At 43.9% G+C, this 60,948-nt stretch overlaps 1 protein-coding gene and 4 non-coding genes across 5 annotated transcripts; 4 read left to right on the top strand and 1 right to left on the bottom strand.

Moving 5' to 3' along the window:
• The first annotated feature begins 37,466 nt into the window (after nucleotides 1-37,466).
• LOC148662878 (U7 small nuclear RNA) lies at nucleotides 37,467-37,522 on the top strand. Its single transcript, XR_015938932.1, has one exon. It is a non-coding gene; the product is annotated as a U7 small nuclear RNA (small nuclear RNA).
• A 279-nt stretch (nucleotides 37,523-37,801) lies between these two features.
• LOC148662879 (histone H4-like) lies at nucleotides 37,802-38,113 on the bottom strand. The gene has a single exon (XM_088633019.1). The coding sequence runs from the start codon at nucleotides 38,111-38,113 to the stop codon at nucleotides 37,802-37,804; it is 312 nt and encodes a 103-aa protein (XP_088489145.1).
• A 750-nt stretch (nucleotides 38,114-38,863) lies between these two features.
• trnay-gua (transfer RNA tyrosine (anticodon GUA)) lies at nucleotides 38,864-38,951 on the top strand. Its single transcript is given in 2 exon segments — nucleotides 38,864-38,900; nucleotides 38,916-38,951. It is a non-coding gene; the product is annotated as a tRNA-Tyr (tRNA).
• A 3,643-nt stretch (nucleotides 38,952-42,594) lies between these two features.
• Nucleotides 42,595-42,676, top strand: trnal-uag (transfer RNA leucine (anticodon UAG)). Its single transcript has one exon. It is a non-coding gene; the product is annotated as a tRNA-Leu (tRNA).
• A 3,226-nt stretch (nucleotides 42,677-45,902) lies between these two features.
• trnak-uuu (transfer RNA lysine (anticodon UUU)) lies at nucleotides 45,903-45,975 on the top strand. Its single transcript has one exon. It is a non-coding gene; the product is annotated as a tRNA-Lys (tRNA).
• Nucleotides 45,976-60,948: the final 14,973 nt, after the last annotated feature.

Raw genomic sequence — 60,948 nt, forward strand, 5'->3', positions numbered from 1 at the left:
CATCATCTATCAACAATTACACAGGTTCTGTTTCCATATTGCGGATTTTGGTTACATAATATTATTTTCTAGATTTCACGTTGTGAATATGATGGGATGTCTGATGGGATGTTTCTAAAAATCCATCCTCTGTAAAACGTCTTCTCTAGTTGTCCTGCATATGTATTCGCTAATGAAGCTGTGTGTTCTGAGCCTGGATCTCTACATTTCTGTATGAACCAGCTTAGAGGGCCAAAGACAGCTTGTGTTTAAATTGAGTGTAAGGCAATTTATGCTTCTAAAGTCATGGTCAGCATTTATTTTTGTACTGTGCTGTAAACTTGTTCTGTGCCAAGTCACATTATTTTATAGCGTTTTTATAGCGTTATCAAATCTGGTGGCGCTGTGTGTACTGTAGTTACCTGTAGTTTCCTGACTCCCATGTCACATGGTCTGTGATTGAAACCTGTAAAACTGGTTTAATTCGTCACAGCCAGCACTATTCAGGTGTGAGGGTCTTCTGCTCAGAATGAAACGCTAAAATGTTTGTGTATATTCTAATGGTAGTGGGGACAGGGTATGTGGGAACAGGTTTGGTTGAAATTGCATTGGAGATCTATGTTCTTCACACCTGAAACATTTTCTCTGAAAGCATTTTCTTCGCAGTTTAACCGATCTTGTTACAGCATGTTACAGTTTACTATTATTAACCATATTAATTTTAAGTGCTGAATGTAAAATCTTGTAAAAATATATTTTCATTGTTCAAATATACATTAAGTCTGACTATCATATAATAAGTTAAATACGAAACTAAAGAAAAAATAGGGTTAAATATAATTCAAAATATTTTGCTAACAATGTTAACTGTTTATGAATAATAAAATGTATTAACTAAGGAGTAGGATGGCAAAGCTGTTAGTATGTTTTTTGTTTTGTTTCTTTTTCATAAATACAACAGTAGTACCTGATGTCTCAGTGGCTTTCAAAATTAAATTATGCATGCAAACCTGGGAACTAGAAAGATAACTAAGATATCCATACATTATATTCCATAATATCCATGAAATATATGGCGCTAAAATATGTGTGACGCAGTGGTGGCCTGACACGGAGAGGTGCCCTGGCAGCTGTATGATGCAGTGGTGGCCTGGCACGGTGAGGTGCGCTTGCAGCTATGACACGCAGTGGTGGCCTGGCACGGTGAGGTGCGCTTGCAGCTATGTGACGCAGTGGTGGCCTGGCACGGTGAGGTGCGCTGGCAGCTGTGTGATGCAGTGGTGGTCGGGTATGTAGAGGTGCACTGGCAGCTGTGTGTTGTGACGCAGTGGTGGCCTGGTACGGTGAGGTGCGCTGGCAGCTGTGTGGTGTGACGCTGTGGTGGCCTGGCACGGTGAGGTGCGCTGGCAGCTGTGTGATGCAGTGGTGGCCGGGCACGGTGAGTTGCGCTGGCAGCTGTGTGGTTTGATGCAGCTGGTGGCATGGCACGGTGAGGTGCGCTGGCATCTGTGTGATGCAGTGGTGGCCTGGCACGGTGAGGTGCGCTGGCAGCTGTGTGATGCAGTGGTGGCCTGGCACGGTGAGGTGCGCTGGCAGCTGGGTGATGCAGTGGTGGCCTGGCACGGTGAGGTGCGCTGGCAGCAGTGTGGTGTGACGCAGTGGTGGAAATGTTCACCATGTTTCACCATGCTGAAAATGTTTGTACCAGACTTTTTTGAGGCTTGTTTAATTGTGTCTGAAGTCTGATGTTGTAAATTTTGTTGTTAAAAAGATCCATGAAAATGTCACTACTAAAGTTAGCTGGTACTGTTGGTATTGTAAGTGGCAAGTAGAGCTCATATTTTAGATTTTGTGTAGTTGCTAGCGTTGAACTGTGTGTTGGATGCACATGAATATATTCATTATATGCCAGCGCACCTCACCATGCCAGGCCACCAGTGCGTCACAACACACAGCTGTCAGTGCACCTCTACATACTCGACCACCACTGCATCACACAGCTGCCAGCGCACCTCACCGTGCCAGGCCACCACTGCGTCACACCACACAGCTGCCAGCGCACTTCACCGTGCCAGGCCACCACTGCGTCACACCACACAGCTGCCAGCGCACCTCACCGTGCCAGGCCACCACTGCATCACACAGCTGCCAGCGCAACTCACCGTGCCAGGCCACCACTGCGTCACAACACACAGCTGCCAGTGCACCTCTACATACCCGACCACCACTGCATCACACAGCTGCCAGCGCACCTCACCGTGCCAGGCCACCACTGCGTAACACCACATAGCTGCAAGCGCACCTCACCGTGCCAGGCCACCACTGCATCATACAGCTGCCAGGGCACCTCACCGTGTCAGGCCACCACTGCGTAACACCACATAGCTGCCAGCGCACCTCACCATGCCAGGCCATCACTGAGTCAGAGATTAAATAAAACCTCACTCGCACCAAACAAATTTATATTTCTAAATATCACAACATGATCGAATTTAAGTCATTTTAATAACAATGAATAGTCACCTAGGCGTTACAATATAAACATTTATATTGATTTAAATAACGTTTTGATTTAAATCGCAAATGCGGGTTTAAATATATGTGTTTTTTGATTCACAATCAGACAAATGCAACATAAATTGATATCTTTGTCTTCTAAGTATCTTAATAAACTTTCAGCATAGCTTTCTCCCCGTTTAGATTTATTTTGGGATCAAACGTGGAAAGATTAGATTGTAATCGTTTTTATTTTTTAAATACATTTTAGAAAAGTGTAATCTATACTAAAAAGCTGTACACCACCTGCTATAAAGATACATATTGTAATACTTTCGGGTTCGGATAGGACAGACACAAGAACTCAGACTTGCAGAGTTAAAGCGAGTTAAAGCCTTGATTTTATATATCACCTTTAAAAGTGGCATCTCAAAGCAAAGTAAATACCCAACACTGATTGTACCCATCTGTCATGCTAATAAAGCAGCTTGAATTGAATTGAGAGGGGGGGGGGTATATTTGCTTTGTGTATAAAGTACATTGTGAATGTTTTCACAGCCTTCACTTTGTCGTTTTTATGCCATTTTTTGACCACGCACGAATATTCTTATGTCCGTATCTTCGCAAGGGAATCAGTGTGAATTTTAATACTAATTAAATGACCGCGGGCACTTTCCACCCCCTCTACATTCTCAGAGTAGAACAGACTAACCTTCTAATGAAAGACAGTCCACCCCCCACGGACAGGAAAAGTGCCCACAGGCACTTAAACTTAATATAGTCAGTAACAGTAAACAGTAACATGGTCAGAAGGAGCACGTACAAACGTTTCCGAAATAACCACATGTAAGACTCTGATGCTTAAAATGTTTAGGGAGAAAGTGGAATACTGGTGTGTATTTTTTCTTTAAACTACCAATACCAGCCATATACAGTCTGTAACGTAGGGATTTCTATATGTCTTTATTTAGTGGTTACATTAGTGACAAAGGCTAAGCTTTTAGCTTCAGTAACGTGTACATATCTCCCCTTTTTATAAAACGACTTGGTTGAAAACTGTTCCAGAGCCACTGTTGTTTCATCAGTGAAAAGTACATCATGAAATGCCTCTCCCTGTTCAATCCACTGGAAAAAAGAAAAGGAGCATAAAGCTTCTGATGGTCATAAACGATATTCATTTAGGAGCAGCATCAGAGGTATGTTTTTAACTGCACTGCATTGGAGAGAATACCATAGTGTGTTTTTTTTTTACTCCCTGGCGGAAACTGGCTTCCAGAAGAATCAGTATGGCTCAGAGATTAAATAAAACTTCACAGACATTAACGAAGAGCATAACGCGTGTACTGTATACACTGCAAGTACAACCCCCCTCTCTGCAGGAGTGCTGGCTGTGACGAATTGAACCGGTTTCATGGGTATTTTCAAAGTAGGAGGCGAGATTTCCAGCGAAAGACACCTCCCCCCCCTCAAAAACCCAGTAAGTACAGTACTTACTAGTTAAAGGCTAGGCTCCCGACTATGGCGAAAGGAACCCTTCTTTCATTAGAAGACAATGAACATATTTTAGCCCTGAATTAATTAATAGCAAACAAGGTTTACATAAAAAACATTTTTCCAAGAAAGTTTAGCCTTTGTCACTAATGAAACCACTAAATAAAGACATAAATATAAAAACCTTAAGATTTTTAAAATACATGACTTTGCTAAAATTTATTTGAAAATAAAAACAATTACAACCGCCAGGGGAGAGAGAGAACAGGGGAGGGATGTTGGTTTTGCATAAGGGGCGGGGCTATGGAAATTAGGTCTGTTTGGGAATGTGTAGTTACATGTTCTGGCTGTTTGAGAATTATCGTTGTTGAGTATGGAGTGTTGAGGTATTGATTTTGTGTAATGCTTTATGTTGAAAATTGAGGTGGATTTTGTTTATGATAAACAGTATAAACTGGGATGGGAGGAAGGTTTGGTTTTGCATAAGGGGCGGGATTATGATAATTGGAGGACTTTGCGAGAGTAAAATGGTTTGATTATTTGATTTTGTATTGTGGTTGTTATCTATGTTTTTGGTTGGTATTATGTTTATATGGTTGTTTTTGTTGGTTGGTTGTTATTATGGTTATTAATAATACGATCTATAGTTGAAATCTGAGCCTAAATAAAAAGAAAAAGCAAGTGATTAGGTTTATGAGCAATCTAATTACTTATTCGTTTAAAACGCTATATAAAATAAAGTTTATTATTAATTTGCTGGACAGAGCAGTGAACATTATTATGCATAAGACAAACATAACGATCCTGATCAGTTTAGAAATCTGTGTACGCTGTAAGGTTTTTACTTCTTAAACTTTTAAAATACACGTTTTGAATAGAAAGAAATCCTCTTCCTGGTACAGTATGTATAGCAAACCAGCACGTCTTTTTTCTCCAATCAGAGATGTGTCAGATGGTGTCAGCCAATCACCATTCTGAAGCCCTACCATAATCTCTGGTATGGGGAGACCCCAGAATTCTGTCCCATAGTTTAGACAGATGATAGATACTTTTATTGATCCCGTGAGTGAAATAAAGTAAATCATTTTCATTTTAGGAAATTATTAAACGCTCGGTTAAAAGCAAAGGAGATTGTCTGTTATAGTGGACATAAAAACAAGAGTTCGCTGGCATTATATCCTGGAAGACACAGACCGGCGCCAGACCGGTAAATGCTTGATGAACTAGGGATTGGACAGTTTCCAAGTACTTGTACAATCGATGGAAATGTTCAAATAAATGTGCAAAAGAAATAAACAAAATAATCATTTATTTCTTTATCATATTGGGTAGCTAATGTCCTCTCTTTGCTAGTTAGTGGCTGTGTTTCTGCGTTGGGTAGCAACGGGTGACTGTTCTCAGGCGGAAGATGTAAACAGCTTAATGTTCGTGTTAAATATTTTTTTTAAATTCAATTAAACGGGCACAGTTAAGACATTAAATATACATATACATACTATATACAGTACAGTTTGCATACGGTAATATGTTTATGTTACGCGATTAAAAAATAAATAAATAAGAATGAGAAGTCCAGCACCAGCTGGATTCGAACACACAAATTACCAGTTGGTGGTCAGGCACCTAGACCAGTAGGCTACAAGACAGCTCACATGAACAGGCAGGCGAAACAGCCCTACACAGCCCTGCCGCAGTACACGGATATAATCATAACATTATTAAATTCTTGAGATACGCGATCCCATATTATATTCCCTTTTAATCAAATTCTAAAAGTATGCTTGTTGACTCCGGTATCACGTTAAAGACTTCGAAGCTTACAATGTTTAGGGAGAAATGGAATACTGGTGTGTATTTTTTTCTTTAAAGTACCAAGACCAGCTATATACTGTATGTTTATGTTCCAAAATTAATATCGTTTATGGCCTTCACACGCATTACAGTATCCTCCTATTCTTTTTATGCTCAGCTACTTAGATTTCCCTTCAGTGGTAAAATTCAATATCTACAACGGGCACAGTAAAGACGTTTACAGTAAGTCTTTCTACGACAGACCAACGGACCACGAGTGCCCCTGTCGGTCAACCAATCACGTACCGCGGTATTTTGCGTCATCGCGCGTCACGATGCACGACGCCGTAGCCAATTACTTCCGGTACGTGTCTGTACCGCGCACTTTGAATGGCTGCATCTGTACATCAGACAATGAAAGTTTGAGACCACTTTATTATTACAGGTTCTAGCAAACCTGAAAGCTAAGGTGTTTCAGGTCACTTTTTTAATGAAAAAATTAAGCTTTTTTAATTGTGTATGAAATTCACTCCCATGGGCTCTGAAAGGGGAAATATACTGTTGGGATCCTCGCAAGTGGGGTGTCTCTTCTTGTGGTGAAGCACAGTCATACCTGACTTGTCCGGAATGACCCAAGATAGACTTTATCCAGAAGCAACGGCACCACTCCAAGTAGAATGAGAGAGAAACACAGCACGACACGGGGAGTCAAGAGGCTCCCACAATTCACCTTTCCTCACATTACTGATTTCTTCACTAACATTTTGACCGTTTTACAATCACAATGACCGTTTCACATTAAATAAGTTTTTAAACCATCAATATTTAAGAAAAAAAATAGTACTTTTTTTTCCAATTCTTGAAAAAAAAAACATTAAATGCCTTGATTGCATAAAGTTTCACAGACAGAAGCAGCACGCCAGCACAACCAACATTAAAATGGAGGGCACACTACGATTTCCATTGACTCAAAAGTGATCTCGGCAGACGTTATTCCCTGCATAACGCAAAAGGTGGCAAACCGCATTTGGTTTGAGTGGACGCAAGAAAGTTTTTCTTTTCTGCCTTGATGTCAAGCTGACAAAGTATCTTTAAACACTTTGCTTAGTTTCTCGAGAGACTGCCAAAAAGCAGCTCCCTCCCTTTTGAAGTCAGTTGGAAGGGGTCTCAACAGAAGCACCTAACAAGGTGAGATTCAAACCCAAGCCCCTGAAGGGGCTGGAGCCTTAATCCAGCATTTTTCACTATTTAGCCACAGTTACCACTGTACTGTGTCTCTTTGTCACATTACTTGCTTAGAGAAAGCCAGGTGGCTTTCGCTCTTCTGGTCCGACTTAGTAGCATTACGACTGTGTAACGAACTGCACCTGCTTTTTTTGAGATGCTGCCATTCTCGTAGTGAGATCTCGACTTCTTTAACACCTCTGGATATAGTTCTTCTATGAAACAGACTTCACATCTCTGCGTACAGCGCCCTTGATGTCATTTTATTTTTACAGCAGCCGCATCCGGAAAGTTGTGTCTTTTACGTTTTATTTGAACAACAAAACTACATACAATACAAACAAGAGCACATATAACGTATCAAGAAAATCGTCAGTGGCACATGCTATAATACAATTACACTTTATGAAAAACGATTACACAAGGTAAATAAAGATAATATCCGCACAGCTTGTTCTTACATTTCGAATGAGTCCGTAAATACCCCTTTACGTCTATTTTGAACTGTTCAAACCGACTCTTCCCAGACCATTTCACTTTATACCACTTTCCTAAACGAGGATGCATCTCCTGTTTTAGAACTATTTTGGGTGGTATGGCTTATACAACACACCACAGTATTCTAATGGTGGACTGCAGATCTGTGCTATAGTTCAGTCGAATTCGAAGGATCCAGCAATCGTCCTGGATTGGACTGGGATTCTGAAATGTCTCTTGCAAAAGTATTCGGGTTTGCTTGAACCTTTGATAAAAAAAGTGATCTGATCTGAAACTACCCAGCTTACAGTCTCTGAGGTAGTTGTCACTAAAGTCGGACGTGATGTGGCACACATGTGCCGTGTGCCTTTACTTTTGTAAAAAACTGGTATCGGGAAAAGTTTCTTAATATTTCTTTTGATTAGCATGCAAGAAAATGTGAACATTACCTATGGAATTTCCCGCCAGCGTGGAGTTTGAATTCACAACCTTGAGACTCAGTGTTCAAAAGTCACAGAAGAGGTCAGCCTGGTCTTCAGTTTGCCAACCATAAGCTCCGGCAGTGCTCCTCTCTAAAGCAGATTGTTCGGATCGGTTATGTGGGACGGCACTTCGATACTAAGATCGTTTGCAGCACACGCATGGTTTCCCCCTTCACACAAAAAACATAGACGAAGGAAGCTCTCTTGTCTTGGGCTGCTGACTCCCGGATTTAAAGCGCTCTGGGTGCCAGCTAAGTCTCTAACAAGCACACTATAAAGACAGGAATGACACTTTGCTCACCTCACGCATGGAATGGCGAGGCTACTTGTTCCAATATTATCTAGTCTCACCTCATATGGTGCCGATTCCTGGTTTTCATTTAAGAAAGAGCACTGCAAACACCGTAAACAGTGCAAAACGTGTGATGAAAGAAGTCTTTTCCCCCCTTTGTCTAAAGCAGAACACAGCGGAGTCATGCCGATGGTTGTGAGATCAAGATTTCAGTGGAGCACTGTCGTCTACGTCTTTAGCTACATGAGTTGGACATCCTCTTGTACACGGAAAGCAGATTGAGATCCTCTGACATGAAAAGTGCCAGATAAAAGCCATTTCTCATCCTTTCTCTGGTGGAGCTATCGCATGTAAATGAGGCAACTTGCAAGGCGAGCAGGCTCGGTGCACACCGAACGCAGATGTCTCAGAGCAGTTGAGACGTGTCCAAGTGGCTGTCAAAGGACAGCACTTTGCCGGCGCCTTGGCTTAGTTGGCTAAAGCGCCTGTCTAGTAAACAGGAGATCCTGGGTCCGATTCCCAGCGGTGCCTTTCTTCCTGTCTTACTGTACAGAATTTATCCTTACAAGCAAATCCCATGCCTTTTAATTCAGGTGAATGCAAATGTTCGTTTCCTTTCTGAAACAACTTGTTTTGAAAGAAATCTATACAGCTTGCGAAAGATGAAACACAAATCTTGCTTATCAGTGAAGAAGAGGTACTCCCAGCAGGCCAGCTAATACCAGCAAAGGTTTTTTTTCACCCTAACCCAGAGAATGGAGAAAAGTGAGGCGCCTGTGGCTCTGCAGTGTAATCAGTTCGCGAGTTCGGCGGTTAGCGGAAAGAGTGGTAAATGGAGCTCGCCCCAGCCCGTCCTTATTGTTTTAAAGAGGGTAAAAAATTACCTTTGCCGCCATTACTACCAGCTTTAAAAGACTGCCATGGGCACAGAAAAAAACACACTACAGATGACTTTTCTGGAACCGAAGCAGAGATTCCTTTACGAACCAACTGATAAAGCTCAGCCAGTGAATACTGTTAACAGAATGTGAAAGCACGATCAATTTTGTAACTGCAACCACAGGAAAAACAGCAAGAAGCAGACTCCATTCCCCATTTAAATCTGTCGTGCGAGGCATGCTTTTTGGCACGCATGAAGTAAATCCCACGATCGCTTTTGAACTTGGACAAAGTACTTCCAAAGGAGCGCTATGCGCAAAGATTTAACAAGCTCAACCCCCGCCGATGATTTGGTGTGAAGAAGCAGAACATTCAAGTTTCACAGACAGAAGCAGCACGCCAGCACAGCCAAAATTAAAACGCAGGGCACACTACGATTTGCATTGACACAAAAGTGATCTGGGCAGACGTCGTTCCCTGCATAACGCAAAAAGTGGCAAAGCGCTTTTGGGTTGAGAGGACGCAAGAAGGTTTTTGTTTTGTGCCTTGATGTCAAGCTGAGAAAGTATCTTTAAACACTTTGCTTAGTTTCTCGAGAGACTGCCAAAAAGCAGCTCCCTCCCTTTCTTCTGAAGTCAGCTGGAAAGGGTCTCAACAGAAGCACCTGGCAGCGGTGGGATTCGATCCCATGCCCCCGCAGAAACTGGAGCCTTAATCCAGCACCTTAGAACGCTCGGCCACGCTACCCGCTGTGTGTTGTCTCTTTGTCTCATTACTTGCCCGGAGGAAGCCGGGTGGGTTTTGCTCGTCGCCCGACTTAGTGGTGTTATGACCGTGGAACCGACTGCACCTGCTTTTTCTGAGATGCTTCCCCTCTCATGGCGAGATCTCGACTTCTTTAACACCTCTGGATAAAGATCTTCTGTGGAGCAGGTTTCAGACCTCTGCGTACAGCACCCTTGATGTCAATTTATTTTTACAGCAGCCGCATCCTGAAAGTTGTGTCTTTTACGTTTTATTTGAACAACAAAACTACATACAATACAAACAAGAGCACATATAACGTATCAAGAAAATCGTCAGGGGCACATGCTATAATACAATTACACTTTATGAAAAACGATTACACAAGGTAAATAAAGATAAGGTCCGCACAGCTTGTTCTTACATTTCGAAAGAGTCCGTAAATACCCCTTTACGTCTATTTTGAACTGTTCAAACGTAGGACTCTTCCCAGACCATTTCATTTCACATTCCTGAACGAGGATGCATCTCCTGTTTTAGAACTATTTTCGGCGGTATGGCTTATACAACACACCCACAGTATTCTAATGGTGGACTGCAGATCTGTGCTATAGTTCAGTCGAATTCGAAGGATCCAGCAATCGTCCTGGATTGGACTGGTATTCTGAAATGTCTCTTGCAAAAGTATTTGGGTTTGCTTGAACCTTTGATAAAAAAAGGGATCTGATCTGAAACTACCCAGCTTACAATCTCTGAGGTAGTTGTCACTAAACTTGGATGTGATGTGGCACACATGTGCCATGTGCCTTTACTTTTGTAAAAAACTGGTATCGGGAAAAGTTTCTTAATATTTCTTTTGATTAGCATGCAAGAAAATGTGATCATTACCTATGGAATTTCCCGCCAGCGTGGAGCTTGAATTCACAATCTTGAGATTCAGTGTTCAAGAGTCACAGAAGAGGTCGGCCTGGTCTTCAGTTTGCCAACCATAAGCTCCGGCAGTGCTCCTCTGTAAAGCAGATTGTTCGGATCGATTATGTGGGACAGCACTTCGAAACTAAGATCGTTTGCAGCACACGCATGGTTTCCCCCTTCACGCAAAAAACATAGACGAAGGAAGCTCTCTTGTCTTGGGCTGCTGACTCCCGGATTTAAAGCGCTCTGGGTGCCAGCTAAGTCTCTAACAAGCACACTATAAAGACAGGAATTACACTTTGCTCACATCACGCATGGAATGGCGAGGCTACTTGTTCCAATTGTAGTGTGCTCTCTGAAGGCACCAGTTCTGTTGGGTTTGGGCATTTACTGGGACAATTATTAATTGTAGCAGTAAATCACAAAATGATTCTTTTGATGGCCTTAGAATCCAACCATGCGATATAACTCAAACAACGCACACACACAGGTACTAATAAAAGAGGATACATTTATTAATACATAGAATATGCGTAAATGAACTTGGTTATAACTTCTACATTAGATACTCAAAACAAGTACATAACTCTTAGGAATTAAATTGATATCAACTGGTTGGGATAACAATTGAATTCTCGAGCAGTTATGCAGTGAAGTTGAATACTCATCCAATCTCTGGGGATTCAGATCTCCTGCGGGCACAAAGAAACAGTTGAAGGCTGTTGCTGTCCAATCCGCGCTCTCTGACTCGGTGCCAGGCTGTGCTGTGTGGCTTGCGACGGTGCGCTGCTGATGCTCACTGACCGGCTAGTTAGTGTTGGCTTTAACTAGCAAAGTTTGCGCACAGGAGAAAAGATGACTGTGGGTCCCAGCAAGTCAGGAAGAGGACCGGTTCGTTCCTGATGAAGAGCTAGTTCTGAATAGTGATTCAGCTGTCCACAGTTCTGACCTGTTCACGAGGCCTGCTGCTATGCTAACCTCGGGTAGATCCTCTGGTTACTTTCTGGCAACCTCCGCTCTAGACTCTTAGAACAAAGGAAAGTTCTGGCACTCAGACACACTGGCCGTTCCGTGGTTGTCCGGGCTGAGTCTCAGGATGGTCAGGAGGCGCGCTGCGAGAATGTCCTGCCTTTGGGAGCTTTCTGCTCCTGGGCTGTCCTGCCCTGGAATTCTCCTTTGAATCCCTTTAGAAAAGTCCACAGAATTCTCCACTACAGGCTCTCTGTGTTGCTTGTTTTTACCTGGAGGAACTTCAGCTCGTTCATTGGCTGAAAGTTCCATGGGCATCAGAGTCCCACGTAGGTTACTCGGCCCTACCAGTCCCTGATTGGTTGATCAAGGTCAGATATGAGTCACTTACTCCTGACACTTAGGAATGCAGTCCAGATGTCCATCTGGCACTCCCTAGACAGATAGGCACCAATGGATGACCATTGATCATGATAGCCAGGCTTAGCTAAGTGTATCCCCCTTTTTGGGAGCTGTCCCTTATCAAAAGAAAACATCTTTAAATCAGCCTGCATGAATAGTTTCTCTGTGGCTGCACCACAGAGATGAACAGAGAGATGAGGCCTCATTTGGGAAAGCACAGAAACACTTAATTCTGTCTTATTAACAAGCATTGCTGCTACATATCCCCCCTTTTTGAAGGTCACGAGGTCCTGAGGCATTGTTGCCTTCAAAACAAAACAGAGTTAAGTGATGTCCCTTGCCATTAGAACATTAACCTTAAATGTCCACATTACTCCTCGAGAATTCATACCGGAACCAGCATTGGATACAAACAGGATGAATAACATCTGGAGTATGTATAAACACGGTAGGAGACATCGTCTCAGTCTAGGCATTACACATCAGGAAGTTCACTGTCAATATCTGATACCTCTGTAGTAGATATTTGGGGAGAAGTCACTTCCTTTCTTTTGATATGCTACCTTTGACTCATTCGTGCTACCCGGAGTACATCTTGATGTGAGTGTACAGCATTCAGAGTACATCCAGTCATGATCCAGCTACCCGGCAGTAGTGTTACAATAACAACAGTTCCTGTTCCCAGCCCCCCGATAAACCACAACACCTGTGTTAGGTATCTGCTAGGGTGGTTTGGAGGTTTGTTCCATTAAAGCAAACTAAATACCTGTACCTCTTCAGGGCATACTGTTTCTTGGATTTCCATCCAATTCAATAGTGTGGCACCTGAAGGCATCCACGACCTCAAGTTTGGTCTTATATTGTCTGGTTCTAGACCGTACAGTGTTAAGTTCAAGCTGTACTATGGCCTCCTCGGGAACTTGCAGGAAAACTGTTTGATTAGGTAGCTGCATTGCGGTAGCTGTATCATGCCTGTCACAAGTCATAGTGACAGTTAAATGTGGTGTGCTGACCAGCAATTTACTTCCCACCTGCTCTTCATGGGGTTCATTAACCTCCCTCTGCCCATTAGTAGCTTTACACCCTTCATTGGTGAATTGATTAGACACAGCCAATGGATAGCCATATCCATCTCAAGATTTGGAACCGACTTCAATCTTGGTTTGCCTTCTGGGTGAGCTATGAACGATGGGGTGAATGTCACATACTCCTCTACTGAGAAGAGTGGAATCAAGTGGGTTTGGGAATTGTGCCATGGTTAGATTGGCTACAGTGGCACTAAGCTCCCTTAACAGGTCTTGTGTCAACATTCTGGCCTGTTGCACACAAGCATAAACCCACTGTATAACACTGGCAATCATGTCCACTGGTTGGGGGATAAGGTTTAACCCTGTTGCATAGGAAGTTGCCTGTAGGATTTTTCCTAAGCTTTCCAACTTTTGCTGCTGTTGATACAGTCTGTCACTACCCTCTGGCATCTCTGACACCTGCTTTCTTGGGGCAGTCAGGGGGAGAGTGCCAGTAGCACACAAACCTACCAGAAAAAGCAAACGTGCAACAGTGGCGGCAGCAATCAGTCCTCCCAAAAGTATTTTCGGGTTGCTGATCCCAGTCATCTCCTTCTGAGTGACTGTTGCCTTTCTAAGCTGGCGCAGTGTGTACATGGTGTCTTTCTCAGTATGCCCTGTGGCATCTTGGGCACCACCATCCTGGAAATCTGGGGAGATCTGACGCAGCGGCTGATGCTGCTCCTCCGTTTCCAGCGCATCTGCTTTTTCGATTTGTTCATGCCTGTGCTCTAGGAACCCTGCAGGGGGCGGTGTAGCGGTGGAGCATGCCTGACCCTCGGCTGAGTGGTCATCTGGAGCACCTGAGTGATCTGGGATTGTTACCCCATTCTCACTGTTCCGGTCCACCCTGCACACCTCCTGATTGAGGAATCCCTCTATCGGCATGTTTACAGTCGTTCGCTGGGGGTAGGTGTAGGACACCTGTTTACTCCCCCCTTCCCTCGCTAGGGGTTCAGGGAGCTGCCCCAGCACTGGGATAGCTAGTTCACAGTCTTTGAACTCACTATCACTCACCAGGCCCATGTCAGTGCGGGCGGGGATTCTGACACCCCTCTTTGCGATGTCCTGCACTGGCAGGCGGGTGGCTTGACCATCCAGCTCCAGTCTGGGTGAACCACTGTTGGTCAGACTCAGACTGACAGACTGAGCTGGTGGCTGTGAGAAAACCGTGTCGGCTTTCATTCCCTGTCCCTTCCTGGGGACTGGGTTTGTTGGCAACCCTGCCGTTGAGGCAGGAACAATCAGGTCAGTCTCACTCACTACCTGGTAGTTGTGAGAAATAATGTTACCTGACTGCAGGTTCCCTGGGTCACAGCAGAGGGAATCGGCATCTGGGATCAGGTGTGTCCACAGCGCAGTAGTCTCAGCGTCCAGCTGGACCTCCTGTCTAACCTGTGAATGTTGCACCAGGGACACCTGGCGGTGGCCCTGCGACAGCTGCTCAAGCAGATCGTTACTAATAGAGGACCTCTCAGGGCTAAGGGTGAGGGCTACATCACCAACCTGCTCTCCTGCCATCTGGATCCCTTCCACCACTGCAGGGTGGTGGTCCTGACCCCTCTTGGGTGCCAGGATGCACAGGGAAAGCTCCTTTTCATCACCAGGTGGGGAGATCAGCTCCTCTTAAGGGATGTAAAAGGGGTGTGCTTTACCTGGTGGATCAGCCGGCTGCTCGGAGCACCGCTCCTGTGGCAGGGAGGCTGCTGGGACCTCGGACAGGACACGACTTCCCTGTATATTCGGGGAACAAGAAAATATTTTTATTTCTTGTCCAGAGGAAACAGAAGGAATCTCCGCATTGGCTTCTGTGTTCGGTGGGCACTGTATGAGCACAGTCTGCCTCTTGGCCCCCCTTTCCTTCTGTACAGAAGGCTTAGGAGCCTTGACCTGTTTCCACACTTTGCCTTTCTGGTGATCCACCAAAGGTTCCTCTCTGAGTTGCATGCCCTTTTCTTTTTCAACCTGTTTGAGCTTGCTGTGTGACATCAAACACCTTTCAACCTCAGTGTCAATCAGTGTCTCACTGGGTAAGACATCTCCCATGGCAGCCTTGAGGTAAAAGCTTCTTGCTTTTCCTCTGTGTTTTACTGCCTGCTCTGTGACTTCAGGGGTGGAGTCAGCACTCGCTTGGGAGTGGCTGACCTCATCCAGGCAGGAACCCTTCCGCTCAATCAGATAGACTGAGGGAGGGAGAGGGGGCGGGACTCCACCTCCTCCAGTGGAGAGTATTAGCTCATTCATGCTTCCGGCAGCCTTGGGGAGCGGTTGTCCCTGTCCTAATAAAGTTTGTTCAAGCCTGGCCAGGCGGGCGGCTACTGATTCCTTTTGTTCAGCCTTTTCTAGCCCTTTCCCTCCCCCGGTGTTCTCATGGCACTTAGAACACTGGGTGCGGTCCTGTGTGCCTGCATTGGAACTTGTCCCACACTGGAGGAGGACAAACAAACTGCACGGAGGAGCACAAGGCAAGTCTTCACAAGACAAAAACCTCCAGTGTGTTTTCAGAGTGCTGTGTACTGGAGGTTTTTGTCTTGTGAAGACTTGCCTTGTGCTCCTCCAGTGCAGGACAAGCCAACACAAGGGAGCACATTCGCCAACATCCAGGCACGCAATGCGATTTGGAAAGAAGCTCGTTTCCAATGAGTTGCACACGAACAATCCTTCAGTCCCGCTCAGGGGACACGGAGCCCCCGCCACACAGCTTCAAGTAGTGAGTCAGACGCCACTGCTTTCACTTACGGCCACAACACCCTGAACACGCCCGATCTTGTCTGATCCACCACTGGTTTTTCGTATAACTATGCATATATTCATTTCTTACTGATTTCATTCATTGAGCACGGATGCGATAGAGGTACAGCCATTCACTATTTGACATGTCTGCCCTGGTCCAGAACCAAGCAATCAGAAAACAGGTGAATCTGTCTTGAGAATTAGCATACAGTACCGAGGCCCCCATGACCAAACAAAGGCTAACCTCGATAATCAGCCTAAATAATGCAGACTACAGTGTAGCAGCAATGTTTGTTAATAAGACAGAATTAAGTGTTGCTGTGCTTTTCCTAATGAGGCCCCATCTGAGACTCAACCCGGACCACCACGGAACGGCCAGTGTGCCCGAGTGCCAGAACTTTCATCTGTTCTAAGAGTCTAGAGCGGAGGTTGCCAGAGAGTAACCAGAGGATCCACCTGAGGTTAGCATCAGCAGCAAGCCTCGTGAACAGGTCAGAACTGTGGACAGCTGAATCACTATTCAGAACTAGCGCTTCATCAGGAACGAACCGGTCTTCTTCCTCACCTGCTGGGACCTACACTCATCTTTTCTCCTGTGCACAAACTTTGCTAGTTAAAGCCAACACTAACTAGCCGGTCAGTGAGCATCAGCAGCGCACCGTCGCAAGCCACACAGCACAGCCTGGCACGGAGCCAGAGAGCCCGCAGGAGATCTGCATCCCCAGAGATTGGATGAGCATTCAACTTCACTGCATTACAGCTCGAGAATTCAATTGTTATTCCAACCAGTTGATATCAATTTAATTCCTAAGAGTTATGTACTTGTTTTGAGTATCTAATGTAGAAGTTATAACCAAGTTCATTTACGAAACAGTCTAAATGAATGATATACTTGAAGAAAGATGTGAAGACGGGGGTTTGTATTTAATCTTTTCTGTAGGGGGTTTAGACTTCCAAGTCACAAGCAGGGGTTTATGGCAGGAAAGGGGGTTAACTGATAAGGAGTGCAGATGCCAGCTAGGAACCCCCCTGGGTGTAATGTTAAACTGACCATTTGCCCAGAACATCATAAACTGGCCAAATACCATGAACCCCCCTCTTTACCATCAGACCGAGTGACGTCAGAAACGGAGAAGAAAACTGTATATAACCCAAAAGTTTGTAACAATACGGGGAACAATACTTCGGTTTTGTTGTTTCTTGCGGGAAACAAGACTTCGGCTTTATTGTTCCTTGCATGCAATAAACTCATCTGTTTCACTTCATCTCGGGATCAAGAACCTTATTTCTTCTGTTACAACAAATTTGGCGTAGTCGGCAGGATGCTCCAGAAGGCGCAGAACTTCCCATCGGCAGGAGAGACGGTCAGCGCGCACATAACTAAGAGGTAAGGACTCCTCTTTTATTTAAAAGTCCCGACTCTCTCTGACCGATTGGGAAATCTCTGCTCCCTGCGAGAATCGCCCGAGATGACGGAGTAAACGTGAGTTTCTGAATTCCTCTGGCCCGGGGAAGGCACCGGTGTATGTAATGGGTTGTTTGCTGTAAGCCCAGAATTTGGTCTGGCAGGGGTTCCGCGGTATTGTGTACAGGCGTTCGAAGCTGGTGTATGCCTTAATTGCGCGTGGAGTTTTGAACGGATTTTGGACCCTTACCGTGAAGTCAGGACTGGTGTGGGTCTTAATTGCACCCGGAGTTCTGAAGCTCAGAACTGGTTTGGGTCTTAATTGCACCCGGAGTTCTGAGGCTCTGAATCGGTGTGGGCCTTAATTGCGCCCGGGGTTCTAGAGCAAGTGGTGCATTAAATGCACGTAGTTCAGGACTGGTGTGGGTCTTAGTTGCACCCGGAGTTCTGAAGGTCAGAACTGGTGTGGGTCTTAATTGCACCCGGAGTTCTGTGGCTCGGGATCGGTGTGGGCCTTAATTGCGCCCGGGGTTCTGGAGCTGAGTGGTGCATTAAATGCACGTATAATCCAGGATTGGTGTGGGCTTTAATTACGCCCGGGGTCCTGAGATTAGCTACGCCTTGATCGTGCACAGATTGGCGTGGCGTGGTTTTTTTTTTGTTTTAAAGGAAACAGGAGTAGAAGAGATATATGTATGTATGTTTTTGGTGTTTTCCTTGTTTGTGAAATACATATACACACGCACGACACTAACATAAACACACCTCATAATAAAAGAGCAAAGCATTAAGTAGCAGGATTTAAAGGACGTTGAGACCCGAGAATCGCCCTGATTGAGCTCAGTGCGTAAGTCCACCCCGGGGCAAAAGCAGCGATGCTGGCGTTCTGGGGATGGTGAATTACTGATCAAGAAAGGGGGTTTTCGAGGTCTCGTTTCTTACCTGTGAACAGTGCGGTGTAAATCCTCTCTAAAGTCTCTGAGAGGTATTTAGATCTGGAGGTAACAGACGCCCTTAGCTGAATGAGTGCAGTAATGCACAGGTTTTTCCAAGTGAAAACATCCCCCTACTGAATGAGCTGTTACCTCACACACGACAAAAGTAAATCTTAAAGAAACCAAACATGTGTGCTAATTGGGTGTTTGAGAAAGTGGTGGAAGTATCTGATTACATATCAGAAAAGTGTAAATTGACTGAAAGGGAAGAGAAATATAGGAAGAAGCTGAGTCTGTCAGAAGGAGTTTGGGGCGAAGATGCCTGTAAAAAAGCGTTGGAACAAAAACAAAGATTTAGCTGCAGCCCTGGTGATCGGCCGACACCTGAGGTGGCAGATTAGCATGAAGGAGAAATCAGAATGGGATAGAAAAGAGAAGGAGTTCACAGAAAAAATAAAAGCGTTAAATGAGAGGAAAGATAATTTATTCGCGGCAAAAGAGGTACTAGAAAAAAAACTAAAAGAGGCAGTACAGGAGAATGAGAAATTAAAAAAGGAATTAACTCCTGGTCACGCTGCACTGGTTAATGTGCTACAGCCGGCGACTAAGTTATATCCTGCTCTCCCACAGGGGAACAAACAGGCAGGAAACGAAAATAATTGGGATCAATTCCCTCAGTGGCCATATGGAGAAGGGGGGTCTGATTGGGATAACAATTGGTATGAGTGTGATAAAGACGGATCAGGGTCTCCCCTGTTAGAGGGAGGGCGCCCGCAGGTCTGTACTCTCACTCGAAGTGGGAAAGGACTTGATGTAGCAGGGGCTGGTGCCGTTGATGACAGCGCCACTCTAACTCCGTCTCGCACCCCGCCGAGGGGGTCCGTTCTCGCACCTACCTTCCCTGAACCCCCAATACGATCAAATCCAAAACCGGAGGATATTGACCGGTGGGCTAGAGAAGTACCGCACCCAAAATTAGGGATGCAGCGAACCTGGAGTGCGCTTCAGGAATTAAAAGATACTTATGGTATCTCCCCCCTGACTGCCGCTATGATCCTCAGAAGGACAGGGGAAAAGCGTGTCGGAGAACTTAAACAATTGTGTGAGGATAACGGCAGGGGAGGGCGATGGGAATGGGTTTGGCGATGGCTTAAACAAAATTATCCACCAAAGACAGATTGGAAAAAGATATCTGCGTGTCAGCAAAAAGAAAGCGAGGATGTGGCTGACCGCTTCGTCACACTCTGGCTGGAATGCTCAGGACTGAGTGACGAAGATGATGTGAATAGCGACGCCTCTGCTGTAATTAAACAAATTTATTTGGGCGGTCTTAAGCCTAAAATAGCCAAAGCCCTTCAGTTAAAAGAGCCCGAAATAGGGCAAGATACGACTAAACAATTTGAGGAAATAGTTAAAATGACACGGCAAATCGAGAGAAATATGTATGCTAAGGTGCGGGCAATACAAACAGGGTGGACACCCCCCATACTGAAGGGTGGAGCTGGCCCTGACACCCGACTAAATCCAAAAAGCGAAATTACAACTCGGTGCCATTATTGTAAAAATTTCGGACATTGGCAAAAGAATTGCAAAAAGCGATTAGCCAGTGAGGGCAGGTTTGGAAGATACCGAGATCCCCCTTTCAATCCCTCGAATCGAGAGGGGCAAAAAAACCTGTTGTCACAATTACAGGATCTGAGCGAAGCAGACAAACGCGCTATCAGGGAGCTTTTAAACTAGGACTCCCCCTAGTGGCCTCCCTACGCCTATCTCAGGAACTGAGTGAAAAAGAGCTCAAATTACAATGCACGATTAATGGGATTCAAATGTCACTTTTATGGGACACTGGGGCTCAATTATCGTGTTTATCTGAACAGTCAGCCAAACGGTGTGGTGTCATGTTCACAGGGAAGGAGCTGGAGGCCACTGGTGTAGGGGGTAATAGAATAACACTCAGAGAAACTCAAGAACTCAAGATTAGACTAGGAGATGGGGAGGTAACATTTAATGCTGTCATGTGGGTAGGATCTACCCCAGATCTGTTGGGATGGGATGCTCTGAAATACCTACAAGGGGTTACATTAACCGTACATGAGGAGAGGGTGGAGGTAAACATCTGGTCCCTCCAAAAAGACGAACTAAAAGGGCATCCAATTTGGACTATGGATAAGGACGAATGCGGGCTTCTGGATATGGAACCCGCCACATTTACTGGGAAATCCCCGCCATACACAAAGCCATATAAAATCAACAAAGAGGCGGAGGAAGGGGTTCGACCAGTAATACAAAAACTATTGACTCAAGGCATTGTACGAAAAACACATAGTACAAGCAACAGTCCAATATGGCCCGTAAAGAAAGCCAGCGGGGCATGGCGATTCACAGTTGATTACTCAAAAGCTAATCAACACATCAACCGTCTCACCCCCTTAGTAGCAGACCCCTCTGCTATTTTTCAACTACTGACCCCTGAGCACCAGGTGTTTTCAGTAATTGACATGGCTAATGGGTTCTGGTCTGTTCCTCTACACCCAGAGGTACAAGATTGGTTCGCCTTTGTTGTAGATGGAGAACAATATACTTGGACCAGGTTACCACAGGGGTTTCATAACAGCCCCACCGTGTATCACATGGCACTTCGGAGGCATCTCCGGGAGCTGCCTCAAGTGTCCTCCGTCGTTATCCAATATGTGGATGATATTTTAATCGCGTCTCCTGACGAGGAAACCCACAAGAAGGACCTCCAAATTATTCTCAACCATTTGGTTAAAAAAGGACACAAGGCTAGTTATAGCAAAGCACAGTTATGCCTAGACACCGTAATTTACTTGGGACAAAAGATTAGTCAGGGAAAAAGGGAATTGACAGAAGATCGGGCCCAGGCAATCCGAACACACCCTAGTCCCAATACGGTGAGAGAGCTCCGATCATTTCTGGGTCTGTGCAATTTCAATAGAAATTGGGTTGATGCTTTTTCTGAAAGGGCCAAACCACTTACAGACCTATTAAAGGGGGGAGGGAGGTCCCTTGATCCTATTGCTTGGAGTCCTGAAGCTGAACATGCTTTTAATGATTTAAAACAAGCTCTGTTACAGGCTCCTGCATTGGGGTTTCCTCAGACAGACCAACCATTCTACCTCTACGTAAGTGAAAAGAATGGATTTTGGACAGCTGTACTAACACAGGAACATGGGGGTAGGTACCGCCCGGTAGGGTATTACTCTGGATCCTTGGACGAGGTAGCCAGGGGCTGGGGACCATGTCTACGAGCCGTTCAGGCCGTCTGTCTAGCAGTACAGGCAGTCAATAACATAGTGCTAGATCAACAACTGATTGTTCGATGCCCACATGCGGTACACACCCTCATGTCCCTGAATCGGGTCAGTCAGGTTAATGCGATACGATGGAGCAAGTGGCAGGTCTTGTTAGAGGCTCCAAATATTACCATTGAACGTGAAGGAGCTCTTAATCCAGCCACATTGTTACCTGACCCATCAGAAGCCTACATGTTAGAACACAGCTGTGATGTTTGGGCAATGGGAGAAGATGAGGGCATCAAAATAGCCGAGCAACCACTAAGGAATGAAGACCTCATCCTTTTTACTGATGGAACTTCATTCATAAATTCTAGTGGGGAGAGGAAAGCGGGTTGGGCTGTGACTACAGAACATGATATCCAATGTGGGGGAAGATTTGAGGTACCCACGTCAGCACAGCGAGCTGAACTGAAAGCTTTGGTGGAAGCCTGTAAATTAGCAAAAGGCAAGACCACCACAATATACACAGACTCACGATACGCATTTGGAGTATGCCATGATTTTGGAAGGTTATGGAGTAATAGGGATTTTTTAACCTCTGCTGGCACTCCGGTAAAGAATAAAGATCTGGTGTCTGAGCTGCTTGCGGCTCTCCAACTCCCAAAGCAGGTAGCTGTAGTCAAATGTAAGGGCCACAGCAGAGAGGACACTCCCGAGGCCAGGGGCAATAAGCTAGCAGACTGGACAGCACGTCAAGCTGCCCTGGGGCAATGGGAGGAGTGGGCTATAGAAAAACCTCTTCAGATTATTTCAGTTTGCACAGTGAACATACAGGCACTCCGGACGGAACAGCTCAGCGAGCTCCAGGCCCAGGCTCCAAGGATTGAGAAATGGACCTGGATGGAACGCAATGTGGGGCTGCAGAAGGATGGGACCTGGAGGTGCCAGCGTACGGGCAGACCCGCCTGTCCCAAGCAACTAATGCCCTACCTGGCACAACAAATACACTCCACAGGGCACCCAGGCGTTAGCCAAATGACTCGACGCTTTGCTCAGAGCTGGGTGGGCACAGGCTTCACACCCTTCGCAGCTGATGTGGTACAACGCTGTGGAGAGTGCCAAAAAGCCTCTGGAGCACCGCCGGTTCGGGCTCCTAATCTTCGCCGTCCTGCACCCGAGGGGCCCTTTAGACACTGGCAAATAGACTATTGTTCACTGCCACCCTGTAAAGGGAAAACAGGCCTCCTAGTGATGGTGGACCAGTTTTCTAGATGGGTGGAGGCTGTCCCTGTCAAACGAGAGACTGCGCAGACAACTGCCAAATATCTCGTGACAGAAGTAATTCCCCGATGGGGACTCCCGTGTCGCATAGACTCAGACCAGGGCACACATTTTACTGGAAAAGTGTGTCAGGTGGTGGCAGACCTACTAGGGATCAAATGGGACTTGCATTGCCCTCATCACCCGCAGTCCTCCGGCATGGTGGAACGGGTGAAACGGACTTTGAAAGCTAAATTGACAAAGTACCACTTGGGAGGGATCCCCTGGGTGGATGCATTGCCCGCCGTACTGTGCAGCATCCGGGCTGGGACAAATCGAATAGTGGGGCTGAGCCCGTTTGAGGTGATCACGGGGCGTCCCATGAGACTGAGTGACTCTCCAGGACATGACAGAGTAGGCTTGAGTATACTAACTGATTCTCTGTTACAGTATTGCAAGTTGCTGACAGAGGCCACCCAAGGAGCCCGTGAGCAGGTCCTGGAGGCGTGGGGACCACCACCTGAAGGAGGGCACGACCTCATCCCAGGAGAGTGGGTGTGGATCAGGAAATTTCCTTCACAGGTTCTCCAGCCCAGGTGGGACGGACCCTACCAGATCCTGTTGACAACCGAGTCTGCGGTTCGAGTGGAAGGAAAAGATCGCTGGATCCACGCGTCACACTGCCGACGAGCCTCATCCCCGGACCCAGAATGAAATCATTTCTGTCAATAATGATAATTGTTGCTGTAGAACTATGTTCCGCAGGGATTAATGATCATCTCTCCCACAAAGGAGAACATGGAATTAATTCCTTTTTAGGCCTCTCCTATCTGACAGCTAAGAAAACCAACCAAAGTGCCTGCTGGGTGTGTGCCGCATTACCCAAATATGTACAGGGAGGGCTTCCTATGGGGGCCATTCCTTGGCGTCTCGAGGAAGTCATAGGCATGATCATTTGGAGGGATAATTTAGGAGATTTTATTATGACAAACTATGGGGGTTGCCATAACACGACTTTAACCTGCACAACATTACAGTATCTACAGGAGCGAGGTTTAAAGCCCACGAGTTTCACAGGCTCTTACGCTCCTAAATATAACAGAAGCCATACACCACCATACCTGACTCTAAATAAGGAACGTGAGGGAAACATATGCTTTCAGCACACTAATGGTCTGCACTTGGTTGGATGGAGTCGTTGCAACCTTACCATCGCTGCAAATATATCCACCTCTACCTTCCAAATTCCAGGATGGGATCGGCACACCCCACAATTCGGTATAAGTTTCTTATTTTCAGAGGCATGGGGAGCGCCAAACGGAACATATTTCATTTGTGGAAAACGAGCCTACCCATGGTTGCCAGCCCAGTGGTCTGGCTCATGTTATTTAGGATATGTGGTTCCTCATATCCGTGTTCAAACCCACACCCCCTTCGGACCTAACCACAGACCACAAAGAAAATTGGCTGATTGGGAATATTATTTAGGTATAATATTTCCACAAGCCGGCATGAACTTTCTGAGTCGAGAGTTAATTCAAATGGCTTCGACTTTAGAAGAATTAGCAAATTCTACCTCATCTAGTCTGAAGGCTGTTAATGATGAGATGGTAGCCCTCAGAACAGTGGCCATGCAGAACCGACTAGCTTTAGATTATGTACTGGCGGCCCAAGGAGGAACTTGTGCAGTAATTGGCACTGAATGCTGCACATATATCCCTGATAATTCTGAGCACATCTCAGATCTGGCCCAACACATTTACAATGAGGGACAGAAATATCAGGACTATTATACTGAAAATTGGGGAATTGGATCTTGGGTAAAGTCTGTGTTTGGGGCCTGGGGCGGAACTTTTTTACAGTGTTTATTTGTAGGAATAGTATTGTTTATATGTGTAATTGTAATCATCACGTGCACAAAAACATGTATCACATCTTGCCATAACCGTGGAACGAACAATGTCATGGCAATACATACCTGTTCGCCAAGAAAGGAAAGATCTGCCCTGACATTGTATGTATAAAAATAGGCTACACTGACGTATGCCATATTTTATAAGGGGGGAATGAAGAAAGATGTGAAGACGGGGGTTTGTATTTAATCTTTTCTGTAGGGGGTTTAGACTTCCAAGTCACAAGCAGGGGTTTATGGCAGGAAAGGGGGTTAACTGATAAGGAGTGCAGATGCCAGCTAGGAACCCCCCTGGGTGTAATGTTAAACTGACCATTTGCCCAGAACATCATAAACTGGCCAAATACCATGAACCCCCCTCTTTACCATCAGACCGAGTGACGTCAGAAACGGAGAAGAAAACTGTATATAACCCAAAAGTTTGTAACAATACGGGGAACAATACTTCGGTTTTGTTGTTTCTTGCGGGAAACAAGACTTCGGCTTTATTGTTCCTTGCATGCAATAAACTCATCTGTTTCACTTCATCTCGGGATCAAGAACCTTATTTCTTCTGTTACAACAATACTGAACATATGTCCTCTTGATATATGTAACTCTTCGTAACTGATTGAATATATACCTTTTGTATTCTGATAACCCTCTCGATAAGATCTGTTAGGTTTACATGCATATTTTATGTATTAATAAATATTTCCTCATGTATTAGTACCTGTGTGTATGCGTTGTTTGAGTTATATCGCATGGTTGGATTCTAAGGCCATTAAAATAATCATTTTATGATTTACTGCTACAATTAATAATTGTCCTAGTAAATGCCCAAACCCTACAGAACTGGTGCCTCGTGAGAGCACACTACAACTGTATTATTATTATTATTATTATTTTTATTATTGAGAGACAGGCTCACTGTTCCTCAGGGTGGGACAGGAGATGACACACTGTATTATTATTATTGAGAGACAGGCTCACTGTATGTATTTTTATTACTGAGAGAGAGGTTCACTGTCTGTTCCTAATGCTGGGAAAGGAGATCACACACTGCATTATTATTATTGAGAGACAAGCTCACTGTTCCTCAGGCTGGGACAGGAGATGACACACTGTATTATTATTATTGAGAGACAGGCTCACTGTTCCTCAGGCTGGGACAGGAGATGACACACTGTATTATTATTATTGAGAGACAGTCTCACTGTTCCTCAGGCTGGGGCAGTAGATCACACTGTATTATTATTATTGAGAGTCTGGCTCACTGTTCCCCAGGCTGGGAGAGGAGGTCACACACTGTATTATTATTATTGAGAGACAGGCTAACTGTCTGTTCCTCAGGCTGGGACAGGAGATCACACACTGTATTTTTATTATTGAGAGACAGGCTAACTGTCTGTTCCTCAGGCTGGGACAGGAGATCACACACTGTATTTTTAATATTGAGAGACAGGCTCACTGTTCCTCAGGCTGGGACAGGAGATCACACTGTATTATTATTATTGAGAGACAAGCTCACTGTTCCTCTGGCTGGGAGAGGAGGTCACACACTGTATTATTATTATTGAGAGACAGGCTCACTGTCTGTTCCTCAGGCTAGGACAGGAAGTCACACACTGTATTATTATTATTGCGAGAAAGGCTCACTGTCTGTTCCTCAGGCTGGGACAGGAGATCACACACTGTATTATTATTATCGAGAGACCTGCTCTTTCCTGACTGTTCCTTAGGCTGGGACAGGAGATCATAATCTGCTTTATTATTATTGAGAGACTGGCTCACTCCTGTCTGTTCCCTAGGTTGGGACAGGAGATCACACACTGTATTATTATTGAGAGACGGGCTCACTCCTGTCTGTTCCTCAGGCTGGGACAGTGGATCACATACTATATTATTATAACTGAGAGACAGGCTCACTTTCTATTCCCCAGACTGGGACAGAAGATCACACACTGTATTATTATTGAGAGACAAGCTCACTGTCTGTTCCTCATGCTGGGACAGGAGATCACACAGTTTATTAATATTATTGTTGAGAGACATGCTCACTGTCTATTCCTCTGGCGGGGGCAGGAAATGACACACTGTATTATTAGTATTGAGAGACAGGCTCAGTGTTCCCCAGGCTGGGACAGGAGATCACACACTGTATTATTATTATTGAGATACAGGCTCACTGTCTGTTCCTCTGGCTGGGACTTGAGATCACACACTGTTCTATTATTATTGAGAGACAGGATCACTGTCTATTCCTCAGGCTGGGACAGGAAATGACACACTGTATTATTATTATTGAGAGACAGGCTCGCTGTCTGCTCCTCAGGCTGGGACAGGAGATCACACACTGTATTATTATTATTGAGAGACAGGCTCGCTGTCTGCTCCTCAGGCTGGGACAGGAGATCACACACTGTATTATTATTATTGAGAGACAGGCTCACTGTCTGTTCCTCAGGCTAGGACAGGAAGTCACACACTGTATTATTATTATTGAGAGACTGGCTCACTCCTGTCTGTTCCTCAGGCTGGGACAGGAGATCACACACCGTATATGTTACGGATTCGGTAAGAGAAACCGAAACCAGTGAGAGAACCCACTTGCAGGAGCTGACAAAGCCTAGCCATGATCCAAAGAAAGCCACAGTCCAAGGAACGAACCGAGAGTCCAGGGGAAGCCAGAGATCCAAAAGGGAACGAGTTACCGAAGCCAAAGCGTGATCCGAAATCGAAGACAATAGAGCAATCCGATAGTCCAGGGGTAGCCAGAGATCCAAAACAGAGCGTGAGTAACGAAGCCAAGCCGTGATCCGAAAAGCCGTAGTCAAAAGTGGAAAACCGTAAACCGAAAGCCAAGAAGAACACTAGGTAGAAGAAGGAGTAGCGCAACCAGGAAGCTCGAAAGGGAAACCAATACTGAGCAAGGAGGTAGGGAAAGACAGGTGTTTAAGTAGGATGAGACGGGGGTGTGGTGGTGAATAGGAAAACTGATAGGAAAACTGATGGAGTAGGGCTACGCCTACTTCTGCCTCTTCCGTTGCCGGGAGGCAGGGATCGTAACAGTACTATTATTATTGAGAGACGGGCTGACTGTCTGTTCCTCTGGTTGGGGCAGAAAATGACACACTCTATTATTATTATTGAGAGACAGGCTCGCTGTCTGCTCCTCAGGCTGGGACAGGAGATCACACACTGTTGTAGTGTGCTCTCACGAGGCACCAGTTCTGTAGGGGTTTGGGCATTTACTGGGACAATTATTAATTGTGGCAGTAAATCACAAAATTGATTCTTTTAATGGTCTTAGTATCCAACCATGCGATATAACTCAAAAAAACGCACACACAGGTACTAATACACGAGGATACATTTATTATTATATGGAATATGCATGTAAACCTAACAGATCTTATCGTAAAGGTTATCAGAATACAAAAGATATATATTCATTCAGTTACAGTTACACATATCTAGAGGACATACGTTCAGTATATCATTCATTTAGACCGTTTCGTAATTGAACTTGTTTACAACTTCTACATTAGATACTCAAAACAAGTACATAACTCTTAGGAGTTAAATTGATATCAACTGGTTGGGATAACAATTGAATTCTCGAGCAGTAATGCAGTGAAGTGGAATACTCATCCGATCTCTGGGGATTTAGGTCTCCTGCGGGGTCAATGGCTCCGTGCATGGCTGTGGTGTGCGGCTTGCGACGTTGCGCTGCTGATGCTCTCTGAAGACCGGCTAGTTAGTTTTGGCTGAAACTAGCGAAGTTTGTGCACAGGAGAAAAGATGACTGTGGGTCCCAGCAGGTCAGGAAGAAGACCAGTTCGTTCCTGATGAAGCGATAGTTATGAATAGTGATTCAGCTGTCCACAGTTCTGACCTGTTCACGAGGCTTGCTGCTGGTGCTAACCTCGGGTGGATCCTTTGGTTACTCTCTGGCAACCTCTGCACTCGACTCTTAGAACAAAGCAAAGTTCTGGCACTCAGACACACTGGCTGTTCCGTGGTTGTCCAGGCTGAGTCTCAGGATGGTCAGGAGGCGCGCTGCGAGAATGTTCTGCCCTTGGGAGCCTTTCTGCTTCTGGGCCGTCCCGCCCTGGAATTGTCTCACAGCCCTGGAATTCTCCTTTGAATTCCCTTTAGAATAGTCTCGGAGCTCTGTGTTGCCTGTTTTTACCTGTAGGAACTTCAGCTCGTTTATTGGATGAAAGTTTCATGGGCATCAGAGACCCACGTGGGTTACTCGGCCCTACCAGTCCCTGATTGGTTGATCAAGGTGAGATATGAGTCACTTACTTGATTGGTTGATCAAGGTGAGATATGAGTCACTTACTCCTGACACTTAGGAATGCAGTCCAGATGTCCATCTGGCACTCCCTAGACAGATAGGCGCCAATGGATTCCCATTGATCATGATAGCCAGGCTTAGCTAAATGCATCCCCATTTGGGAGCTGTCCCTTATCAAAAGAAAACATCTTTAAATCAGCCTGCCTGAATAGCTTCTCTGTGGCTGCACCACAGAGATGAAGAAAGAGATGGGGCCTCATTTGGGAAAGCACAGCAACACTTAATTCTCTTATTAACAAGCATTGCCACTACAATTAGTAGGAAGAAAGATACAATGTTTTGAAAATGTAATATGTTTTAAAGGATTAAAGGGAAAAGAAATACTTTATATACACAAACTAATTCAACTGAGCTCCTCTAAACAATATCGCCTGAAGAATTGCCAAAGCACAGTGTATCAATTTGGGTGACACTGGGGGAAAAGGATCACAACATTGAAAACCACAAGGCTTATTTTCAACATCAAAATTTGTGCTTGAAAATATTTGACAAAAAAAGGAATATTACACGCACGGAAATCAATATTTACCACTAGGATAGAATGCAGCATAGAACAGTTGGATAGAAGGTTAGTGTAACTCTATAGTGCATCACAGAGGTCAGTCTCTTCCCCCTCATTATGCAGGCTGACTTCACTGTCCTCCAGCGATAGTCAGCTGTAATCACTGATGCAGACATGATGTTAATACTCTGACAGCATCTTGGCTGATTTGGTTAAAGTGTTTTCCTATTAAACAGGTGATTCTGCGTTCAAATCCCACCAGTGTCTTTCTTCCTGTCTTGTCTTACAAAATGTATCACTATGGATGATTACATGCAGCTTGATTTTGTTTAATGCAAGTTTTCATTCCCTTTCTGATGGCTCTCTACAGTAATTTTTAAAAGTACTAATCGGGATGGATTACTGTACATATCCTCAGTAAAGGGGAATATATAAGTAGTGACTATCCAAATTGCATTTTTGTGTGAAACACATTTCAGAAAATTGAAAACCAATTTTCAAAACTCACAATAACAAGACAAAGGCAAAACATAAGTTCACTTTCACTTTATGCATATTTACCACAACCTTGCCTTCTGATCATAAAAAGTCTTAATTTTAATATAGCAGTTTTAAATGGGACATTCAGAACATGGCATATGAGAATATATGGTTAACCGAGGATGAGCAAAGGATGATTGCGCTTTCTGCTTATTGCTATGAACCTACCCCTGGTTATAAAAATGTCTCAAAATTCTGACACTGAGGTGTGAGACACAATGTAACAGGCTCTCATAATCCCGAAATACAAGAAATTTTACTGTAGCGTTTTATAAATTTGACCCTGTGAACATTGCATGTCCCTCCTTCCTCATTACCAAAACATCTCAATGTCCCGGCATTATGTACATTTGTAATTACAACACTTCACTGTTTCATTAATGAGTTGTGACATTGTGAACATGGCATGTTAAAGTATATATAAAATCTAGATCAGAACAGGCTAAATGCAATTCCTAGTGATTTATCATTTTCTTACTTTCTAAATGAAAAAAATATTTTTTCAGTGATTATGACACTTCAGTATGACATAAAATATGCTTCAATGACAGAATAAATAATAATAATAATAATAATAATAATAATAATAATAATAATAATAATAATAATAATAATAATAATAATAATAATCATGGAAAAAATACCCAAAGTGGACATTCATAGTTGTGATTATAGGAATGTTAGATATCGGGTGGGTAGATGCGTCAGCATGCGTAGGCTGCAAAGGAACAAGTAAAGGACTATTCCTGCTGAAAAGAGAAGAAAAGAATCACAATGTTTCAGCTGTGGAGCCTTCTTCAGGTGTGAGAAAGACAGGGCAGTAAGCAAAGATAATTTTCTTTTTGTCTTTGCTGAGTGCAGTTTATCGCTGATGACAACATCAAAGACATTAAGGAGTTTTTACGGCTAACAGCTCCACATCAACTTCCTTTCATAACTAACCTCATCAGATCCTTCAACTCCCAACTCTTCCAGTTTCTCACTTCAGAGAAGGATAAAAAACTCAAAATCCTCTACAGAGAAAAACCATCAACACCCTTATCACCTCCACCAATCCTAACCTTGGACTACACCCTCTGACCTTTCCCTTTCACCCCTTTGCATCCTCAGCTAACAGATTTTAATAGTACAACAAAATTACAATAGATTGTACAGTATTTATGTTTAAAATTAAAGTAAATGTGTCAAAATATCGAAGTCCAAATGCACGGTGCTAATGTAACAATGCTTGCAAGTTCCTTAACAAATCTGCATTGTATTTTTAAAATATTTCAGCAGAGGATGCAACGGGGGTATAAATGACGACTCGACTTTTTCTTGGGTGAATATGGGTTTCTGGGGAGTTGCGACGTTGGGCATACAGTAACTGGACATTTCCCGGTGATTCTGACACGTGTTAAGCACTCGCATTTCCTGCAAATATTAAAATGGTAAAGGTTTCGCTGAGAAATCCAATCGACCTTTGCGAAGACAATGTTTACATCGCAAAAGAAACCTGTCCCTGGGTGGACTGGAACCACCAACCTTTCAGTTAACAACCAAACACGCCACACAGAGGGAATGGTGGGTCCGTGTCTTGCATCACAACTTTCCGGTTAAAAAAAAAACTTTTTTTGCCAGCTGGTAATATTTCTTCTGCACTGATAATCAAGAATTGAATTTCATTTCTCGCAAGCTGTGTGAATTTCTTGAAATACAAGTTTCCCAGAAAGGGTATAAATACATGCATTTAACGAAATCAAGCCCTTTGTGACAGTCCGAAATGGTACGTTATGATAGAAGAAGATAGGAAAAAAAACATGACTGGGATTTTAAGCTACGTGACCTACGGTACCAGACTGGGGTAAAGTTAGCTTGAAGTTCAAAAACGATTTTGGCACGCCTGTAGCATTTACACGAAACCTCTAAGAATCGCGAGAATACTTGTGTATAAAACACATTGTGAATGCTTTCTCAGCCTTTACTTTTTCATTTATATGACATTTTTTTGACCAAGCACGAATATTCTTTTGTCCATATCTTCGTAACAGAAGCACAGAACGCCTTCAAACCAAATACATTTTAAAGACCACGACATGTGGATATTTCCACAGCCTCTACATCAAAGTATCAGTGAGCTAATTATCTTTTTTTAAACCTCCGGTTTTTCATCGATGCGTAATTACGCACTAACTGGAACCCGGGGGACCGCTGTATACACAAGTTCACAACACGAGAAATACTGTTCAATACGGCTTCATGCGAAAAACCCGTATATGACTATAGGCAACAGAATACTGCAGTCTCCAATTACTCAGACTGTAAGCACGCGAATAAAGCTTTGTCTGAATTCTCAAACCCTTCCTTTACGTCCTGTTTTCATTCAGGTAAGAGTCAACTATATGCACAATACTACTGACAGCAGGAAGATTAAAATATTCTTTACTCAGCAGCTTATTAAAAACAGCTCCCATGATATTCAAACCGATTTTTTACACAGAACACTGACACAGCTTTGTGTTCTGAATCTCTTTTTCTCGTGCGCTTATTTAATGTGGCACAATGCACTGGGATAGGGGTATTCTGTTCACAAACCAATAGCATTTAAACCACAGCACCCACAATGCTGCAAGTAAGTGTTTTGCACACTAAGCAGAGAGCGATGTCTTCCTCGTTAGTATAGTGGCAAGTATCCCCACCTGTAACGCAGGAGACCGGGGTACATCAGGACATGCATTGAAGTGAAAGCAGGATGCGGTGCGACATCCACTGTGCCGATCCCGCGACACTAAGAGGTGAGTGGGTCTGTTCGATCACAGCGCTAGGCGAATCCCCAAACAGTGTGTGTGGCAACAAACGAAACGGGCCTGTTTCCGCCCGGTTTCGATCTGGGGAAATCGGGCCCAGTGGTGGCGGGATCTGAACAGTGCATGTCGCAGTGCTTCAATGTGCTTCCTGATGTCCTACCCCGAGAACAGAAAGGACAGCGTACACAGCAACAACAGATCAGGTCTCTGCACTGGAGCTAAGCTGCCCCCATCTCCTCTGCTCTGCTCTGCTCTGCTCTGCTCTGCTCTGCGGCTCCTGCGGAGTGGAGTCCTGCCTGGAGCCGTGTTTGCAGGCGGCGGCTCCCCGCGCTCTGTCTGTGCGTCGTGTCCAAGAGCTCCTGGGAGGAAGAGAGAGCCCTCCCACTCGGGGGCTTTTCCACGGTCTGTGTGAGGAGGGGCGGGTGTGTCCAGTAGCTTATCGAGCGGAAGCCTGGGGCGGTGGAGAGCTGTGATCGTGCAGACCTTGAGGTGTCACCTCTTTGTCTGCTTTCCCGCCCCCCCTCCGCCCAAGCTCTGCTCCAAAGTAGCCCGGCAACCCCTCACACCTGCACGTGTCACAACCTAAGGTGTGGTCATGAGACACCCATGGGGTGTTGTTCTGTTCTTGCTTATTAAAGAACAGAACAACTGAAGCTAAGCAGGTGTGAGCCTGGTCAGTACCTGGATGGGAGACCTCCTGGGAAAAACTAAGGTTGCTGCTGGAAGAGGTGTTAGTGGGACCAGCAGGGGGCGCTCACCCTGTGGTCCACGTGGGTCCTAATGCCCCAGTATAGTGATGGGGACACTATACTGTAAACAGGTGCCGTCCTTCGGATGAGACGTAAAACCGAGGTCCTGACTCTCTGTGGTCATTAAAAATCCCAGGGCGTTTCTCGAAAAGAGTAGGGGTGTAACCCCGGCGTCCTGGCCAAATTTCCCGTTGGCCTTAACCAATCATGGCCTCCTAATAATCCCCATCTATGAATTGGCTTCATTACTCTCTGCTCTCCTCCCCACTAATAGCTGATGTGTGGTGAGCGTTCTGGCGCACTATGGCTGCCGCCGCATCATCCAGGTGGATGCTGCACATTGGTGGTGGTGGAGGGGAGACCCCATTACCTGTAAAGCGCTTTGAGTGGAGTGTCCAGAAAAGCGCTATATAAGTGTAAGCAATTATTAATTATTATTTTTATTAATTGTTTCCTGCCCGTCGCAGGCAGGAGTCCATGCGAGGAAGATGCGCTGGACAGAGCTCAGAGGGTACAGCTGGGTGGCTTTCCTTCTGAGTGACGTTCCTGCAACACTCTCCCGTACTCTTGGTGCGCTCATGCCGCAACACAGGAAGGCTGGAGCAGGTGGGTGTGGAGAGTGTTAGACTGAAGATTTAAAGGTCCCTGGTTCAATCCCGGGTTTCAGCGTTTTGTTTCATTGAGCCCTCTGTTCCTCTCTGCAGCACCCCCTTCCTAAAGTGACGCTTCCCTTTCTCAGCCTGAAACGCAAGCGAGACAGCAGCAGCAGTCCCTGCAGGTTTCCGTAGTGTAGCGCCTGTCATGTCAGCCTAACACCTGAAAAGTCCCCGGTTCGAGACTGGGCGGAACAGCCTCGTTTTGCACGCTCCTGTACTTCACAGAGGTCTTGAGCGACCGGTCATTTGTTGACAATGTATTTCCGGTGCCTTCATGCACTCTTGTACCAAACGCACGTTCCTTCTGTACGCGGAGCCGATCATTTCCAATTGGGCTGTGCCGACAGACCAGCACGAGCTCTGTCGGCTCAAAAGCAGCGCAGGACCTGCAAGAACAACAGAAAGATTAGCATCCAGCGGGGGCCTCTTAGTGAGCCCAAGAGCTCATCAAGAATCGGCTCCAGCAACAGGGCTGGGCGCATTGTTCCATTCTCCGCCCACTCTCGGTGTAAACAAGTCCCTCCTGGTCTCTGCTTGAAATGCACTTTCCTGCGTTTGCTTTGGTGTAACTGGCTTCCCCTGCATGGTCGAATGTGAAGAAAATCCTTAGTAAGTCATTGAAGAAAACCGAGAAGAGGTCGGAGTGGCCTCTGTCATTCATCAACGATCCAGTCAGGCAGTACTCCTCTGTAAAGCGCCGTTCGTTCAGATCGATTGGCTTTTTTTTGCCTTCATTCGTGCAAGTAGTAAAAGCAGACACCCCTTTAGGGAGCCTGTCAGCACCCGGAGTTTTCCCCTTCTGTAAGCTCTCCATAGCCTCTCAGCTCTTCTACTGTCAAATCCCCCTCAAGTACTTCCCTATCTTCTCCACTCAAAACGTTTTCTAGCTTTGAGGTAAAAAAATGAATTTCTTCATCCTTTACCTCTGTAGAGCTGTACAGTCTTGAGTAGAAGTGTCATGCCCTCTGCAGCCAGAGGGCGGTCCTTCTCTGTCCTGTCCCTAGTTTCTGGTCTGCTGTCCTTCCTGTCCCTCTCTTTCCCTTGGCTAAATATTTCAGGGTCTTGCACTCTGTCCTCGCTCAGCACTGACGTTCGAATGTCCTGAGACCCGCCTAGCACCAGGGCGCCCCACGTCCGCTCCCTGAGGGCACAGGTTTCTATACGGCATTCCTGAACTCTTTGCACTAATGAGCCCGTGCCTTTTTTCCGTCTCGCCGCTACGCATATGGGTCTTTTTCAGCCCTCCTGCGCCCCACGGTTAGTCCCCTTGGACGTCTGTGACAAGAAGGCCTCCATACAGGAGAGGATAGCACTCAGCTCTGTACTCACTCTTCCCTCCTCATCAACTACACTTTCCATGACAGACTTGGAGCCTACCACTTTCCTGAAAAAGAAGCGAGTACACTTCTCATTTTCTTCCAAGAACTGCACTCTGATTCTTAACAGCACTCCTCGACTACTTTCTTCCGCTATGCTCCGGACATCCTTTTTTAAAAGGGTGATATCCTCGAGCACATCGAAGCCACTGTCTCATGTAGAGACGCTGCAGCTGCCTCTGTTTCCTGGCTAGCACTCTTCTCCGTCTGGCAGCAGCCTTCCTTCCCTCAGCCATGAAAAAGGCCTTTGTCCTCACCTTCACCTCCTCCCACCACTCTCCTACTGACCCGTCCAGACACTGCAAGGACAGCCACTGTGATAGTTTCTCCTTGTAGCGGGATACTACCCCCTCGTTCTCTAGCAGCTTTGTGTTGAGTTTCCAGAGGCCTGGGCCAAAGACAGTCCCGCCCTGGAGTTCCACTCTACACCCTAAAGCCTGATGATCTGAGAAGAAGACAGGCTGAAGAGTGACCCCAACAACTTTCACGCTCTCTGAGACAAAGCAATAGTCAATTCTGGAGCTGCTATTCCTCCCTGACCGTGTATATCCTGCTATTGTGGGATATAAAAATCTATATGTGTCTGAGAGTTTAAAGTCTTGAACTAAGTTTTGCAGGGCCAGTGAGCTGGAATCCAATTTTATCGGCCTTTTGGCTAAGATCAAGTTCAAGTGGCATGCCCGCAGTTCCAAAGTTCTAGAAGGCGATCGAAGATCCTGAAGAGTGCTTGAGCTGGTATCGCCCTAGGTTGAGCCTAGGGGGTTAAGGCCAAGCAGCAGCTGAGCTGGGTGGGATCCGGCAGCAACGTTCTCTCTCTCTGCTCTCTCCTCTCCCCTCCCCCTTTCTCTTGCTCCACCTCCTTGGCCTCTTGGCTGGGAGTAGCTACTCTTGGCCTGCCCGCGGTGCTTGCTTTCTTCCTCGAGACTCGGAAGCGCTATCCGCTCCCTCTCTCTCTCTGCCTCCTTGGCTTCTTGGCTGGGAGTAGGTACTTGTGGCCTGCCCGCGGTGCTTACTTTCTTCCTCGAGACTCGGAAGCACTATCCGCTCCCTCTCTCTCTCTCCTCCTGCGCCTGCGCCTGCACCCACCCAGCTGGTGCACAAGAAGTGCAGACAGTCCGGCCACAAGGAGAACACGTGTGACATCGTCAGATGTCACAACTGTAACAAAGAGGGGCACCTGGCAAAAACCTGCCGGGCAGCCAAAAAGTGCGACGGATGCGGTGCCGAGGGACACCTCCTTCACCAATGCAATCAATCTCCGTTCCGCCGTTGTTTTTTATTACATGGAGTGTTAATATGTGTGAGATGTTCCTTTTGAGATGTTTTTTTTTGCGGAATAAAGTATATTTTGTAGAACAAAAAAAATCTTATGACAAGGTTTACAAGTTATCTGTTGAACTACATTCTAATAGGTGTGGTCACATTCCAGGTCATTTGTTTACGTTTTTGTTTCTGCAGCAACTGTTAGATGAAATGTGCTAATATGTAACCTAACTCCAGTGTGAATAACTAGAAGAGGGGAGCAGCTCCATTCCAGACCAAGGGAGCTTTGAGATTGGCTGGGCCAGATCTCTCATTTGCATATCTGATTTGGAAATATAACACTAAACCCCCTTCTTGCATGGATTTAACTTGCACCCAAGAGTCCCCTACTGTGTATTGCTACTTATTTTTTATGATAAGTGGTGATTACCAGTTGACAGGTTTTATTTGTTGAATTATAAATGGTTTTGTATTATCATCCTGAATGGCCTGTACTGCCTGTTTGGTAGGGTATTTGTTTTCATTTCATTTACCAGATTGAATTTTTGCTCTTTTAGTATTTGTCTAGAAGGCTTTCTGAAGTCAGGAAGCCCATTTATTTGGTGAAAAAAGATTCTGTATTAATATTAATATTTCTCATACAACATAAATAGGGTATTTTATGAATAAAAAGATCTTGCACTTGGAAATCTTGAGCAGTTTTGATTCCTAATATTTGACCTTAGGTGTGGGAACGGGTCTTTTTTGCAATTTGATTTCCAATTGATCAGCACAGTATAGAAAATAGACCCATAAAGCAACCTCAGCAGTGACAAATGTCACTGGGTCACTTGGGTTTATACGTCGGGGTCTGGTAGTGAAGCTCCGCTCCTGTTTAGCCTCCGAAGCCGTACAGGGTGCGGCCCTGGCGCTTCAGCGTGTACACCACGTCCATGGCGGTGACGGTCTTCCTCTTGGCATGCTCGGTGTAGGTGACGGCATCGCGGATGATGTTCTCCAGGAACACCTTCAGCACCCCGCGGGTCTCCTCGTAGATCAGCCTGGAGATCCGCTTCACTCCCCCACGGCGAGCCAGGCGGCGGATGGCGGGTTTGGTGATTCCCTGGATGTTGTCACGGAGAACCTTATGGTGACGCTTAGCGCCTCCTTTCCCGAGTCCCTTTCCGCCCTTGCCTCTTCCAGACATCTTCTAGTTATCAGCTGTGAACACGACACACACTGCTCATCTTTGATGTATAATTGACATCTTTCTTTGATGTCTATTATACATCAAAAAAAGATTTTTATAGGTGTAGAAACTAGTAAATAAAGCCAATGATTTGTTTTAGAAATGTATTATTAAAATATACAATTATTCACACCTTAACAATATGTAGTTCAAATTATACATTATTTACAATATTGTATTCAAATGTCTAATCATTATAAAAAAACAACTAGTAAACTTCAGTTACAAATTCTAGTAACATGGCAATATATATATATATTAATGACAAACACAAACTAATTACATGAACACGCTAATATTTAACTCAAAACCACATTTCGATTCAAATATACATTTTTAAAATTTACAACTTCTTTATTTCCACGAAAATATTATTAATGTAGCACAAATGCTACTTTCTAATAAAGACCGAAAGAAACTGTTTGTTTTGTGTCTCATGGTGATCCTCCTCTCGAGACTAATGAAATGTTTAATATGATCCCTCGAGAAAAAAAAGGATCAATTTCCGCCTGGAATGATTGATGCCCCATCAAACATTTTGTAATATCCCTGGAAGTTTATACAGTAGAATCCTGGTTCGTGGCTTAAATTCAAGTTAATGAGACTAAGGAAACGAGTTGGAAACTTGATGTCGAAGTGGGATTTAAATCACCCATTTCACATTTTACTTCATTGGGCAGTATGCGCCAGAGAGCAATGCCACATATCCCTTCGATAGCTCAGTTGGTAGAGTGGAGGACTGTAGTGGAGTCAACAGGGAATCCTTAGGTCGCTGGTTCGATTCCGGCTCGAAGGAAGGTGCTTTTCGTGTAATTTAATCAAAGAGTTAAAAAAGCGAATCTGTTTTATTCAGACATTGATCAAAAGCTCAATAATCGACTAAGCAAAGGCTCCTGTTCCGAATTCAGCCCACGTCTGATTGTCTTGTTTTGGCCAAGATCTGATCTTTGAATTAAGGGACTACACTGTCTGCTTTGTAATTCAAAAATACATACAAATGTCAAGTTTTTGTAGATATAAAGGTGTTCTCTGTTTTCAAAGGATAGTTACTTAATTGGCATAATGATTTGGTATTGATTTTGTATCCTTGTATTATAAAGTTTGTGCTTTCTGTGTTTTTATCGTATTGTGAACTTATTTTTTAAACAAATGCTTACAAAGGCAAAGACGGCACACATCTGTTTATACCAGCGGTGAATTGTACATTTTTATTAAGTACAAGCTACTGTGAACTTCTGGGAGTATAACAGGTTCGATATAAAGTGGCAAAAATATAAAAGGGGAAAATACCCCAGACTGCATGTAAAGCCCTCGTTGTGACTGTTTTAGATAAAATGGCGTACTATGCACGAAATGTTGCAGAAACACAATCTGATATTTTGATACAGGTAGGCCAGCGCTTCCAAAGCATGCAGGTGTAGAACAGGACTTAATGCATTTTTATACAAAAATTCGTATTCTATATTCTGGTCGCTTGCAGATTAGAATGGCATATGTTTAGCAATAATATTATTTATGGTACCTGAAAGTTTCAGGTTGTTGCACAAAGCTAAGGTATGCGTATACGTGATCTGACAACTGGAATCAATTTCCTGTCGTTAAACTCTGTTTATTTTTAAGTTGAGGCCCAGGATCCAAATCTTCAGTTCTGATTTTTTAAAGTGATATCTTTCCTTCCTGTCGTGAAAGTCACACGATGTGAGCAATTGTTTTTTTTTACATTGCGATCCAAAGAGCCTCAGACGCACAGTCTAACAGTAACCAAACCAGAATGGATTCTGCTGGGAGCCGGGCTGAGCTCATTCTCACTCCCTGTGCTGAAAACAGAATTATTTCTTCCCCGAACATCGTCTACAGATCACTTGTGCGCTTTTAACCTTCTCGCAGCTACGGGCGAGACTGACGCTCATGATATGAAGGCACCCGCTGGAACACATTATCTAACTCTCACAATCGCGACAGACTTCGCTTTTTTAAAAAAAAGTAGATATAGCCCTGAAAAAAGCATTAGCTTTATCAGTTTTTACATTAATCTATTTTGAATCAAAGTTTGATTTTTTTTATTGCATTTTACATTATAATAATCATCATCATCATCGCTTACACTTATATAGCGCTGTTCTGGATACTCCACTCAATGCGCTTTACAGGTAATGGGGACTCCCCTCCACCACCACCATTCTCCTGAATGATCACAGGACCTCGGTTTTACGTCTCAGCCGAAGGACGGCACCTGTTTACAGTTTAGTGTCCCCGTCATTGTACTGGGGTATCAGGACCTGCATGGACCGCAGGGTATGTGCCCAGCGACAGAAACCAGACGTGTGTCGGGCTCGGCTGCGAGCAGGACAATGACGTCACGGGGACAAAGTAGAGGAAATCAAAACGGTTCTATAAAAGACCTGTGTCAGCTGTTGGTTTGCAGTCTGGACTCTAAATCCTCCGATCCGATTTTAAATCTCTCTAATACCTGAGCGGCTTCTTCCGAGTATTTATTCGTATACTTATTAGTAGTATGAAGGATGTGACAAATTTATGATTTCTTGGAACAAAATGGTTTTTTATTTGCATTCGAAATGAAGCGGAATTTTAGCGCGACACACAAACCCTTTGTCTTTTTTAGATAGTGATTTTTAAACAGATATAAATGTAGAAAACGTGTTTTATTTTAGCACTACAATAGCAGGGTCAGTGGCGTAATGAATAACGCGTCAGGACTTCCATCAGAAAATTATACTGTAGGTTGGACTGCCGTCTGGCTTGTTTCGTTTATACCACTTACATTCTTTTATATAAATGAACTCCACCTGAAAGCTATAGAACACACTTTAGGTAAGTTGTCTGCAGCCTCATGCGAATTTCGACAACTTACCCAAAACACTGTACTGTCTGGAGTTCAGCTCCAGCTCTGAACTCAATTGCAATGAAAAACCATACGTAACAAAACTGGAGAACAGCTGAACTTGTGCTCAGTTCGGTGATGAGGGTTCAGAACTGTCCTTGTTGTAATTAGCACGAACTGCACAGGCTCTGAATCAGACCATGTCAATTAGTCTGATCAGTGTAGGACACGTTAATGTAGAATTATTAATAGGCTTATTAGTTAGTTAGTTCAGGTTTACCCACCTGAACTAATGTAGAATTATTACTTGGTCTGTCTCTTGTTTGTATATAAATGAATGTCTCTGACAACTTAATGTTAGTTTTACGATGTAGGTCAGGCGTTGACATATGCACGAGTATACGAAATGTCTCACTCCTGATTCAACTCATGTTCTATAGGAGATTGGCGATTCCTCCTGTTTCTCGTACAACCATATCAGAACAGAAGACCGTGTCACCCAGCTGTGATTCAAGATCGACTCGCATCTTTATCCCTTTTTTGTTCGTGATCATTATTTTCTTTAGTTATGATCAATATTGAACTTTTTCGAAATGAAATGACAATAATCAAACATGCAGGCAGATTTTTGAAAAGTATTCGGAGCCCCTTTGGAACAGTCGTCAGAAAATATGAGAAAATGAAAGTTATGTAAGCTCTCACACAAAGCATTGAAGATTGGAATCTGAGTGTAAAAAAGCTACCCGTCTCCCAATGATAGGCAGGGATACACACCATGACTCGAATAGACTCAGCAAACTTTAACACCTATGATATTACGAGTGCTTTGCACGTGTCGAATTTCAAGAAGGAACTACTACAACAGTTTGGACATAATTCAATACCACCGGCAAAGTCCAATACCGGCAACTTCTGAGAAAATAGTGTTCACTCATGGAATTTGGTCTTTGAACGGCTGGCGGGAAAATTCATTTATACTCCTGTTGCACCCTCAGCTGAAACATGTTAAAATAACAACGCAGATTTGTTGGAGAACCTGACAAGAATTATTGGGTTAGCACTGTATGTATTCTGGTATATTTACTTTAATTTTAATATAAATGTAAACATGCATGCTGTATAATCTATTGTAATTTTAAAATATGTTAGCTGAGGATGCGAGGGGGGCTATTATACTTTGTGAAACACGCAAGGAACTGTAAAAAAGGCTGGTATTTGAAAAAAATTGGCGATCACAAGAAAACCACAATTTATGTGGTATTATCATCAATATCCTTCAAAATCTATGTTCAAATGAAGGATTTAAAGAAACTATGAAAAAAGCAACAGTAATAGCAGAGGATTTTGATTTTTGCTCTTCAAGTCAGTAGATCGACGTAGAGTTGCGCCCCTACAAACAGCACAAAGGATGAAACCCACCTCTTTCGTTATTGCTATGTTTGTGCCGGTGAAAGTAGCATTTGTGCTATTGAAAGCATCTCGGAAGATGAAGGTGCAGTCACATCCACATGTCATGATATCATTAGATCCGACGACAAGAGCTGAAGCCCCCGGCATTTTCCAAGCCAGGAATGTGAGGAAGATGGGCATGGAGGAAGGTAGCGTGGCCGAGCGGTCTAAGGCGCTGGATTTAGGCTCCAGTCTCTCTGGGGGCGTGGGTTCGAATCCCACCGCTGCCAAATGATAGTGTTTTAAGACCTGCAATACGATCAGTAAAAGCGCTTCTTGTTAGGCTGCGGTGGGTGTTTAGAGATAGACTTTCTAAAAGACAGGCTTTACATCAAGGCAGAAAAAATATTTTGTTTTCTCAACAAAAATTCTCTTTGGCACGTTCAGCTTTATGTAGGGAACAACATCTGCCGAGATCAGTTTTGAGGCAGTGCACATGATAGTGTACCGGCAAGTAAATTTAATATTGGCTGTGGTGGTGAGCTGCTTTTGTCTGTTAAACTTTTAATTCTTCACGCCGAATCGTTGGCAGGGGTAATAGCTTATCTTTGAACAGAGCGCTCCATCAGAAATACTTTGTTCGTGCTCAAAAGAGATCAGAGGATTAACTTCATGAATTCACATAGCATACCTTACAGGAAAAAATTAAAAGGGGAATTAATTGTGCTTCCTGATGTTGTTCCTGTGGTTTCTTTGGCTACAGATGTGAATGTTCTTTGGCGTTCTGCTAGAGTATCCACTGGGTGAGCTTTATCAATTAGCTCGGATAGGTCATCAGTGCTCCGCCTCCGGAAAATAATCAGCACTGTCGTTTTTTCCTGTGCTGTCTTTTAAAACATATAAGATCACGAGTTTACAGATTTCTCCAAATAACAACTATACATTTTAACCAAGAGGTTAGCATTCCTTCAATCCAATAGTTTTACTCCTGGTAAAAAGCAGCGAAATATATAGAGAGATGATATTCAAATATTTCAACATTCTTATTGGATTACCTGTATGGAGATATCGCTCAGAATTCCTAATATGATTTTGAGTTCAGTTTTGCTTTACTACTTTCAGAGTCTTTTATTGACCTTGCTGAAGCAGAGAAGTGACATAATCACAAATGCGACCTACCTGTGCTGCTGTTTTTGGTTAATAGTGATTAAAAAAAACAGCTCCTTGCATTAAGAGCAAGAGCAACCAACACGCTCGCTGGTTGTGTTTGGTATTTTCCGGGGTGCTCTTCCTCAGCTGCAAAGTTATTTGGTGAGCAAAGACCTCTGAGAAGGAGTCTGAATCCGTCAACAACACAGGAATTCTAAGATCGCACTGCCGTCTTGTGTACAGAGATCTGCTTTTTCCTTATAGAGTTTTTTGGTATTTAAGAACACGTATCCTACCTTGAATGCTAGTTTCAAAAGATATGTTACCGGATCACAGATTTTCTTGAAAAGATTTGGGGATGCACTTACCGGGATTCAAACCCGGCTCAATAATTTAGAAGGCACCTATACCACCAACGCACTTCTGAGAAACACCGGCACATTTCCGCAATCCTCCCTCTCACCTACAAAGTTATGAAGAGACAGACGTCCAATGAAAACTAATTTGATTCACTCAAGGCTCCGTTCTTTTATTGTGATGTCATTTTAATTAATGTTAGCTGTGATAAGGTGTTGTTTCTGTCTCTTAAAGTTTAAGTCTGCTCCTTTCTTCCTGGTTTAGAAATAACATGTTTCATGATTGTTTACAAACACCACTATCAATTATTTGTCCAGCTCTAACGCCTGTGTGCGTTGACAAGGCATCTCCAAAGGACATATTAAATAACATGATCCTTCCTGTTACCATTCCTTCTACAATATTTGCAGACAGGACTTTATCACTCGAGTTGTACAAAACAAGTCGGTCCATGAAAATCATCTGTACTGCTGTTGTTCTATGCGTAGTTTAATCAAGGTAGTCGAGTGAGGAGGTAAAAAAGCACTCCCCGTCGATAAATCAATCATCGTCGCCCGTGTGACTGGATATAAAAATAACGGATTCATTTTAACCAATCTCTGGAAGCTTCGATGCAGTTATTTTTCCTTCCTTATTTCTTCATTCCTATGAATTTACTCTGTAGTAGAGGAAACACAAAAGTGGGAAACTGCAGGCATCCTTCGTTAGTGGTGGATTGTGTTCAGGGAGCATCAGCACATCTCAGTTCCGCTAATAAGTCTGTCGGGGATATACCTCAGTGGTAGAGCGCATGCTTCGCATGTATGAGGTCCTAGCATCTCCAGGTGCTTTATATTACTGTGCTCACATTGCAATCTTCTGTTGAATGTGAACTCTTTGCTCATGTTCATAGAGAGCCAAGTTCACACAATTAAACTCAGGCAAACTCGAAGTGCTACGGTGTTGCTCTGCTGTTTCAAATGTACTTCTAAGGCATTTAGTTCTGTTAACTACCAAATGATTTGAACTAATTTTATGTCATATTCAGGAAATCCAGAGGTCTTCAGACGTGTCGTGGCTGTTGAAGAAGACACCTTTTGAATCTCACCCGGGATTTCTTGAGAGATCATTCAGTGAGCAAGTCCTCCCTCTGGACTCCGCACTGAGCTGAAAACTGCGCGAATTCCATTGTACAACCGAGAAAAAAACTGATGGACCAAACAACGACATTTGATGATTGCAAGAAATTCAAGAAACACAACAGTCCGAACACAATTAATTTAAAAGACAAAGCAAAGGATACGACCTGTAAACTCTCTTCGTGTCTTACAGTTTATGATATAAAAAAAAATTACTTTCATAATAATTTCTTGCTGCTGATAGACTATTTATTGAATTTTAACAAATTCACAATTACAAACATTTTGGGTTAAACAGTTACTGACATACTTTAACGAAGAGAAACGTTAGTGCCTTTCGGTGTGTGAGCCAATTTCTCAAAACAATATTTGTTAGTCTCTCTGGAGGCTGCGCAAGGTGTTTAGAGATAGAATTTCTAAAAGGCAGGCTCCCTGAGCTTAACATCAAGGCATAAAAAAATGTTTTTTCTCTACAGAAATGCTCTTTAAATTTCAGCATAGTTACAACTCCCTTTATAAAGGGTGTGCAGACATACAACCAAGGCATTGAAAGTTTTTTTTTAATTGTTGTTCCAAAAAATGTTCCATTTGTTTTCGTTCTTAATGTTGTTGATTAAAAGATATTATTAAATGGGAAAAAATCTGAATGTGAAAAAAGGTCAAAATGCTATTGAAAAAATCATTGATGTGAGGAAAGATGAATTGTGGGAGCCCCTTACCTCCCCATGTCATGCTGTATTTCTCACTCATTCTACTGGGAGTGGTGCCGTCGCTTCTGGATAAAGTCTGTCAGTTGACCTTCCAGACGGGTCAGGTACTGTATGACTGCGCGTCGGCACAAGAAGAGACATGTGACTTGCGAGGATCACAACAGTGTCATTCACCATCTAGAGCCCGGGTAGCTCAGTTGGTAGAGCATCAGACTTTTAATCTGAGGGTCCAGGGTTCAAGTCCCTGTTCGGGCGTTTGTGTTTTCCTTAAGTGTATTGTGAATTTAATTATAAATCGTATTTTATCTTCCACTCTTCTAGCTGTACTGTCGATATTTCAAAAGTTAATCACTTGTATTTTCTTTAGTGTTTCCTTTCACGAACCGAAAATGTTCAAGACTATCTTGTCACCACACTCCATGTAGATGATCACAGGAAAAGAAAAGGAAACGCAGTGAGGAGCTCACACAGTGAGTACTCTTGAATACAACAAGAGGAAAGGCACACTGTGGAACATCACGTCCAAGTTTACAGTGACGGCTTCTATTTCCACTGATGAATGAGACAGATTCATGAGGAGATCCTCAGCACAATTAAGCGAACACATCACTATTTCGGTCTGATGTAGAGGCTCCATGTGTGTCAGCAGTACTATAAATTTTAAGTCTTATACACTTTCAGGGGCTGCATCTGAAGGGCTTCATCTAAGAAGACTGTTTTACTTTACCACACGGTTACATTCACCCACCCAATTTATTCTCAGAATACCCAATGGGTCAATAACCCTGTTTTCCCCTGGGAACCACCAGTGTACAGTCCCATTCCATTCAAAAATATAACAAATATATTAAATTAATATATTCAATGAACAATTATATTCAATGAACTGTGTAATAGAGAGCTGGAACTGTTTTTAGGGATGGCTGAGTGGTTAAGGTGTTGGACTTAAGCTCAATAAGCAAATGTCTATGTGGATTCAATCCCTGCTCCTGTAATTTGCTTTTGAAGTGACAGAACACTTTGAAGATTTACACTCTATTAAAATATGTATTTACTAAATTTCAGTTCTCCTCACACCCTGGGATAACTGAACTCTCACTATCACATACTTAAGGCTTTACATGCATTAGCTGTGATACAGCTCCTAATAAAGACAGAATGAAACTGTATCAATAATAAATGACATGTTTTAAACAAACGTGTATTGATAAACTTCATTATTAATAAAAGTGGTGTGACGGGAAAGCAAATTAAATATTACAATGATATTCCAAGCAACTGATGTGTGCCGGAACCAAATGTCATCCACTGTGAGCTTTGTAAATTGTTTAAAAATTGTAAGTGAAGTTGAGATAATTAACAATTTGTTGAATCCTGCAGTTACAGATTAAAATGTGAGAAGAATGTCTCTGGGTTTATCTCTGTCCGAGTGCCTGATGTGAATATGCTGAACGCAGTGTCTTTGATTTATGTACTCAAACAACCAAAGAATCCCATTCTTGTCATCCTATGGTTTGTCAAACGTGATTTTTTCAAAGTGGGTGCGATTTCGTTTAGTCTTTCGCTCTTGTACTAGAGCAGTAATGTTTCTAGACTTTGTTTTTAAAAAAGTTGTTCCAGAAATGAACACTTCCATTAAAGTTAAGGCAGACACCTGTTGCTGTCCACAATGACCAACTCTGCATGGCAAGAGAGGAAGAAAAGCACTGTGGTGATTTGAACCCAGAAGCTTATTTACTAGACATGCACATTAACCAGCTAAGCCACAGCACCAACGGAGCACTCTCCTTTTACAGCCTCTTAGACACACCGCTCTGAGATACCTGTGTTCTGTGTGCGCTGAGCCTGCTCGCTGAGCAAGTGATGAGAAATGGCTTTTATCTGGTAATTTCAAGTCCAAGGAGCTCAATATGCTTTTTATGTTTGACATCTTCAAGGAAAATGGTGAAATTGCAGGTGGAAGAGGAAAATGATCCTTGAGTAGAGGAAAGACGACCATCTTGAGCACTAACTCATGTCAGGAGGCTAACTTCTGGGATGAGGTGGTGGAGTGGTAAGGCGATGGACTACTAATCTATTGTGCTCTGTGGGTGTGAATCCCATCCTTGTGAAGTTCAGCAGTTGACAGATGTGCCTTTTTAAACTGGGTGTGCTTTCGTTTCATCTTTCGCTCCTGTACTACAGTAGTAATATTTCTAGATGTGCATGAACATGGTATAGTAGGCTGACTGTAGGAACACGTGGCCCACAAGCAGTGACAGTATCAGAAGTGTCTGCAGTATGTTGGTTTGTGAGCAGTGATAAAATAAAATGCAGAGGAAGCAGGTGTGCCTGCATTAATAAAGCTCCATTGAGCGGAAAAAGTAACAGAAGAACCGACCTAAATCCAACAGAAAGTTTCTGCAGCTGAAATCACAGGCAAAACTGCCACAGGCTTGAACTCACAACTTCAGCATGACTCCACTATGTACTGAGTACTGACCAACTGCGCCACTGGAGCCGCACAATGTGTTTGTTACATATTTTAGATGTATTTATTGGAAGGTTGCAGAAATCGAAAATCACTGATTTCATTATCTGCATGTTTAATATCTAGGAGAGAGAACTCCTTCAGGTTCTACAGCTCTTAAGTGCACTTTAAGAAGTCTTTGCTTTTGTGAGATGGATCTCCAAGGTGCATCTTTTTCTTATTACTAAAGATACCTCTACATTGTAAACTATTTGAAGACCTAGAAAAAGGAACATGGCATTAGTTGAAATAAGCACTGAATGGGTTAAAACCCACGCTCTTTGAATTGCTAAAGTGATGCCTTGTGGAGAATAAATCAACATACTTTATTCGCACAGGTCACTCGGCCACGGACAAGAGCGATCAGCTACCACCAGTATTATTATCATTATTATTATTATTCAACCATTTGGGGAACAATACAGTTGAACAATCCCACTGTTCTTATGGCAAGAAAAATAACATGAGACCACTGTAAGAGGACGAGTGTTGTAATTGTTTGAACAATTGATTTCTATTTTTCCCTCTTATGGGCAACCCTGTGGTATTTCTTTTTCTCTTCGTTGTTGTGCACAGGCTAGTTCTACAGCGATATTTGCCACAGAAATTTCTGCGCAGCTCCGTATTAAATCTGTTCTCAACTGCAACGGACAGAAGACAACTCCAGTAGATAGCTGTGTAGTTGTGTAGGACCACACACGACAGTGATAGTGCGGCTCTTAATGGACTGGTACACAGACCTGAGAGGCAGGCAAAACACTTTTAAAATTCAACAGGCTCACCAAGTCAGAGGAACAGCAATGAACTGAAAAGATCTGTTACAGACGTCTATGTTAACCTCTTTAGAGCTATAAATGCCATTTGTTTAATTTATCTGTAGATTAACACTTCCAAGTAACAGAGGTCCAGTGGCACAGTTGGTCAGTGTGTGGTATGCATGTAGCTGTACACAGTGGAGGTATAATGAGGTTGTGTGTTCAAGCCTTTACTAGAGCATTAAGTCCTTTGAACGTTTTCCACCCATAAAAAGTTCATTCGCCGTAGTAGTTTCACTGTGACTTTGCAGGTAAAATATTCTTTTTGAGAATAAAATTTCATATGCGATAAATAACTGAACTAGAAAATATTGGAAAGAAATTGCTTGTCACACTATTCGCAGCAGGCACTCAGACACAGAAATGTCCAGTCATTAAAGAAAATTCATGAAGAATAGGAGTGACATCATTGCAAAGGCGATATTTTCTGATGTCTGTTTTGGTTAATCATTTGAGTGGTAATTACTTCTGTCATTATTACTAATACTGATAAAAACAGAGGACACAGCTCTCTGGACATTGGTCAGGACTCTAGAAAGTGTTTTTATTTGCAAGCGGCTCTGGAACTCAACACCTGGTGATGGGTCACTTCTGTCAGACACACCAGTGGAACCCAAGCCCACCTACACATACACTGATAGATATATACCTACACTCTCACACACATTTACACTCACAGACACATCACACATTTATACACACAATAAGACACTCACACACTCACATATATACACTCACAGACTCACAGATACACAAATAGACACTATATACGCAAATAGACACCGCATACACTCTTAGGTACAGATACACTATAACTAACACTAATGCAGATACTGCTAATATTACAACAGTAACACTATCACCAAAACTTACACTATCATTGTTACTAACACTGACAAAAACTACTACTAGACTAATAATACTTATAATAACAGTAATACTCTCATGAAAACTAACATGATGATAAGTGTTAATACTCTGACCCTAACACTATAAGTATCACTAATATTACATAAATACTAGCATTAAATCTAAAACTATCAGTAATGCTATCATCATTAATACTCACATAGACAATACACACACTGACAGACATACCCACACATACACTTACAAATATAAAACTACACACTAACAGACATGTTCTCAGTCATGCATTCACAGAAACAAATAGACACTAAGCATACTCATAGACACACACTCATAGACACCAAAGATACATCAAAGATAGATTTTATAGGTGTAGAAACTAGTAAATAAAGTCAATGATTTGTTTTAGAAATTTATTCTTAAAATATACAATTATTCACACCTGAAAAATATGTAGTTCAAATTATACATTGTATACAATATTGTAATAAGCAAATGGCTAATCATCATAAAAAACACAAGTATTAAAGCTACAAATTCTGGTAACATGGCAATATATATATATAGTAATGACAAACACAAACTAATTACATGAACACGCTAATATTTAACTCAAAACCACATTTTGATTCAAATATGAGTTTTAAAAATTACAACTTCTATATTTCCACGAAAATATTATTAATATAGCACAAACGCTACTTTCTAATAAAGACAAAAAGAAACAGTTTTGTGTCTCATGTTGATCCTCCTCTCGATCCTAATGAAATGTTTAATATGATCCCTCGAGAAAAAAAGGTGTCAATATCTGCCTGGAATGATTGATGCCCCATCAAACATTTTGTAATATCTCCGGAAGTTCATACTGTAGAAACCTGATTTGTGGCTTAAATTCAAGGTAAACAAGACTAAGGAAACAAGTTAAAAACTTGATGTCAAACTGTGATCTAAATCACCCGAAACATTTCACTATATTCGGCAGCATATGCCCGAAAGAAGTGCCTAATAGCTCAGGTGGTAGGGTGGAGGATTGAAGTAGGAACAGTTACGAATCTTTCTGTCACTGGTTCGTATCTGGCTTGAAGGAAGGTGCTTTTTGTGTACTTTAACGAAAGAGTTAAAATAGCGAATCTTTTTCACTCAGACGTTGATCAAAAGCTCAATAAACCACGAAGCAGAGGCTCTTGTTCCGAATTCTGTCTGATTGTCTTGTTTTGGCCAAGATCTGATCTTTGAATTCAGGGACTACTCTGTCTGCTTTGTAATTCAAAAGTATATACAAATGTCATGTTTTTTTTTGTAGATACAGTTGTGTGAAAAAGTGTTTGCCCCCTTCCTGATTTCTTATTTTTTTGCATGTTTGTCACACTGAAATGTTTCAGATCATCAAACAAATTGAAATATTAGACAAAGATAACACAAGTAAACACAAAATGCAGTTTTTAAATGAAGGTTTTTATTATTAAGGGAAAAAAAAAATCCAAACCTACATAGCCCTGTGTGAAAAAGTGTTTGCCCCCTAAACCTAATAACTGGTTGGGCCACCCCAACAGTTATTAGAATGCCACCCCAACAGAATGCTTGATTCAAAGGATAAGTACTTAATTGGCTTTATGATTTGGTATTGATTTTGTATCGTTATATTATTAAGTTTGTGGTTTTTGTGTTTTTAACATATTGTGGACTTATTTTTTAAACAAATGCTTACAAAGGCTAACACGGCACACTTTCTGTTTATATACACACAATCTGTTTATACCAGGTGATTTGTACATTTTTATTTACAAGCTACTCTGCACTTTTGGGAGTATAACAGGTTCGATATAAAGTGGCAAAAATATAAAAGGGGAAAATACCCCAGACTGCGTGGAAAGGCCTCGTTGCGACTCTTGTTTTATTGTTAAATACGGCACGAAATGTTGCAGAAACACAATCTGATATTTTAATTATTATTTTAATAATTTTATAAGTATGAGGCCAAATATTCAGTTCTGATTTTTTAAGTGATATATTCCCTTCCTCTCGTGGAAGTCACACGATGTGACCGATTGTTTTTTTGTTATTTTATTTTTCACATTGCGATCCAAAGAGCCTCAGACGCCCAGTCTGTAAGTATCCAAACAAGAATGGATTCTGCTGGGAGCCTGTGCTGAAAACAGAATTAGCTCTTCCCCAAGCACCGTCTACAGCTGCTGGATAGTGCTCTGCCTCCTACTAATCCAGCAATTAGTTTGATGAAAGAGGAGGGACCGGCAGGAGGCAGAGCCCGGGTACCGGTGCTGGGAGGAGGAGGGCAGGAGGATTCAAACCCACACCCCCGAAGACACTGGAGCTTTAATCCAGGCACCTTAGACCGCGTGGCCACATTACTTTCTAAACCTCTCTCCATGTCTCATTACTTGTTCGTAGAAAGCCAGGTGGCTTTCTGAAAACTCTACTGTCCAGGCAAATGTACATGCTAATCTACTGGGCTCTTTTCTGCACTGAGCTGCTCATTTGAAATCCAGAAGGCAACACAGACGCGCTCCTATACCAAGAGTCAAACCTAGACCGCCTGGGTGAAAAACCAAGAAACCTACAGTAAGCTCTAAACCATACTAACAGAGTTTGAAAAGGAGCTCTGTAATATTCACAAATACTAAGACAAGGTATAAATACTCCATAGGTTTAAGATTCAGGAATATGAATTGGAGTTTACAATTGGAGTTTTTATGTTTCATATGATTTAGCGACTTTTTTACAATGTGTAAAAAAACAGCACACCTAAATGACAAAGCCACAGAGAAAAACAAATTGTGTTTTAAGTAATTTTAAAGGCTCGAGATAACATTTCACTATAAACGCAAATGTTTGTCTTCTTTGTGGCGCTTACTTTTTGTTGCTTTAATGAATTTCATATAGTTTATTTCTGACACAAGACATAACAAGCTTGTGTATCTATGACAAAAAAGCAGGGCAACAATTTTCATCAACCTTTAACTTGAAATTGTTAAAATGTAAGTTAAATGCACATTTAACTTAATAAATATATTTTCTCATATAATTGTGTGTTTTTTGTCTAAAACTCCTTCATGAATGGTTTAACAGACACTTTGCATAATTAAAAAATATATATTTACAAATTTTAACGTTTTATACAATAAAGTTTTATTGTGAACATGAACCCTGTTTATCAATATCACCAGTACAGTTTTGGATTTTATTCGGCCTTCCTATGCATATATGAATTTTCTTTCACACAACAGCTCGCATGTGTGGTACTGTAGCTTATTAGCACCAGGGAGAAAAAGAATGTTGTTGGGTTTTAAATGATAAACCATTTGCATTTATACAATGCGTTGTCGCAGACACTGGGACATCCTCTGTTTAAACACCTGTCGTTTTCTTTAATATTGGCTCCTGTGCTTCGGTCCATTTGAGAGAGGAGAAGACACTGAAAAAGTCACGTGAAAGTGGATTTTGCACCTGCGCCAGTGCTGTAGTGGTATCATAGAGACGCCCATACAAATCCATCACATGCTGGAAGCTCTGGAAGGCAACGTAAAATATTGCTCTGTCCGTTGGTGGATTAGGTATGCACGTTTTTTTCAATGTAAAATGCAATGTACAAAAATCAAATTTGATTCAAAATCGATTAATGTAAAAACCGATAAAGATCATGTTTTTTATCTAGTTTTATCTATATCTAGTTTTTCAAAGGTCTTTTTTAAAAAAATGTTTATCGCGATTGTAAAAGTTAGAGAAGCTGTACCAGCGCGTGCCTACATATCGCCAGCTTCAGTCTCGCCTGTAGCTGAGAGAAGGTTAAAAGCGCACAAGTGATCAGTTTTTCATGTACACGTGTATAATAAATATAGTAAATATAATAAATTAATTACTGCAAAAATAATTTACTTCGTACACTGTGCAGAGTGCCATATACTCCTAGTTGCGGCACACACGATACATACAGTAAAAAGCCTCAGGCATTGTGTTAGATGTGTTTTCGACGTTATATATGCGTTTATTCATGTCGTCGATTTTACGGTTGCAATTCGACGTTGATTATATAGGATTTTACGGTTGCAATTCGACATTGATTATACGTCAAGGCGACGTATATATACGTATAGCCGTATTTTCGCCGTGAATATACGTATATTCGACGAATCAATGCCCACAGCTTGGCATACAAGGGTTTTGCTGAGGGGGTCTTGCCACCTGCCTGAAAAAAACAGTAAAATGTTTGAGTGCCTATAGAGTTTCTATTTTTTATTTTCTTGAGAAAAGTTGATACCATTTCCTGGACACCCCGTCCCCAATCAGTGCGCGGTGCCCGGGGAAAAATCTGTAGGGGGGCGTCTGAAATTCTGAGGGGGGGTGATATTTCGGTTGAAACAGAGCTGTACGGTGCAGCTACCCAAATGAAATCTCGCAGCTATGCCATTGATTAGTGCTTCATGATAGAAGGTAACGACTAGCAATCTGGTATTTGCCATGAAGTTCAGTTTCACATTTTTCGTCACTCTCACGGTTTGTATTGCCTGGAGCGAAAAGTACCATAAGCGTTCATTTTTGCAGCTACATGGACGTTCTGAATCGTTAATAAAAAAATGTTGTAAAACCAACAGAAAGCACAGACTGCTATAACTAGTCCTAGTTATATAACGATTTTAAGTATAATGATAAACTACTGCAAGGAATCGGTCTACCTGAGCAAACAGGATCGTAATGTTGACACTCAATAACGACACTGATATGTGCAGTTCCTGGACGGATAGCCCTCCTGCCCATCAAACAGACTGAGTGACTGTTCCTGTCATTTAGTGTTGTCTGACCATTGACAAAGTACAACTATTTTTTTAGGGCGCAAATTAAGTTAGGTAAATCTTTATGCCCAAAACTGAAGGGGCGACATTCCCCCCTCCCCCCGTGATGCCAGGCCTGTCCCCATCCTATTCCATAATGTCATTATATATAATACCATACAACAGTGACCGATCCTTACTAACTGCATGCGTTAAAATTGCACATCAGCTCATAGCAGGGGGCACATAGCCGCGATGTATTATCAATGTTAAATTTCAGCCATAATATCGACAACATTAATAAACGCATACGTTGAGAAAATATCGAACCCAGCATATTTTCCGGTTATATACCACAATGCATTGCTAGTATTCGTTGGTCACCATTTTGGACACGTTTTTCAAACGTAGAAGTATAGCTGCAAATATCTCAGCAATCCTCTTGTGACGAGTAAGTATGAACAATAATAATACTATCTGAATACATACAGATCTTTCTTAATATTATTTTGATTAAAATAGTACGTGAATAAGCAAAAAAATTGCACATAAAATAGTGTGAATGGGGAAGATGACACAAAATCGTTTTGCCGTTTCTCTTATTCTTATTCTATGTTGTACTTTCAAACTCTGGGTACTCTTTAATTAGGACAGACTTTATTGCTCAACTGCTATGATGCAAGCCAAATTTTATACATTTATTTCAGCTTTGAGCTTAGTAAACCGTTCATTTTTTAGATTATACTAAAGAAGATATTAATCATCATTTATTTGGGAAGTAATATTATAATTTTCTCCTAGCTGCGGTGCTGAAGTCCCACCCTACATCAACAGAAAAAGAAATAAAGGAGCACGCAATGTGTTACTTGAAGAATGCATATGCAAGGCAGGGGGCCAGGAGATCTGGACTCTGAAAATAATAGGTTTTTGGTTCTAACTGTTAGGACAATTAGACAGGGTTTGCAAATAGTGGACAAAAATCGTCTTAACTTCCATTGTAATATTTTTTTTCTTGGAAATATAGAAGTCGTACATTTTAAAATGTATATTTGAATCAAAATGTGGTTTTGAGTTAGTGTGTTAATGTAATTAGTTTTGTGTTTGTCATTACTATACTGTATATTGCCATGTTACCAGAATTTGTAGCTGAAGTTTAAGACTAGTTGTGTTTTTTATGATTATTGCCCATATGTTGATTGTTGATTGATTGTATACAATGTATAATTTGAAATACGTATGTTTCAGGTGTGAATGTGTATTTTCAGAATAAATTTCTAAACCTAATAATTGGCTTGGTTAACTTGTTTCAGCACCTATAAAATCTATCTTTGATGTATAATAGAACTCTACCCATATACGTATAATAGACGTCTAAAGTTATCCGTATAATAGACGTCTAAAGTTATACGTATAATAGACCTCTAACCATATACGTATAATAGACCTCTAAAGTTATACGTATAATAGACCTCTAAAGTTATACGTATAATAGACCTCTAACCATATTATACGTCTTTTGCCCACTGGGTCGCTTCATGCTTCTTGGCATCATGTCTTACAGTATTTGTCGCATTTTGAACATGTGCACACAGCGGTCCCCCGGGTTCCAGTTAGTGCGTAATTACGCATCGATGAAAAACGAAATTAGCTCACTGAAAGTTTGATGTAGAGAATTTGGAAATTTCCACAAGTTGTGGTCTTTAAAATGCATTTGGTTTGAAGACGTTCTGTGCTTCCATTGTGAAGATATGGACAAAACAATATTTGAGCGTGGTAAAAAAAAGTCATAAAAATGACAAAGTGAAGGCTGAGAAAGCATTCACAATGCATTTTATACACAAATCAAGTGTTTTTGTAACTCGCGGAATTTCGCGGAAGCACTACAGGCGTGCCAAAATCGTTTTCGAACTTCAAGCTAATTTTACCCCGGTCTTAGAGAAAGGACTGCCTTTCACTTCTCTGTGTTTTCTTTCACAGCGCTGTGCACTTTTTCATTGCTCTCACTTTCAGAGCCTCTGCACAGCACACGACTCGACATCAGGAAGCACATTGAAGTGAAAGCAGAAAGCACTGCGACATGCACTGTGCAGATCCCGCCACACTAAGAGGTGAGTGGGTCTGTTCGATCACAGCGCTAGGCGAATCCCCAAACAGTGTGCGTGGTAACAAAAAAAGCTGCTTTGTTTTGAACTGGGGACATTCCACGTGTGAAGCTAACGTGATAACCACTACACTATGGAAACGGTGGGAAATTGTGCCCAGTGGCCCAGTGCTGAGCTTGCTATTCAGGGGCTATTCAGGGGCCAATGCTATTCGATGTGAATTGAATGCTATTCAACTCGCCAATGCTATTCAGGGGTGGAAAAGGGTGGAGCCGTGTGTGTCTTTTGTTCAAAGACACCCCCATCTCAGAGCCGGAAGTACAGGCCTTCCTCCCGCAGGTCCACAAAGATGTTATTTTTTAAGAAGATCCTGCGAAAGTCGGCCATCCGCCTCTCAGCCCTGCAGTAGGCCAGGCTGAGAGAAAAGCAGTCCTTCACCCTGGCAATGTACAGCCTGACAAGGTCTGGCTTCAGGCCATTGTACATCATGAGGTTCCTCCTCTCCCAGACAGCTGTCCTCGCTAGGCTGAGGAGGAGGTTCACTAAAATGGCGTTAACCCCAACCCTCAGACCCGCGGTACCCAAAGAGGAACAGCTCTTTCCAGGGCACCCCGTCAAGAACAGCTCCTCGAACAGAGCGAAACAGGCCATCCAGCAGATCCGTCAAGTACGCCCTGGCTCGAGCTGGGGGAAGATCTTACCCCAGAACACCTCTGAGACCGGCACTCTGAAGCGTTTCGCCATCATCAGCCTGTAGAACATGCTGGTGGTGCACCCCAGGAGGTCCACCCCATGGTCCCCCCACTTCACCCTCAGCTCTGGCCAGGCCGGGCCTGCTGCCCCGTCTTGTAGATGGAGCTTCTCCAGCCAACTGTCCGGGAGACCGAGTTTGAGCTGCTCATAATCCTGACGGATCTTACTGACAGGCAGCTCGTCGTCGACCTCTCGCACAGCGTCGACAATAGCCTGGGTGGGCAGAAATCCGTCCTTTACTTCATAAAAAGATCCTTGACCTTGGATATGCCAGCCTCGTAGAGCTGCCAATTTAATTGGCCCTCATCTTAATGAGCTTCTCCTTCCACAGGAGAAGCCCAGTGGCCTGCTCATCAGCGTTAATGTAGATGCCAAGGACCTTCAGGTGACCCGTCTCAACCCTGAAAGGGTAGCCGAAGAGCGGGGCAAGGTCTGCCCTCCCCACCGGCATGACCTCAGACTTCTCCAAGTTTACCTTGGCGCCCGAGGCAGCGCAGTAGGCCTGCACCACCTCCAAAATGGCTGAGATCTCCGCCACCTCTGCCAACGTCAGTGTGGTGTCGTCAGCATATTGGTATATCAACGAGGTGCCGGTGCTCCCAGGCAAGGTCACTGGAAAGAAGCTCGTGAGGGAACCATTCACCTTGACACAGCTCACGATCCCCTTGTACACGAGCCTCACCCAGGAGATGAAGGCCTCGCCGAAGCCAAAGCTCTTCAAGACCTCAAACAGGAAGGAATGCTCCACCCTGTCGAAGGCCTTCTCCTGGTCCAGTTTCAGGACGTATCCACCCCTCGGCTGCTCCCGCATAAGGTCCACAACATCTCTGATGGAGCACACCGTGTCCGCGATGTCTCCCCACTTGACGCAGTAGGTCTGCGAAGGCGACAGGATCCTGGGCAGAACCTTCCCGAGCCTGAGGGAGAGAACACGAGTTAGTATCTTATAGTCTGTGTTCAACAGACTGATCGGGCGAAAGTTTTTCAAAAGGGAGGGATCCCCCTGCTTTTTGTAGACAAGAGAGATCACCCCCCTTCTCATAGATGGGGTCAGAGCGCCGGTCCTGGCAATCTCCTGGAACACCTCCAGAAGGAGGGGCCCCAGGGACTGCTGAAAGTGTCTGTAGAGCTTGGAGGAGAGCCCGTCCCACCCAGGGCTCTTGTTAGGAGACGAGCCCCGAAGTGCTTCAAGCACTTCCTCCAAGCTCAGCGCACTGTCACAGAGCTCACGATCGCTCTGTGACAGGCGGGTACTCACCCAAGCCAGCATGGCCCGGGTCTGCTGCTCATCCACCACTTCGGCCAGAACAAGGCGCTATAAAAAGAAAACACCTCATTCCTAACGGCCTCGGGGGCAGAGAGCCTCACACCGTCCTCTCCCACCAGCTCCTCGATGAAGGAGCTGCGCTGCCTCTCCTGCTCCAGGCCGAAAAAGAACCTCGTGCTCTTCTCGCCCTCGGCCAGATACTGGGCTCTGCTGCGCACCCTGGCTCCTCTCCACGTCTCCTCCTCCAGGGCTTGCAGCTCACCCCTCAGCTCCAGCAAGAGCTCGCAGCCCCCGCCGTGATCTGCCAGGAGCCCGAGCTCTGAGGTGATCCGAGCCCGAAGCTGTCTCTCCCGCCTGGCCTTCTCCCGCCCCCGGGACAGGCCATACTAGATACTGAACTCTTTGATGGCGTACTTGAGATTATCCCACCAGACCAGCTTTTCTGACCTATACAGGGGACACTGCAGCTGCTGCCGGATAAGGTCTTCTATGCCCTGACAGAATGAAGCCTCCCCAGGAGCGCCTTATTAAAGCACCAGAGGCCGGGGCACCGGTCCTCCTGTGCCCCTGCTAGAGAAAAGTGAAGCACAGCATGGTCGCTCAGGGTCATGAACACATAGCGCATCTGGCTCAGGCACGGGAAGAGACTCATGTGCCCCTGCAACAGGTCGATCCGGCTCTGTCTCAAGACACCTTCAACGACCTGCCGCCGAGAAAAGTCCCTCCGCGCACACTAAGCCTGACGCCACGCATCCACGAACCAGTGAGCTTCCGCACTGCGCTCCAGGAAGCTGCGAGCAGCACTGCTCTTAAAGGTCATCCCAACCGCGACATCGAGCGCACTCAGTGCACAGTTAAAATCTCCGACGACCAGCCCTGGCTGCTGAAAGCAGCTCGCCTCCAGCTGCTTGAAGAAGGCGAGCCGCTCAGCTTCCCCATTGGGGGCGTAGATGTTGCTCAGCAGCACGGACTGTCCAGGAAACCCAAGACAGACCTGCAGGAGCTGGCCCTACGTGTCGCGGTGCAGGAGCCTTACGCTATCGTACACTCCCCTCCTCACCAGCACAGCCACCCCCCTCCTGCACAGGCTGGAGGTGTTGCTGTAAAACAGCTCCCCGTCCCACTGTGCTCGCACCTTCCGGACACACTCCTCGTCCCAGAAGGTCTCCTGGAGGCAGACAACATCCGTCCGCCCCAGCAGAGCTAACACTGCCCCCAGCTTTGCTCAGTCCCTCAGCCCGTTGGCGTTTAAAGAGGCGAAAGTTGCCATCACGCATATGGCCATAAGAGTGAAATTAATTCTCCGGCCCGCGCGACAGTTCCCCCGCCCTTTCTGCCACATTCTCATTGCCAACACTTGCCGCTTCCTCCCCACCTCCTGTCTCTGCCACCGCAGAGACATCAGGGATGGGTCTGCGGACAACTCTTGAACTGGGCTTCAGGTTGGGCTGAGGCCTGACGTGGTGCCACTGGATCCCAGCCTTCGAGGGCCCAGGCGGTTGTACCCCGGCTTGCCCACTCCCCTCCCCCTCCTCCCTGTCCTCCCTCTCCACCCCATCCATCTCCACCACCTTCCCTTCCCCCTCCATCTTCATGCCCTGTAATACCCCTCCTCCGTCCCTGCCCCATCCATCTCCAGACACCCATCCTCCATTCCTACTTCCACCACTTCCCCTACCTCTCCTCCCACGACCATATCCAACTCCCCTTCCTCAGTCTCTGCCAACGGTGCCTGACCGAGTATTGAAGAGGCTCCCTCACCTGGCAGGCCGGTGTCTTGTGGCCGCTGCAGGGCAACCGGGCGCTTCCCCTCAGGCTCCTCTGGGTCCTCGGGCGTCTTTTCGTCTGGGCCTATGTCCACCTTGCCAGGGTCTTTTCGCCGTTGCCGCTGCCGCTTGGTCACACGCCTCACAGCAGCGCCTTTGCTGACCCCAGCAGGCTTCTCATGCCTGGACCCAGAAGAGGGCCCTGCTGGCTCACTGGTAAGCTGGAAAACCGCTGACGGTGATGGTGGTGGTGGTGCTGGTGCCGTCGCCTCCTCCCTCTGCCTCTCTCCCTAAACAGGCTGGGGTGTCAAAAGCCCACTGGTACGCTGAGGGGCCGCCTCTGGTGGTGGTGGTGCCCG

The sequence above is a fragment of the Lepisosteus platostomus genome, chromosome 5, assembly GCF_059453375.1.
Source record: "Lepisosteus platostomus isolate fLepPlt1 chromosome 5, fLepPlt1.hap1, whole genome shotgun sequence".
In the NCBI taxonomy this organism is placed as follows: Eukaryota; Metazoa; Chordata; class Actinopteri; order Semionotiformes; family Lepisosteidae; genus Lepisosteus; species Lepisosteus platostomus.

Excerpts from the sequence above, each read along its gene's own strand:
- LOC148662879 (XM_088633019.1), bottom strand. The coding sequence starts at position 38,113 with ATGTCTGGAAGAGGCAAGGGCGGAAAGGGACTCGGGAAAGGAGGCGCT.